The 69,274-nt window shown below is 38.5% G+C and overlaps 8 protein-coding genes, 1 long non-coding RNA gene and 1 pseudogene across 12 annotated transcripts in view; 8 read left to right on the top strand and 2 right to left on the bottom strand.

The window, feature by feature from the left end:
• LOC131793958 (uncharacterized) overlaps nt 1–509 on the bottom strand; it is a 7,345-nt gene extending 6,836 nt beyond the window's left edge. Inside the window, exon 1 of the mRNA XM_059111454.2 lies at nt 1–509. This exon is cut by the window's left edge and continues 6,836 nt beyond it. The gene's annotated coding sequence lies outside the window, so the exon portion shown is untranslated.
• Nucleotides 510–516: 7 nt separating this feature from the next.
• Nucleotides 517–4,952, top strand: LOC131793961 (uncharacterized). Its single transcript, XM_066160672.1, has 4 exons — nt 517–2,183; nt 2,764–2,875; nt 3,147–3,262; nt 3,425–4,952. Exons 1-4 carry the CDS (start codon nt 2,111–2,113, stop codon nt 3,601–3,603), a joined length of 480 nt encoding a protein of 159 aa, XP_066016769.1. The 5' UTR covers nt 517–2,110; the 3' UTR covers nt 3,604–4,952.
• A 3,725-nt stretch (nt 4,953–8,677) lies between these two features.
• Nucleotides 8,678–11,030, top strand: LOC131793959 (uncharacterized). Its single transcript, XM_066160497.1, has 3 exons — nt 8,678–8,696; nt 9,399–10,069; nt 10,179–11,030. Exons 1-3 carry the CDS (start codon nt 8,678–8,680, stop codon nt 10,290–10,292), a joined length of 804 nt encoding a protein of 267 aa, XP_066016594.1. The 3' UTR covers nt 10,293–11,030.
• Nucleotides 11,031–11,185: 155 nt separating this feature from the next.
• On the top strand, nt 11,186–14,203 carry LOC136277880 (uncharacterized). The gene is made up of 4 exons (XR_010716060.1): nt 11,186–12,664; nt 13,080–13,196; nt 13,590–13,733; nt 14,064–14,203. It is a non-coding gene; the product is annotated as an uncharacterized lncRNA (long non-coding RNA).
• An 80-nt stretch (nt 14,204–14,283) lies between these two features.
• LOC136277877 (uncharacterized) lies at nt 14,284–16,347 on the top strand. Of its 2 annotated transcripts, none has more exons than XM_066160668.1 (5): nt 14,284–14,429; nt 14,570–14,926; nt 15,090–15,331; nt 15,773–15,948; nt 16,218–16,347. In XM_066160668.1, exons 1-5 carry the CDS (start codon nt 14,390–14,392, stop codon nt 16,339–16,341), a joined length of 939 nt encoding a protein of 312 aa, XP_066016765.1. In that variant the 5' UTR covers nt 14,284–14,389; the 3' UTR covers nt 16,342–16,347. The 2 variants fall into 2 exon arrangements, with proteins under 2 accessions (XP_066016765.1, XP_066016766.1); XM_066160669.1 differs by having other exon boundaries at nt 14,400–14,429; nt 14,773–14,926.
• A 13,920-nt stretch (nt 16,348–30,267) lies between these two features.
• Nucleotides 30,268–35,637, top strand: LOC131793960 (COP9 signalosome complex subunit 8-like). 2 transcript variants are annotated; one of them, XM_066160674.1, is made up of 4 exons: nt 30,268–30,505; nt 30,999–32,659; nt 33,414–33,473; nt 34,026–35,637. In XM_066160674.1, the coding sequence occupies exons 2-4, from the start codon at nt 32,527–32,529 to the stop codon at nt 34,106–34,108; spliced, it is 276 nt and encodes a 91-aa protein (XP_066016771.1). In that variant the 5' UTR covers nt 30,268–30,505; nt 30,999–32,526; the 3' UTR covers nt 34,109–35,637. The 2 variants fall into 2 exon arrangements, with proteins under 2 accessions (XP_066016771.1, XP_066016770.1); XM_066160673.1 differs by having other exon boundaries at nt 33,411–33,473.
• A 4,028-nt stretch (nt 35,638–39,665) lies between these two features.
• LOC136277774 (sterol 26-hydroxylase, mitochondrial-like) lies at nt 39,666–40,641 on the top strand (annotated as a pseudogene).
• Nucleotides 40,642–42,037: 1,396 nt separating this feature from the next.
• Nucleotides 42,038–50,941, bottom strand: LOC131788324 (tetratricopeptide repeat protein 28-like). Its single transcript, XM_066160496.1, has 3 exons — nt 50,910–50,941; nt 44,929–47,722; nt 42,038–43,611 (listed from the first exon to the last, which is right to left on the bottom strand). Exons 2-3 carry the CDS (start codon nt 47,714–47,716, stop codon nt 42,038–42,040), a joined length of 4,362 nt encoding a protein of 1,453 aa, XP_066016593.1. The 5' UTR covers nt 47,717–47,722; nt 50,910–50,941.
• Nucleotides 50,942–54,881: 3,940 nt separating this feature from the next.
• LOC136277878 (uncharacterized) lies at nt 54,882–61,820 on the top strand. 2 transcript variants are annotated; one of them, XM_066160671.1, is made up of 10 exons: nt 54,882–55,351; nt 55,864–56,026; nt 56,890–56,941; nt 57,107–57,165; nt 57,591–57,651; nt 57,734–57,785; nt 58,176–58,252; nt 58,442–58,565; nt 61,247–61,324; nt 61,695–61,820. In XM_066160671.1, the coding sequence occupies exons 4-10, from the start codon at nt 57,138–57,140 to the stop codon at nt 61,794–61,796; spliced, it is 522 nt and encodes a 173-aa protein (XP_066016768.1). In that variant the 5' UTR covers nt 54,882–55,351; nt 55,864–56,026; nt 56,890–56,941; nt 57,107–57,137; the 3' UTR covers nt 61,797–61,820. The 2 variants fall into 2 exon arrangements, with proteins under 2 accessions (XP_066016768.1, XP_066016767.1); XM_066160670.1 differs by having other exon boundaries at nt 56,890–56,978.
• A 2,702-nt stretch (nt 61,821–64,522) lies between these two features.
• On the top strand, nt 64,523–69,045 carry LOC136277733 (uncharacterized). The gene is made up of 5 exons (XM_066160329.1): nt 64,523–65,839; nt 66,811–67,071; nt 67,504–67,735; nt 68,316–68,427; nt 68,699–69,045. Exons 1-5 carry the CDS (start codon nt 65,438–65,440, stop codon nt 68,736–68,738), a joined length of 1,047 nt encoding a protein of 348 aa, XP_066016426.1. The 5' UTR covers nt 64,523–65,437; the 3' UTR covers nt 68,739–69,045.
• The last annotated feature ends 229 nt before the right edge of the window (nt 69,046–69,274 follow it).

The raw sequence follows: 69,274 nt of genomic DNA, 5'->3' as shown, positions 1-69,274 counted from the left end.
AAAAACTTCGTTAATGACCTGAATGTGACAAAATCTTTCTTTCTGGGGGTGGGCTTAGGGAGAAGTTGTCTAGAGCAACGGAAAACTTGCCGGGGGACGGAAGGGTAAATTTGTTACATGGAGAGCGGGCTGTCGGCTGTGTAAAGTTCTCTCCTTTTTCCCGCAAATAAACGCAGAATTTCGAGATAGAGAAAGGACGACAGTTTGTATCTTAAAATACGAATGGAATATGCCACACAACTATCGTAAAAGAAATCGAAACTGAAGCGAAGGTACAATTATTTTTAAGTATTTTTGCTGGCCTGTTGTAATGCGCGCCAAACAAGTTGCGAGAAAGCTGTCTGTCTCAAGCGAAGAATTAAAAAGCGTTATAACCAATTATATTTGAAATATCTACTGTTAGAGCGGTTTATTGTCATAATAAAACCCCTTTCAGTGCATCAAGACCTTGAAAGTATTCAAAGCTTTTTAAACGCTTTCATAGTATTGTGTATTGTCTTATGGGCTTTGTCGCGAATTTCATCGTCAACAAACCATTAATTGATGACTTTTTTTCTTTCCGTGAAGAAGCGCGCTTGCTTGAAGAAGCGGCTGGGCAGCCTTGAAAGGTTCTAATATAGACTTTTATTCAGATTGTTGTGGGAGTCACTGTGCGAATTGCCTATGTATACAATTAAACAAACTTTGTTTCCGTCCCGAAACATCTTTGAAAGCGTCTTTGAAATTCGCGCTCAGTTGACATCAATTGTTCTCTTGTTTTCATGAATGCCCTTATTATGCTAATGACGGGTTTTAAAACTGACGCGCGTGCCACTTGCAATTGACAACAATCATTTCGCTCTCGTCATTGGAAAAGAGTTATCTGAAATTAGTCATCGGAAAAGATCGGTTTAAAGTTGTTTAAAGTCTTAAAATGTTTTCGAAGTTCAAAGTAGACAAGCCGCAAGCAAACGTCCTCTACAAACGTGGCCCAAGGCATTTCGATATAGAGCAGTCTGTCCTCTCTTTGCCCCTTCTTGAGGCGTACGACCAACGCATTCGCCATTTGCACGAAATCGTCAGTGACCAGGCGACGGAATTGGCAGAAAGAAGGGCAGAAGTTTTTCAGCTTCGCCAGGAACTCCAGCTTCTAAGAAATGAGCTTGCCCAAAGTCGCCTAGCAGTGGACCCTGTAAAGAACGCTGTGAAGTTTAACGTTAGCCGAAAAAACTATTGGGACGTAGATAAGTCTTCGCGGTCTATGAAGAGGAAAAAAATCAGGGAGTACCTCCGAAATGCCACAGAGATTTTACCAGCGGAATTCAAACCGATTGAGGTACGTATCATTACGAATTTTTCTTTATCACTAAGTTTTTAGGGGTGGTGAATGGTCTTTGAAGGTCTCGCAAAAATTTGGTCAAATTTTGCGGGTCTCGCAATGTATTTTTTTCGGCGGTTCTGAACGTCTCGCAGTCTCATATCTTTAAGCTTACATGACCATGCTGGGGACAAAATCGCAAATCAAAAGTTGAAAACAGTCTCGATCTAAGAGAAAAACGTTGCATTCACCATTCGTCACCCCCAGTTTCACATTGGTCAATCTTTTTATTAAGACCTCGTGCGTCTAATGGCTCAACGAGAACGGATGATAAATCTTTTCATTAACAATGTTTATTCAGTGTCATAAGCAATCTGTGTGATAGCGCTGAAATATTATAAGCCAGTCGAAAAGTTTGCTTTTTATTTTTCTGAAATATAAACTCTTCATTGAACATGCATAGTGTAGGCAGGTGCTAAGTACCTTTAGGGACTTACCAGGGCTTACTGCAAATAGATACCGACTTCTGGTTATTTTAAGGCAAAATTTATTTTAGCTGTAATCCAAGCCTTGAATTGCTCATTTTTTTTTTTTTGCTCATCGCAAAAAAATTTTTGGACGTGACGTATGTAGTGTGCCCACGGTATGACTTTTAGAAGAAACCGCTGAAAACATGGCGGCATCTCGGTACACGTACTGACAACAAAACGGCGCTGTATATTTCTTAAAGAGGCCATCAAGAAAGATGGTTCTAAAATTAAGATCCGATTTGCGGCGGATGGGAGGCGAACCAGCAAAAGAATCGGCACCGTGATGGCAGTTTTTAACATCTTGTGTGAGAACAAAGCAACGTATGAATACCAGTATACCCTGGCATTGTACAATGGTAAGTGCATAGATCTTAATGTCTACACTGTTTCGTTTTTCTTAAAACTATAATAAAATGAAAATTGATATATTACATGTACATATTAGATGGAAGGCTCCGAGCATCCTTTTTGGGCAGTATGTGAAGTCTTAAAATAACTGTGACTTTTTTTTTTAACTGGTATTCCGCAGCATAAAAGGGCAGAAAAACACCGAAGCTCCTTTCTTCATAATTTTTCATGCTAAACTTGCCATTTTAAATCAAAACTAAAAGGGTTACATTTGCGTTAACATGGGCCAACAAGTACTGTAAAAATTTTTCATCTTTACTAAACCTACTCAGGGATATTTGAGAAAACAATGTTTTTTGCTGGTCAAAATCTCACCTCTCCCAAAAGTAGAGGGCCTAAAATCTCAAGGTTTGCATTCACAAAATTTTGCTCCCATTTAAAACTTTGTTCTTTAGCCCTTAAAGGGCTTGTATGCAAAATATTGAGCTTATGTTTATCCAGGAGTAAATAGTATCAGAAAAATTATTAATATGTTTATGAGTCTGAGCTCCTTGTCACAGTCAATTGACCATCTCCATCATTCCACAGGTAAAGAGGACTATGATGAATTAAAAACTTGTCTTGGACAAACATTTGAAGAAATTGATCAACTCAAGACAACAGGAATCACAATTGATGGGGAACATTTTGATATTGAGTGGTGAGTGTTGATTTTGTTACAAGATGTGATAATCATCTTTCCATAAGCCTGGATGTTTATGGCTGAATTCTTTACATTAAATAATTTTTAAGCAAATTTGAACCCCATTCAAGCCTGAACTTTTTTCAGGCTTTATTTTCTCAACTACTTTTAAAAGCTGAGTACAATGACAGTGCAATGACCTATCATTTGCTTAAAATGTTATTCCACAGTTCAAATATATGAATTTAATATATTCACTTTATATGAAACAATTTAGTTCTTTTTACAGGTTTTGTTGCTCAGACTGGAAATTTTTAGCCCTTGTGTATGGTCTCCATGGTGCCAGCTCCAAATTCTTCTGCATCTGGTGCTATTGTTGCAAGGAACAAATTAACAACCTTGATAGTAAGTAGGGAAAATTTGTTTTAAAAATCATGTATTCTATATATGTAATTAATCTTTGTCATCACAGAGCTGTCATATTCTTAACACACACAAATAATTTAGTCACATTTACATTTTGTCTTTATCAGCATTTATATGTGTAAATCTGTTTATTTTTTTCAGTTGATGAATGGCCTATTGAGCGAGATCTATCAGAATGCACCAGGTTGTGCCAACGCTCAACAACGGCTAGCAGAAAAGGCTGTGTAATGCCCCCACTACTTAAAAGTTTAGCCATTTTACACCGCAATTACTTATCCTCTGGCTCGACCATGGTGGTATCAGTAGGAACTCCCGCTTAGGAAGTTTTTATTTTTCGGCGTTAAATTTCCATAACTTCTTAAACCGACGACATTTATTATACTAAAACATTTTCATCCCTCAAAGTTATACTTATTTGAGGTGTATTTTGTAGTCAGTCACTAAACACACCCTTCAAAATCTTGACTGAATACTTTTTTATTGTGTATAATCCGCTAAGTAGGAAATGTCAGCTTGAGAATAAATTTAGACATTTCACTAAACCACCGGCGGGCTTACAAGCTCTTACTGTGAACTGTGAGGTGTTGATCGACTAAGAAATACTTTCTTGTTTACAAACTCGGATAAGTCGCAGGCAGAAGTACTTAATACGGGTGCATTTACTTCTCACTTACCATGCCTCGTGCCCTGCTTTCTCCATGATCGATGAACGGACCACGCTTTTGACACTGACACCACACAAGAAGTTACTGATATCGTTGTCAAATTACCACGTTCCGGTGTTACATAATTTTAGGGCAAAAATGAAAAGGACATTTTCCAGGACACGCTAGCAGGTTTAAGGCTCATTAGCAATCTCAACAAAACGCGAGGCTAGTTCAGACGAGCGAATGGATAAAAAGTTCCTTGAATAAAGGTTATTTTAGGTTATTTCAGTGATACACAGGGATGCACAGAATCAGCGCGATCTGAGAGTGAGGCGTAGGCGAACTTTCGATTCAAATTGAAGTGGCTTGAATACAGGTCTTTTTTAGGCAAACAATGAATGCAAAAAAGGGCTAGATAAGGGAAATAAAAGAGTACCACACATTCGAGTTGGTCATTGCTTTCTTATATTTGGTGGCTCCTAAAGGAGCTGTTTGTTGAAGTGACTACCCAGCGGTAAGTCACTGTTTTCTACTTGGCGACTGATCTTGGTTTCGCCCAGGTTAGTCTCGTGCGCTCCTTGGGCTTTCGCTCGGCTTGCTTGTTCCGCTCACGGTAGAACGAAATCTTTAGAAGGGTTGAACCGAATACTACTTTCCGCACCACGTCTTTACAAGCGACGGGGGCTCCATTCCCGCCTTGACAGCGCAAACACCCCGAATGATCAAAAAACACTTTCTTGCGCTCTACGAGAGCAATCTCGACGGGCTTGCTGGGCTGCAACTGACAAGTCGTGGAGGTTTTGAAAGTATTTAGTGACCATCCGGCAGGCATTATGGCGTCAAGCTCGTGAATGGGCACAGAAAACTTTGGCGCTTGCAAAAGATTTGGCGCGGAAGGAAGACCACCGAACAACTCTTTAAAGGTCTCGGCATCCATCGGCATGGTGACAGACGAACGTCTCACGATGCTGGTTGTTGGCGGTTTCTTCATGTTCAGCTTTTCTGCCACTAACACAGCTAAGGTCTGCAGCAAGCCCGGAGTTCCTTGGTGGCGTGTCCTAAACACTTGTTTAAGGCGCTCGTTTGTGTCGGCTGCATCCACCCAGCTATCGTTCTTCTTTCCATAGCCACGCCAGCGGACGAGGTACTGAACGCGACCGTGGGCGTCTGTACGCTTATCGAGCACTTTTGAGACTTCGTAAAACTTGCTCATTTTCTTAGCTATTCTCTCAGTTAGGGATAATCTAAAGTGATTATGACTTGCGTTTACGAGGCCTTTATATGCAAGTACCACTGAATGGCCCGCCACCGTTTATTTTTGAACGGCGTCGCGTGAGCGGATAAAAAAAAAAAGCAAATCTACGAGAAACGTGAGCGCGCGCAAGGTAGGGAGTCGTTTCGAAAAAAAAAAAGGAACAAAAAACGACGGTTTAAACAAGCAAGTCCAAACAAGTCACCATTTTTTTTTTACTCACCTAATGCAGTGATGAACATTTTTTGTTTAAGAACTTAAGGAGAATAAAGTCACTGAAACGGAAAAAGGTGCGAAAATCGCACCTATTGTTTTGCCTTCAACAGCGAGGTTTATTTGCTTCAATAGACCAAAAAACAAAAACGCGAGCCTGACAATAGTCTAAGAAAACCAAAACCAACCCGCCTTTCTACACACTCTCGACATCGAGCGGTGTCTTCATTGCAATATGTCTTAATTTTTTTTCTTATCTTATTTTAATTGGTTTTTTTTTAGCAGTGGAACAATAATCATTTAAACGTGGAAAGGTGCAAAAGACAAACTTGTCCTCTTGCCAATCGACAACAGTTCTGTTTTCGTATATCGTTTTCGTCGATACAGGCGCAATTAGTTAAATAATTATTAAGCCATGCACGAAGTAAATTTAAACTTAAATTTAAGTCATTTTTTAAAGAAGCATAGCGTATAAAGCTATAAAACTGAGATGATGCCAACCAGCCGCCCATTTTTATCGCTTGCAGCTACTCATCGCCGCTTGCTCGCTAAACATCAGAAAACATCACAAAAAAAATTTAACGGACTGCGCACTTCAAGCGGAAAAAGTGAAATCAGTCAAACGTAAAAAGGTGCGAAAATAAAACCTTTTTGTTTTCTTGGCTTCCATACTCTCTTATACTCATCGCGCCAGTGGTTGAACATTGACAACGCGAGAAGAAATTTTCAGCAGAATACAATTTAGACTTCTGCGATCAGTCCTTAAGGCCTGCCTGCGTAAACGGGCCTTAAGGAAAACAAATATTGAGCGAACACAGCTTAACTGCGTCCTGTCCTGGCTTATAAGCTCTAGACCGCATTTTCAATCACTCCAAGCTACTCGCGGCCCCTTGCCGTGAAAACATGCAGTAATCCTACTGTACGGGAAATACTTGCATGCTGTAAAATTACTATTAGTCAGTAAACTCTTATACTTGTATATGTGTAACGTATTTATCAATAAAGTTCAGTTAGCCTTTGGCAATGAAGAAGGAATAGTCTCTCTATGTCTGAATGACGACACTACACAATAAGCGCCCATCTTTTTAAGTAGTATACGTAATACAGTACATGTAGGTGGACAAATCATTATAGTTCATGGTTTTGTTACTTAATGAGTTATAGCTTCTTTAAAATTCCTTCTTTGTTCAGCTAATTGATGCCACCTAGGAGGGAAACTTGTCTTGATTTACCAACCACAGCTGTGACTCAAATTGTGAAACTCAAAAGGTAGTTTAATAAATTGTTCAGTCCATTTTACCAGTTTATATTATGATCAATTATGCTGGCTTTTCACTTCTTTTTCCAGAAGTAATCGACAGTAGATTGATTGACAGGAAACTGAAAGAAAACACATCTACAGCTGTACTTAAATCCTTTAACCCTTAAGAATGTCTAGCATCCAATTTCTCCTCATAATATTACCCCTGAATCAAACCTGTAGGTCATGAGAATTAAGGAAATGATCAGTAACTTAAGAAGCTCTTGATTGCTTAACAAATGCTCCTTGTCAGCTCCTTAGGAGTTGTATAGAGTACAGTATGAATAGTGTGCATACTGATGTTCTGGTGTAAAGGGTTAAGATAAGAACTGAATGGGTTTTGTTCTTTTGCTTCTTGCAGTGGACTGTCCATTGCTTGTTGAGGATTGGATTTTTTACTCAGCGACCCATCCCAGCTGGTGCAGAGTTCACGTTCGATTATAAACTGCAGTGTTGCGGGTAGGTGGACAATGTACATTCTACTGTCAAAGCTTCATGTTTGTGAGTGACACTAAACTGAGAGTTTTTAAAATTTGAGGAACTGTACAGCAGTCACACAGAAAGAAGATCCTTTTGAACTGGGAAGGAGAAGCTTACAAAAAATTCATAGGTATAATTTTTGTCATTAATCAGGAAAGTTGCTCAGATTTGCCATTGTGAAGCACTAAATTGTTGTGGATTTATTGGAGGAGACAAGCAAACACCTCTGAAGAACACAGTGGAAAGAATAAGTATGCAGAAATATTTTTAATTACAACCCTAAGAGTGACCAGGATTTACTTTCTCCGTATGATATCACCCCTGAGTCACACATTGACCCGTTAACTCCCAGAAGTATTGAAATATAACTTCTCCCTTTAATATCCATACATTATCAAGTAAAGCAATGATGAGGATACTCAAACTTATCAGGGTTAAGTTTTTATCTTGATCTAACATCAAATTCTTGCAACTAATATACTAGGAAATGTGTAGCAGCTAGAGGGGAGAATTAACAATCAGATCTTGGGAGTTGAATGGTTAAGGTCATTAGAATGAATAAAATGAACACCAATTGAAGAATCTCTTGATTGTTAAACAAATTCTCCTTGTCAGCACCTTACGGAATGTATAGAGAACAGTATGGAGAATCTGCATACTGATGCTAGACTGTAGAGGGATAAGGTCACACAATTTAGGTGTAATTCATGCTTTTCTTTTTTCGAATCTACGGCCGCAGGCGCGTAGATTCCTTGCCATCGTGTCTGTCCGTTAACCAAAAACGAGTGAAAAAAGAATTTTCGGAGTTAATTAATGCCGAGCATGCGCAGATCTCTTTTGATCGAGACGATAACAGGTACGATTGATTTGTCGGTAGCCTTCTGGTTCTTGAAACCTGTCAACGTTCGAAAGGTTGAGAGTTGTCTTTTGATCGAGGATGATGGGAATGCACTGGGAATGCACTTTTGGAGACGCCCGTGACTTCGATGATCCACGATCAGTTAGCAAACAATCCCCTTAAAATGGGGATAATTGAGCCCTTTCGAGGGATTATTCATCACTTTCGTGAGATTGTCAAGTCCTTTCGAGGGATTATCAACCCCTTTCGAGGAATTATTCAGCCCTTTGAAGGGATTACTGAACCTTTAACTTTTCGAGGGATTATCCAGCCTAATATTCGACGGATTTTCCGGCCTAATCGATCCAGTGGAAGGAACGATTTGCATGACAGCGCCCATTGGGAAGAATCAGAATGCCTTTTTGTCAGTTAAGAGCGCAAACAAAGAATTTTAGTTCAGAAGATCGTGGGAAACACATTCACGAAAGCTATGCCTGGTTACCATGAGCCACAGGCGGCCCAAGCTCCAGCTGTGAGATGATCATCTTGCGCAATAACAGTCATAGCGGAATTATAAGAGTTTGTATGGGAATATTTACGACCGCTTTAAGCCCAGGGCTTTTCTTATGTACGTTGAAAACCTCGAAATAAACAACTCGCTAAAATGGGCTCTTTTCATCAAAGTAAGCGGTCAGATAACAAGCAATACACTGTGGAAGTAAGGTGCGGTATTTTTATTGAGGATTTGACGTATTTTTTTATTCCTTAAAACGGTCGTAAATATTCCCATACAAACTCTTATAACTCCGCCATGACTGTTATTGCGCAAGATAATCATCTCACAACTGGAGCTTGGGCCGCCTGTGCTCCTGCTGCAGTATCTTGCACAGAAAACTCGTCGAGTTGACAATCATATGTAAACATTTTACTATGGCAACTAAACTTCTAAAGATAAAGGCAAGGGTTCTGAATTATTTTCAAATGCAAGAAGGAGGAACTCATCTTACAGCAAAAACGATTATAAAACTAATTAAGGCAATAGTTCAAGTAAAGCTGTGTCAATACACTTCTATCACCTGATTTTAATATCAATTTGACAAGCTCTGTTGGTGTATTTTCGATATTTGCTTTCGCCTTCCTATTATTTTTGTTCTTTAGTCCTCACCCGCAAATACAAATACTCAATGCAACTCAAAACGTTTTAAACGTGGACACACAATAATCGCAGGGTCAGTTAAAAGAGGAGGCGATATACTAAATAATATCTATAGACTAAAGAGCAAAAATGGATTGTAATATGGATTTCAAGAGTTAGTTACTAACTCTGAGGGCACCTGGGATAGCTTAAATCTTTCATCTCCCTGGTGTTACACCACTGAAAATAGTGTTCAGCAACTCTAGTATTTACTCTCAGCATCAAAGCAGCTCATTTACGCCGTGCACCTCACACATTTTCAACAAAGACAGGAATGACTCCTTCCCTCGCATTGTTTTCCTCTCGAAAGCTATTGCTATCGTTCTACTCTCACCTGTGGCAGTGGCGGGAAATGCGATGATTTTGGCGGCGGTATGGAGGAAGAATTTTGCGAGGACACCATTTCATATACTTCTAAGTGGTTTGGCTTTTACTGATTTGTGTACGGGAGTATTCGCCCAACCTTTCTATTCTGCGACGTTTTTGATGTGTTCAGGGAATTCAACTGTGGTGTATGACTCGCCAACACTTATCAGAGCCTTACGTACAATTGGTGAGGGTAGCGGGATTTATTTCGTTTCTGCCACGGTTTTAATCCTAACGGCAATGTCCATTGAACGATGGTTGATTGTTTCTCGCCGATCATTCTTTAATCGGAGACGTGCATGTTTTAACTGCGACTCCACCGGCTGTCTTACGTGTTCTAGAGAATGTAAATACAGTGGACGCGCGCTACGATTCAAACTTGTTACAGTTATGGTGTCATGTTATCTTATCATAATGATGGCCAACGTTAAGGTTTACCAAAGTATTTGTCGACACCAGCGGCAAATCCAATGCAACACAACACTACATAATTATGTTTGCATTATATGCTGACCTTTTCTGTATGTTTCTTTCCATATGTTATATCGACTACGATATATTTTGGGTTCGGCAACAGGACCTTAGAATCTTATTCCGCCTTTAGACAATAGTGACAATAGTGTTCATATTTTTATCCTCTTCAATCAACCCAGCTCTTTATTTATGGAGAATGAATGATATTCGAAATGGATTCAGACAACATTTTTGCAGCGGTTAACCTGTTAACCAGAATCGAAACTCAGGGCCAGGGTTGGTTTGCATAAAATGAAATTTCGAATTAGAAGCTGCGTTGAAAATAGTTCGTTTGTTTGAACAGGAAGATCAACGACACTTGAATCAAAATTAAAGAGAAAAGAAATAACAGGCGAGGTTTTACTAAAATAATAAAATATGCCGGCTTTAACCAGCTGTTTTTGAAAGGGTTTAAAAGTCTAGAGTATCTTTAAAGTTTGATAACATACAACTTGAACAGATTGATAAAATTTTTCCCAAAAACAATGACTCTAAGTCGGTTTGCACCAGCTTACCCAAAGTTATTGGATGCGTGGCAATAGCTTGCTTTAGGGCTACAGATGTTAACTTTTAACCGAACTTTGCTCTTTGGAAGCAAAACTGATTAACTGGTTTTCAGCAAAGTAGGTGTTATCTTTGGTGGGCAGTTTCATGTCCGACTGTTTACTCTCGTTGGAGATGGTTATTGTGTAGTTACCTCGAAACTGAACATTTACAAACGTGCCCATTGTTAAAATTAAATTTCTCTTCTTAATATTGTACCTAGTAATCTTAAATTGATTACAATGGTTGGTTTTGACCAAGCAACCTATGAACGTTAGTGAAAAGGTCTGAAAACTTAGCATGAAAAAGATTTCGACACTGCGTTAGCAGTATAAAGGGGGTAAGTTTCTAAAGAAACTGTGGTGCTGCGTTGGTGGGAGAGTATAGCAGGTAATTTAGTGTCAACAATTGTGCTGAAAACGTAAATTGGCCACCGTAAAGGGTAAAAAAGCTGACGTTTCGAGCGTTAGCCCTTCGTCAGAGCGAAGGACGAAGGGCTGGCGCTCGAAACGTCAACTTTTTTTACCCTTTGCGGCGGCTAATTTACGTTTTTAAACTTAGTTGTAAACACTGAATTACTTGCGTAAGCGGTATGCTAATCATTTCTTGCGCAATTGCAGTATAGTAACGAATTACTGCGCAAGGCATTACGCAAGCCTAGATTGAGGATAGGTGTTCGTTCGATGAAAGACAGTCAAGTTCTTGTTACTTCTTCCCTGATTTCTTCAAAGAACGCGTGCAACAACCTAGTGTTCAGAGATCAGTTGAGCAGTAAGTTGTCAAGTTGTCGTACCAGCCAAAGTACATCGAGCCATTAAAGAAGTTGAAGATACAAATGCATTTCTTTTTGTTGTGTAGTAACTAGTTCACCATGAAAAGCTTCTTCGACATTATTCTGTACCACTCTACATCTTCGCAGAATTTCTCACTTGCGTCACTGAGAATTACCGCCGACACTGGTTTAGTAATCTTATACTGTATACTTTATTTCACTATAATCCAGCTTTGTTGTCGACAATCCAACATTACACGTTCCGCTCTACGATCTAGCTACTCTACTCCATTCTAACTTAAGGTTCCATACATCATCGTATTTCAAGATTGCGTCTTAAAGGTTTGCGAACCATTTTCATTACGTTAGTGGTGTTAAAGTTTCAAAGCCTACTGCTTTTCTACTGCATTATTCAGACAAAGCTTCCTTTCCTTTAAGGTATTTTAATGATCTTGCTGATTTCGGCGCATATGGTTTATTTGAAGATGACAGTTGCGTGTGTGCCACAAACTAAATGCAACCCTTCGAATTTGCCGAAACAGTCTCAATTGTTAGATTATTTGTCATCGACGTACATGTTCGCGAGGTCAGTTTTTTGAGAAAGGTGAACACAAGGCGTTGATAGTCCGTTTGTTTCGTTCACCGTGCAGTTAGGATATTTTATCGTTTTATAGGGTCAGCATTAGATTCCATCCGCCAAAACCACCTCGGTCGAGAGGGACTGAGATGGAATATTCAATAGCTTGCAAATCATAGCCGAAGATTCTCGGAAATCCGCGAGGAGACATAGCCGAACACCCCAAGAACAAACAGAAACAACATGGCGGGAATTTTAAGCGCGAACCTTCGCCTGATGGTAGAGATGCGGATAATTTCGGATACGTAAATTCTGTTGATGAGGCGTATAAACTCATTGCGGAGTTCGAAACAGGATCGACGACGAAGTTTTCTTGCTTTAAGGCTGACAAAGGTTTCGGAAACACTGGTATGCATATATATATATTTGAAAGCGTTACGTCGCGCTAGCTTATATCTCTCTCGTCCTTGCTCTACTGAGCCTATCTTCCATTACAATTTAAAAACAGATTACTCGAACAGAAGTCACAAAATACTCTGGGAAGATCCACGAGACATTAAAGGAGCAAAAATTCGTTTTCAGTACTGGTGTGCCTTTCATAATTTTGGGAAGGAAAGTGTTCGATTGTCAGCACGGCAAAGATAGAAAAGCTGGAGAGAAAAGGAAACGAGAAGATGCAGAAGAGGTAAATATAATATTGTACTGTACATACATACTTTTTTTTTTTATCCGCGACATTGGTGTTGCTACTGTCACCTATATATGGCTTGCTAACCCGAAAGGTCAAATACACATATCGCTGGGTCAAATGACATTGATCTCAGAATACTTTTATGACAACCGCGATAACAGTTCAATCTCGGCTAAATTGAAGATAGTTTAGAACTTACCAATTACAAAAACCTCTAACTGATGTATGCTGCTGACAAAAAAGAAAATAAACGCAATTCTACGTTTTTTGCTTTCTATCAAGCTGTCGTATGTCGGCTCCTTATCTTTCAAGGCATCACGCAATGACACTTCTGTTTCTTCACATTCCAGAAAATAACTTGAGAAATACACTATCACTCATCTCACGCTGATATATTTATCTTTCACAGAAGGCTGGTCACAAAGATTTCGTGTTCAAGAAAAGATTTCTCGTTCAAGACACACGGAAGTTTGACTGCAAAGCACAGATAAAAATGCGAGAAATTTTATTTTTTGCAGAGCACAAGGTAGTTCCACTCATGTATTAACAGAACGAATCCGGTTTACTGAATAAATCAGATATGCGGTATCACTGTCCAAAATTCCTGCTACATAGTCACCTTTTTGACTGGAATGACGATTCACGAGAGGTGCGGGTCCCGTTCCCTTAGTTATTCAAGAAAATTCGAGCTTTCTGATGTTTTTTATCTCTGTCTGGGACGTGAGTGTGGTCAAACAAAGCTTACACACTGCCAGCACCAAGTTTTCTTTTCATCCACATAACGTGAATCAATTTTAAAACAGAAAAATCGAGTTGAAGCAGCGGGAAAACTTATTTGTGCACTGCATCTGTCACATTCAGTTTACCGTTACAAGGCATCCATTTTTTTCCTTTAAGTGTATCATTTTTCGTCTTTCAGATTCAAGAAGACAGCAAAAAGAGACGGGAAACTGCGTCGAGAAATTTGCGAAAAGCTTTAGAAGAAGGGGTCGCCAAGTACGAAAGAAGGATTTACATTGAACTACCTCTCATTACAGACCATCAGAATCACTTCGTTGGCGAGGTAACTTAGTGTTCAACACGAACTAATGCAACGGTCATTGAAAAAAATTACACCTTGTGTTGACCTTGCGTTAAAATACATGATAATAATTAAATCCCAGGGACTTTGATACAGAGTTGGCGGGCAAGCCGGTCAAAATGGGACATAAAAGTGCCTGTACATTTTTCGCCATGATTTCGTTTTCCTTGTTGTTGTTAAAGTACAATTTCAAACATTCACACAATATAAAAAAAATTGCAAAGGAGTAAATAACTTATAGGTGTGCATTACTAGGGCGTTCCCACTTGAAATAGCGAGCATTTTCACAGTTCGAGTTTTTTATTACTCTAGGTCGCTGGAATCTCTCAACCTCTTGATGAGACGATCATTAAGAGGATCCACGAGCTCGTAGCGGAGGGAGTTAAAGAAATATATGAAATGAGACGGCATTTGAAAATCTTCGTGAAAGAGGTCTTGTTTCGAGATGATCAGCCACAAACCGACGATACTTCCCTAGGACATCTGACCTGCGCACGCACATGTATCGAGCTACGGTTAAAAACCGCATGTCAAGAATTGACCAGGCAAATGTCCACATGAAGACAGATGAGTGGTGAAAAGTTTACAACGCTGATTCCTTTTTCTTTCGTCCCCACTCAGAACAAGTAAACACGCCTATGGAGGTTCCAGTCTGGTCTGAAAATGAAAAAGAAGAAGGTTATCACTGCAAAATTAAGCATTAGGGTTCTTACTTACGTATTGATTATCGTATATCTGTGATCTTTGCCCCGCCTTGACGAGACATCCCTTGATTTTACCATAACGCTTTTTCTATGTTGTTGTTGTTGTTGTTATAGATGAGTTGGGTGAGGAAATACGTCTCACTCAAAAGGGGGGAGAACAAAGCAGGAAATTGTTAATTGTGCATCAAACAGTATGGCAAAAGCGACTGCTTCGTCTGTATGGCAACGACATCTGCCTTCTTGACGCTACGTACAAGACGACGCGATACGCATTACCTCTGTATTTTCTAGCGGTAAAAACTAATGTTGATTACCAGGTGGTAGGGTCCTTCGTGACTGAAGATGAAACTGTGTGTTCAATAAAGGAAGCCCTTGAAGTAGTAAGAGAGTGGAATCCAGACTGGTCACCACATCTATTCATGACAGATAACTGCTCACAGGAGATACAAGCCATCGAAAATTTGTTCCCAGGTAAGTCTGAGTTAATGGCACCTCAGCCCGCATTTAAATTTCAAGATGCAACGGTACGTCTCTGAAAATAACACCCCAAGAATTCCAAAAACAAGTCGTTCCTTCTTTTTGGCCGCAGACTGGAAAGGTTAGCTATTAAACACACTTTTTCAATATATTTTAGAATGCAAAGTACTACTTTGCGACTTCCATCGGGAACAAGCCTGGGAACGATGGGCGTCCAAAACGGCCAATGGTGTTGTGGCACATAAAGAGGAACTGCTCGCCTTGCTGCGAAGAACAGCACATGCTTCCACGAGGGAGGAATTCGAGTCCGCTGTCACAGTGCTGGAAAATTTCCACGTTTGGAAAAGCAACAAAGCCTTACGTCACTGGTTCCAAGACACGTGGCTGGCAGAGCGAGAGGTTAGTTTCTACAGCAATCATTCGTCGATAAAAACCTCAACACTAACGTCCAGTCTTCCCTTGATATAAAGTTCAAAAGATGGTGGTGAGATTGAAATAAAGAGGGTTGAGAAAGAGAACTGCAACCTCCACCCAAGAAGTCCATGTTGACTATTCTCTCTGATTAATTCTCTTTCGCATTGACGCTACCCAAACATTTTCAAAAGGTGAAGAATTGGGACGGCAAAGCTGTTAAGCGATGCTTCAGTCTCCCTCGCCTGGTCCGGACGAGGAAAAGTTCCATTGCCGAGTAAAGATTTAAATTTGAAAAGCGAGGAAATCAATACCCGTAGAAATCTGGGATCCATTGGGAAAACTTATATTTTAAGATACTTTAGTAAGAAACGCTACGTCAACAAATTTTCCAATTCATACAAACACCAATTTATGTTTTCTTTTCAGCGATGGGTTTGGGCTTTTCGGCAAGACCGTCTTCAAGTAGCTGTCAATACCAACAACGGTCTTGAAAGACAAAACGAGGATTTCAAATACAACCACCTCGCTAACCATAGGGATAAGAGCCTGAGTGGAATGCTCTCCGTGCTCATCACCGATTTTTTGCCAGAAAAGTACTCAAGGTAATCTGTAGTTCTGTAATTAATGAACATTGAGGGGCGTATAGTGGGTTAACGCATCAACAAATAATAATGAAAAAGAGAACAATTCATCTTGCGACCTTACGCTTCCAAAGGATAGTTATTTAGTATCAGTACGTGCTCACTATACTTTCGGCCACATGAAAAACACATATGCAATTAACGTAAGGGGACAGCAAAAGTTATGTACATTTAACTTGCTCCGCCCATGGTAAAACGTTTAACCTCTTGTCGTTTTCTTCTCCGTGCAGGTACATGGAAAAAAATGTCAGGTGTCACAGAATGTACAGAACATACAACAAAGAGTTACCGGAATTCCTCGTCAACAGGCCAAGATATTTCGTGGAGCACTGCACAGAATGCTTCCAAATCTGATGAAACAACAACCACATCCAAAGGAAGTGAAAATTGTGAAAGAGAAACTGACGTGTATGGCAAGCAGGAATGTGAATTTGGAAAGCTAAAAGAAAACAGTGGTAAAGAAGGCGAAATGGAAGGTTCCCCATCACCCAAATTATACAACAAAAATGAAACGAAAAATGAAAAGAAGGAAACTGTAAAGAAACCTCCTCCTGCAGCAGTAGTGATTGACGATGACAGTTCATCACCAAAAATTTGGTTAACTTTACAAAATGTTTGCCCGGACGATCCGGAATCGCGACTCACAATCCTGGAAGCCACCAAAAACAACATTTTGGACAAAAATGGATGGCTTTATGACACAGAAATCAATGCTGGCCAAATCCTTCTTAAGAAACAATTTCCTCTGGTTGATGGCCTTTGTGATCCTGCTATAAGAGGTCATTTGGTCGATCCAGCAACATCTGAGTTTGTGCAAATCAAAAATGTTGGACACTGGCTATGTCTTAGCACAATTGGTGTGTCACATCCTGGCACTGTCAGAGTCTTTGACAGCCTGTTCATCAAGCCAAATGCCATTGGAGTTGAACATGCCTGTCAGATGTTGCTGCATGCTGGTGATACAGTCACCTTCATCAATGAGAAGGTACAAAAGCAGATAGGTTCTGCTGACTGTGGGCTTTTTGCCTTAGCATTTGCCACAGATTTATGCCAAGGTTTAGATCCAACGACTCAGCGTTACGATCAAGCACTGATGCGACAGCACTATGTCACATGTCTTGAAAGTGCCAAAGTTATTCCCTTTCCAAAGACTATAAGAAGGGTTCCTTGTCATGTCGTTGAAAACAAGACATTGGTACAAATTTTTTGCAAATGTCGACTGCCAAATGACAAGAAAGAATATGTTATGTGCTTTAGATATTCCAGTTGGTATCACCCTGAATGTGTGCAAGTACCAGATTGGGCAATCAACTCAAAGAGGAAATGGCAATGCCAAAAATGTAAAGATCACAAAGCATTAAGACTACAAAACAGTTTGGCTTAAATATCAAGAAATTAATGTTGCGAGTAACAGCCAGTTATAGTTAGAGTTTTATCAAGTCAATTACATTATTAAATTTAGAGTTACCTTATTTTGAGAGAAGGAGATCGAGGAGCTGTAATGTACTTATCAATATGGGACCACATAGAAAAATTTGTTTACAGAGACTTTTGGAGGAGAGAGGGGGAAAACTTGTGACAAGCTGGCTGACATATACATGAACTTTACTAAATGGGTTAAGTGCTCAGTATTTGGATCAGCTATGGCTCAAATTTTAACTTTGATTTAGCTTCAAGTTTAATCCTTTGTGTTTTCCTTTCTCCGTGTTTATTTTTCAAGTAATGTTACCCAAAAGAACACAAAAATAATAATAAATGCTTTTGAATATTAGGAGCCTGGCATAAGCGAGAAACCAAAGTTAATTTGGGTAACAAAGTTAATTTGATCTTCCAATGTTATTTAATTTTGACCATTAATAAAATTTGCTATTGAAATTTATCTCCTCCATTGTTTTGGATGCTGTGTACAAAAAATAAACAAACAAACAACCAAGAAAACATTCAGTTACAACTGTCCTCTATTGTGGTCAATTATCACAAAATACACGGTATATAATGATTTCATTTACCAATGTGGCAAAGGCCTGTCACTGTGTGTTCATAAATTAAAAGGGAAATAATTTGTAAAATGTAAGCCATTCTACATCTTGAGTGTATAATTAATCATCCGTATGAAATAGGTTACTTGAAATAAATGTGAAAGATTTATAAGATATTCAGACCCCTGATAACAATTACTGATGTGCTGATTTGTAGTATTTAAAAGTAATGATTTTAGAGGAAGTAGTGGAAGAAATTTCTGGATATGGAATTTTGTTGCAAGTATCTGTTTATTCAGTTAAAAACTCTCTCTTATCGTATTTCAAGAGTACATGATTGCCACACCAAAACCCTTTGTATTCTATATTAGCACCATGTTATGATTATGGTTTCAATAATAAAAGGTGCTGACTTAAGAACTATGGAGAGAGAAACATCCACCAAAACCACTTCAATTTTACGTGTTATGATTTCATTATGAACGTTTGGTCAGCAATTGTGCATTATAAGAAATAATTAGCCAGAACACTAACTGCTAACGTTTTGCGGAATATAAATCTTTTGTTTCCTTGAAGATCTAACAATGGCTTTAGATAAAGTTAGAAAAATACTCATGATGGTTTTGATCAGTGTTTTGGTGGATGGCCACTCCTGACATCCACCAAAACTACCTAACACCTTGGCACCTTTTAATTATCTGAAATATCTGCCTAAAATTTCGCAAAACGTTTTATAACACTACCATCAAACAATAAATTAATACTTACCATTTCTCGGGTGTAAAGTTTTGATGTAATTTCCCAAACAACATAGTCAGGAAGCACTGTCACGAAGGGCGCTCATTTTTCATTTTCGCTAAACATTTTGAGTAAAAGCAGGCAACATAGCTTAAAATCTTCGTCTTGCCACCCTGATTAAGAATCGTGCTGTTGCCCACTCCAAATGTTATGATATCTGTCATTAAGCGGGTTTTTTGTCTAGGCCCTCGCTCCTGCAGCATGAAAACGAGGCTGAACTATAACATTTATATAAACCCAATAAAAAGTGCACAATAGGATGGGGAAATAGCTGAATCTTTGATACTTGACGTTTAGAGCTTGATAGACAGTAGTGTGGGTGATAAAATGCGTCACGTGATCAGTTATGAAGAGTCACGTGACTTTCCAATAAAATCGGTTTTAAAGCATAAAAGACGCTCTATTCACACTTTCCTTTAATATAGTTTTCAACTTTCTGACGTTTCTCATTTCGATTTACATATTCATCATTCTAGAAGATAACAAGGCTAGCCTAGCTCATTTCCACTCTACTGAAATCTCGGAGAGTTACAGCGCGCCTCCTGGGCGAGAGCTGGTGATCAATGGAGGCTTCAAGGAGCCACTGAAGGTGTGGTCATCTGACACATCACGACAAGATGTAAGAGAGCTCGCATCAGATCATGAGGAGGCAGATACTAGAATAGTACTGCATGCCCGAGACGCAGCAGCAAGAAGGTACAAGCAAGTCAACATTTTGTGTCGTGATACGGACGTTCTTGTCCTCCTTTTGGCACACCGAGAGCACCTTTGTCAAGAGATATGGATGTTTGCGGGTACATCAAGACAAAGGCGTTACATACCCGTTCACAGAATCCCGCTCTCCGAGGAGAAGAGGAAGTCGCTTCTGGCATTTCATGCAATTACTGGCTGTGATACGACAAGCCAGTTCTATGGTGTGGGCAAGGCATCGGCATGGAAAGTCTTCGAAGATGCACCTGATCTCTTGGAACACCTTGGAGAAGAAAGTCAAATCAGTGCTGACGTTCTTGCCAAAGCTGAAGCTTTTGTATGCAAACTCTACAATCCGGGAACACAAGAAGTGGAAATCAATAAAGAAAGAGCAGCAGCGTTTCGCAAATCCAAGAAAGATCTTGACGCCCTACCTCCGACTCAAGATGCACTGATTCTCCACATAAAGCGGGCAAACTATCAGACCATGGTATGGAATAAAGCACTGGAATCATGTCCTTCTCTCCCAAAACCTGAAGACAGCGGATGGTACTACAGTGAAGGCCTTCTGAAGCCAAAGTTAATGACGCGAGAAGAAGTGTCAGCGGCGTGTTTACAGTTAGCATACTGTGGGTGCTCCCGAGAAGGCGGATGCTGTGTAAACCGACGCTGCACTTGCGTTCAACTATCTCTTTGCTGTTCCAAGGCATGTAAATGTGGCGACAGGTGCAGAAACGACAGGAACACTGCCGGTAAACCGTGCGGCCAAGTAGAATAAATTTCAGTCTGTTTACATGAAAAATGCTAACTCATAGGAAATGTTACATAGGTTGGAAACGCTATAGAATGACTGAAAATAGAATGATTTCATTACATCAAGTGACCCATCATAGCTGATCACCCGTTGCATTTTTGTGTTTTTATTGTTGGATGTGTAAATCGAAGTGAGAAACGTCAGAAAGTTGAAAACTATATTAAAGGAAGGTGTGAATAGAGCGTCTTTTATGCTTTAAAACCGATTTTATCGGAAAGTCACGTGACTCTTCATAACAAGTCACGTGACGCATTTTATCTCCCACACTACTGTCTATCGAGCTCTAAATGTCAAGCAGCAAAGATTCAGCTATTTCCCCATCGTATCGTGCACTTTTTATTGGGTTTATATAAATGTTACAGTTCAGCCTCATGCTGCAGGAGCGAGGGCCTAGACAAAAAACCCGCTTAATGACAGATATCATAACATTTGGAGTGGGCAACAGCACGATTCTTAATCAGGGTGGCAAGACGAAGATTTTGAGCTATGTTGCCTGCTTCTACTCAAAATGTTTAGCGAAAATCGTTTTTTGGCGAGCTGCCTCCCGACTAATATCACACTCAAATCATCGGGATGAATCGGCATGTTTTCGTAGCTTCCTAATTGTCTCTAAGTATAATACGTCATGAGGTGTCCATCATTCCACGTCAGTCCCTCTCGACCGAGGTGGTTTTGGTGGATGGAATCTATTGCTGACCGTTTTATGGTTTGATATGGAGGTTGTTTTCACGATTTCAGAACTTAGTCGAAAATAAATCCCACTCAAGCATGGTTGCACCCTGCCACACAGTGACAATGATGTCAGAAAATCGTACTATTTCATTGCAAGAAGTCAGCTTTGCTTTTGTATAGAATTACTCATAACCTCAATTTTTAAACTGTCAGCTGTGGCATACTGTTGTTGGAACAACAACTTTCTGCGGGAAAATCTACCATTTTTAACGAATGATGGTCGCTTTACCAACGCGTAGATGTAAGTTCGCCAACGTCCAAAATAGAGCTTTTAGTTAAAAATAATCGTCAAATAAATGACTCGGAATTTACCTGAATGATACAGATAGTTGATGTTGCGTCTTTCCGGATTCTGTTACAGACCGCTGTCTTTGTTATTGAACCTTTAAATTCGTCCCAATCCCTCTTTAAATATTATAAAATTACATTATTGTTGCTCGTTTTCATTTGCAAACTTGGTGGCATCTAAAGGAGCCGTTTTTTGTTGTGGTTTTTGTTGAGTTCTTAAGTTCTCATGGGTTGGGCCTTTGAGATGAGAACAGGTTCTCAGCAGCTGTGCAGGGTCTACTCTGTTGTCTTGTACTACTCCCAGCTGTCAAATGGCATTGCCAGCAGGTTTCTGTGCTGCTTCTGCTGGACCTGCTTCAGTTTCCTGTTTGAGATAACCCTAATGTGGATGGCTGTAAGTCTGGCCTCTACATGATAGCACACATGATCCAACTTACCTATCTATCACGACTATGTGCAGCTTGATGCAGGATAAGCTGATGTGGATGTTCTATACTATCTTAAATGGCTACAAATTATACCATAAAAATTAATAAAAAAATGAATAAACACTTAATAAGGGATAATGATCACTTCTATCATAAAAATACTCCACATGCATCCATAAATTGTAACAGAGTTTTAAGTAAAAAAAATTAAGATTGTTTGTTTGTCACTGTGGAGCTGCATCAATAGTTGTTTAGATGTTATGCTGGGTTCACTTTAAAAGAAGCAAAAGAAGGCATGGGTGTGCTCTTTACTGATAAAGTAAGTTGCAATTCAAATTTACGTTACACTCATCAAACACATTTCTTTGAGATGGTGTGTGTGAATTGACAAGAGGAAGTTTAGAAGCAGTACTTGAAAGATCTAACACTGGGTATAATAAGAAAGAAACTCTGAGAAAGAATTTTCAGATTTCTTGATCAAATCTTAGCCAGTACTGAGCACTATGGTGGCCGAGAACTGCCAATAGAAAAATCCGCATTTTTGAAAGAAAATTGTTTTCTTTTTTATTTTGATTTACATTTTTTTTTATTTTTCAATTTATTTTTTATTTTTAAAATAGAGTGAAAGTAAAATCAATTGAAATAAAAATAAAATAAAATAAAACCAAAGTAAAATAAAATAAAACCAAAGTAAAATAAAATAAAACCAAAGTAAAATAAAATAAAACCAAAGTAAAATAAAATAAAACCAAAGTAAAATAAAATAAAACCAAAGTAAAATAAAATGAAATTATTCGACCCAGCCGAGAGCTGCCACTACCAGCATGCATTGCGTGCGTTTATTTTTATTTTTTATTTTATTTATTACAATTTAATGGCACATATAACTTACTACTTACTTACATACTTACATTAATAGATAATAATACAAAAGAGTAAAAGGAAAGGTGCCATAAGGATGGTCCGCAAAAGAGATAAATCCCCATGCACGGCAGACCACCTTTAACAAAAAAAAAAAAACAAATCCAAACTAAAATCAATCAGATCTTGCAGTCAAGTAATCCCTTACACCCCTTTTAAAACAAGAAACACTTGGAGCCTGACGGACCGATAGTGGCAGCCCATTCCACATGTGGACAATCCTATTAAAATAGCAAAACTTAAAAGTATTAGTCCTCGCGTAGTTCTTTTTTAATTTAAGTTCGTCCTTACCCCTCAACGAGTATCTTTCCGAATGCGAATAAAATTGGATATAAGAGGATATATCTATATTAATATACCCATTAAGAACTCTATAAAAAAATAGTACATCAAAAAAGAAGCGTCTGTCCTCTAGAGATAACAGGTGCAGTTGTTCTTTACGAGTGTTGTAATCATCATCAGTTTTTAGAATAAACTTGGTGGCTCTTCGCTGAATCCTTTCCAATCTGTTAATGTTTCTAGCCGTGAAGGGTGACCAGACAATAGTACAGTATTCCAATTGGGACCTTACCAAAGCACAGTACAACCTTCTTAACGTGTTAACATCTTTCATACCCTTGCATGTCCTTTTAATAAGGCCAAGAATCTTGTTAGCCTTGCTTGATATCTTATCAACATGAGCATTCCAGGACAACTTGTTACTAGTAACTAATCCAAGATCACAGAATTCAGATGTTTCTTCCAGAGAGCTCTCATTCAGCTTAAGGTCAGAACGAAAAGGCATACTTTTTTTCGTGATACGCATCAGTTTGCATTTCTTTACATTAAAATCCATTAGATTTCGCTGACTCCAGATGTGTAGATTATTCAGGTCAGATTGAAAATCATGTTGGTCTGATGTACAGTTTATCAGTCTTGATGTTTTACAATCATCTGCGTACAGTGCGATTGTGTTTCCAGGCATAACCACATTAGGCAAATCACTAATGAATATTGCAAAAAATAATGGCCCTAGTAGGGAGCCCTGTGGTACACCGGATGGGATGACAGACCAGGCAGAACTCTGTCCCTCAATAACAACCCTTTGCTCTCTGTGGGTCAAATAATCCTCGCACCATCTTAGTAGGCTACCAGAGATGCCGAAATTACACAACTTCAGAAGGAGTATATCGTGTGATACTCTGTCAAATGCCTTAGAAAAATCTAAGAACACAACATCCACCTGTAGTCCATCATCCAAGGCCTTTGTCCACTGATGGTGTGTTAATACCAACTGGGTAGCACACGAGCGACCCCTTATGAAACCATGTTGCCAATCTGTCAGGTAAGGGGCCACATGAGGATATATGGCATTATATACAATCTTCTCTTGGCATTTACTTGGAATCGATAACAGGGATATAGATCGATAATTCTCTACCACATCTTTAGCATCTGATTTAAACACAGGAGTGACATTAGCTCTTTTCCATGAAGAAGGAACTCTCCCACACCTGAACGACAAGTTAAACAGTAGAACCAATGGGTAAGATAGCTCCTCTGCACAGTCCCTCAATATCCTCGCAGGAATGCCGTCTACTCCAGTTGCTTTATTAATGTCTAAGTTGCAGAGGATATTCTTTACTTCACTGTACGAAGTGAATACATCCATCAATAAGTTAGGGTTGATCACATCAACATGAGAGCTGTCAGAGTTTGATGTTTTTGTAGAGAACACGGAGCTGAAGAATTCATTGAACAGGGAAGCTTTTTCCACAGGATCTTTAGCAGACCTGGCTTTGCCAGAGTAAGTTATTACTTCTGGCAGTCTCTTGCTCTTGGATTTAAGAGAATGAAAAGACCAAAACTTCCTTGGATTAGTCTTCAGCTTATCCGATAGAGACTTTAAGTACTGGAAATACTTAAAGGAGATAAGACGTTTGGTCTGTTTCCTAAGAAATTTAAACTTTGTTGTCACCTCATGAGAAGCATTGGCCCTTAAACGCTTCCACAAGACTTTCTTTTTCCTCACTAACTTTAAGACCTCTTTATCTATCCATGGAGGTCTTGGCTTGCGTCTAAGCTTCATCTTTGGTACATGTTGATTGACTGCCGCGAGAACAAGATCTTGGAAATTCGCCGTACCTGAGTCAATGTCCTCACAAGATATATAGGAATCCCATAAAATGTGAGAGAATGTATTTCTTAGACCATCAATGTCAGCTTTATCATATCGGTAAACTAATCTTTGACTGTTTTTGGGCCTGTTGAACTTTTTCTTGATCGCGAAACAGACTGGGAAATGGTCTGAATCAAATCCATTTGGGTGCACAGTAGTTCCTTCGATGAGTGATTCATGATTCGTCAACACAAGGTCTAAGATGTTACCAGATGATAAGGTATTAGTGGCACTGGGACGGGTGATATAAGGGTTTGTTTGGGTGAGAAAATGGTCATCCAGGATTTCACAAAAAGTTTCAGTCAAATTGTCTAAACTAGTTGGTGATCCAGTAGACCAATCGACACAGGGAAAATTAAAATCGCCAGTGATAATTAAATCAGCGATTCCTGTACCAGAAGCTTTATTGAGAAATCTCCTGAATTCATCCAAGAACGTCTCTTCGACGTCTGGTGGTCTGTAAAAAACTGCAAATAATAGACATCGTGTATTACTGGTCTTTAATTCACAGGCTAGCATCTCCGCATTTACCTCAAGATCGTGTCTCCGTACACATGGCAGGTGTGATTTAGTTGCGAGCAACACTCCTCCACCACGCTTACCACGTCTATCCCGACGATGGATACTATAACCCTCAAGATGTAGATCACGGTCATCAAATTCATTGTCTAACCAAGTCTCCGTCAAGGCAACAATGTCAAAGGAGTCCATTAATAACAGAGCATTTAGGTCGTTGATCTTGTTTCGAATACTCCTCGTATTTAATAGTAAGCACTTAGAGAAGCCATTAGCAGAGCGAGGAGAAGATTCCGCAGAGACATCAGAGCTTAAGCTTACATTCTGCCCAGTTGAGAAGGACGATTCAAAGAATGAATCAGTGAAGTTAAAAGGCCACCCACAATTTTTGTCACAGAACCACTGCTCATCAGAAGACCCCAAGTCAATATAAGCCTGTAGATCCATGGTAATGCACTTTAGGTGGAACCATTTGTTACAACCATCGCAGAGAATCCCTTTCTGATTGGAGCGAACCGGCTTCGTACATACATCACAAGGGCACTTCCAAAGAGGTTTTTTGCGAGTTGTGGATAATCCCGGAGATAATGACTGTCCTGGTCCAGGGTTTATTTCGATGTCTCCACATTGTACTAATCTTGAGATATTAAATGTAGAAACAGAATTGGGATATCGAGTTAGGTCTGTACCAAAATATCCCTTCGCACGTGTTCCAAGATGGCGGACTCGCGATGTCAGTGCAACAAAGAAGTTTCGAGTCGTCTCCAAGCCTATGACGCCTCCAACAGGATGCAGACAAGTCTTGGGATGAGATAGTCGTATTTTGAAGAAAGTAAAACTATTGCAGGCTAAGAGACAAACTAAAAAAACGGTAAAAACAGGAGAGAGGGAAAACTTACAACCAGCCGCCATGACTACCGAATACCGAATGTCACACGCTCGAGTTCATCATGGCCGATGCATGGAAGAGGCTCAATGAGGCTCACAATAGTAGTGGCGGTATTTGTGTTGATTTTGCCAAGTTTGATCATGTCAGAAATTGATAAACTTCGAGGGTAATACGTACTTTTTGTGCCCGCTGCTTGTGTGGGTAATTTCTGTCTCGAATGCATAAGTTTACTGGGGCTTGACCTTGATTTTGACGGCGGAGGATTAAATTCGGTATAAGTCGAGGACTCTCCAGTTGCGTCCTTCCTCTTTCTCGTGGAATTCTGGGTGCTGTTGACATCGCCTTCATCAGCTGGATCTGGAATGAAGCGGACGTATACAACCTTTAAGTCCGGTATTTGGGCAAGAGTCTTGCACGATGGGCCCTGTTCTCCTGCTAAGATATCACATACGAGATTCTTTCCGATTTTTTGTTGAAAATGCCTCTCACAAGCGCTCTTGATATTACCAATGGTCAATTCCTCCGTTTCGTCGAAGGGAGCAAACTCTCTTGGCCCAATCCTTGTATACTTTTGGGCCTTTCCAGAAACTTCTGCTGACAAACGTTGAACTGTCAGTTCATCTTTCCTTCGATGGTCCTTGGGCTGGTTTTTTTTGGTACGCTTTGCTTTAACTTTTTCATTGAGCCTCTTCCATGCATCGGCCATGATGAACTCGAGCGTGTGACAGTAACGCACGCAATGCATGCTGGTAGTGGCAGCTCTCGGCTGGGTCGAATAATTTCATTTTATTTTACTTTGGTTTTATTTTATTTTACTTTGGTTTTATTTTACTTTGGTTTTATTTTATTGTACTTTGGTTTTATTTTATTTTATTTTTATTTCAATTGATTTTACTTTCACTCTATTTTAAAAATAAAAAAATAAATTGAAAAATAAAAAAAAATGTAAATCAAAATAAAAAAGAAAACAATTTTCTTTCAAAAATGCGGATTTTTCTATTGGCAGTTCTCGGCCACCATAGAGCACTGTAAGATCATCCAAGAGCTCATGAAGTTAAAATGAGATTCACAAGATGAACTTTAACATGTTTTATTTACAATAGGTGATTCAATTTAACAATAACCATAGACTTTTAGGGAAATTAATATGAGCAATATTTAAGAAACTTTAGCATTTGGAAGATTGTCATTTCAAGAGGTGGAGGAGCTAACAAATGCAGTAAGTTTTGGAATGTTAAATGTTAGCTTCCAAGAATGCAAATTCATTCATATAAATGTGCCAGTAAGCAGAGCAATAGAGCAACTTATATTAATTACTAAGAAATAACTAAAGTACCTATTGTAACTTAACTGAACTTTTACCTGCAGTGGAGAACTTAACTAGATGGACAAGTCTGCTAATTTAACATTACTTTTGCCAAGTAGGCTAGCTTTATTGCAATTGTAATACAAGACTGTCTCTCTGTGGATGTACTATGTTTCTAATTTAGAAGCACATCACCTGGAGCAAAAGGTGATGTTTCCTTAAGAAGATTACTATACAGAAACCTGTTTTGGGAATGGAAATGCAATATTCTTACACCTTCAATGAGAATAAAAACCACAAAGAATGTCATTAACCTAAAGAAATAACACTCTTGGGAGAGTGGCCATATCAGATTGTCTGCAAAAGTACTAACTTAATCAGTGACACTGAGGTAGACAAAAGGAGTTGCAAATACAGGAGATTGGAGAGGCTGTCTTTCCTCCAACAATATAAAAATGACAACCTCTAGCCTTACATCTTTTTTTTGGTATCTGTTACACCATAAGAACAACCAAAACAACAAACACTGGTTGCAAATGCCTTTTGCAACTACAAAGATCTGAGAGAATTTTCAAATTTTAAATATAAAATATACTGTAAGTGGAATTTTGCAGAAGTTCTTTTATGTGGCTTGTATCACTGAATGTACACCCCCTTAATTAAACTCACTAACATTGAAAACCAAGAATAGTTTGAATCTTTATCTATAATTGAACCTTTCCCTTGCGAACTGAATTCCCAGTTTTCTGGGAATTCCTGGGAATTCCTAGGAATTCTCAAAAATTCCCAACTATGCAAATTAACTCTGATTTAAAAAGCTTGGAATTACTGGGAATTTCTGGGAAAGGAAGACTCCAGTTTTGTGAGGACTTGGAATCCCTTGGAATTCCTAGGAATTCTTAGCTTTACAAACTACCTATAATTTAAGAAGTGTGGAACTCTTGGGAATTTCTGGGAATTGAATTTGAGGCAATTTTAATATCCTGAGGTCCACATAAATTCTAAGAAATTCTCAATACCTTGAATGTGAAGGTTTTAAGAAAAGGAGTAATTTCAGAGGCTTAAAACTTTGGCTCAATAAAAGGTATGCTATACAAAACTTACCAAGAGATATACATACATGTATATGTTTATAACTTAAAGATCATGAAATTTATTATTCAAACTAAGTTTCAGTAAATCTTTACATTAATATGGATTTTCTCATGAACCAGCTGTCAGTTGTGTTAAATGGAAATTGCCAATTAATCCAATGTACTCATATCACAGATTTGCTTTCTAACCTCAAAGGACTCTTGGATTCCATGATCAAAAAATATTTTTATTGTGATGCAAATTAATGTCTCAGGTTCACTGATGTGCCAAAATCATCAAACATTCATTGGCTGTTCCTTGGTACACAACTTCTACAATAATTAACAATAATTACATTGTTATCTACACTTAAAGAACTTTGTTAGTTATGAACATAAGTTACTTCCCTAACCTACATTACTGGTTGCCTTTGTTAGAAAACCTTGGAACAGTCAAGCTCAGTTGCCTCAAACACTGTCAGAGACTTTTTGTTGACAATATTTTTAGTAGAAATTTCATGCCTTAGACAAACAAATTCAACACCTGATTAATCTTTCTTTTTTCACGATTGTTGTTGCTGTTTTTTTTTCAGTTTTTTGCTCTGTTTTTGTGACTAATTGCTGTAATTTGTTTTGCTGTTTTTATTCTTACAAAACATTTTTGTAAGAGTTTCAATACCACATGCTTTGCAAACATTTGGCATGCAGACAAGACAGAGGTAGTCAATGTGCCCTTTGAGAAAAAACACCTTTTAAATGAGTTCTTCAATTTACTTTATTTGAAACTCTGATCTGAAAATATTTGTCATCAAGACTTGTTAGTAGTGAGAAGTACCAACCAAGTTTCCTTTCATAACTTAATTTCTTAAATGTCCTAATCACTGGATCTCCCAAAAAATATTACATCTTTTTATTTTTGGTGAAAAATACAAGTCCTTCTTTATATAAAAATGGAAATTGCAAGTCACACTTCAATAATAACAGCTCTAAAGTTTACTTGTTGTTCTTCTCTGTCTGTCAGCTATCAACAAAATTGTTTTATACTTCGGACAGTGCATAACTATTTGTGGACCAGAGTTCCAACGCACCTCTGTAATCGCATATAGTTACTTCTGTCTCTTGTACAAATGTTTCTCCTTTGTAAGACGCACTCTACTCTGTTGTCACTACTGCTTTAAGTTCAGTGTAAACGACTGACTGAGGAATCGAGATGGCGGTGTTGGAACATGTTGCTGAACACTTGCTACGGTCAAGCTTTGTAGCTTTAGGTACTGGTACACTGGGATCATCTATGTATCTTCCTAATGTGGTATCCTTCTTTTATAAATATGAGGGTAAAAGACGATTTGTAGTCGCATTCAAAACTGTGATTGGCTTGTATTATTTCTCACCTTTGCCATGAACACAACTCAAGTGAGTTTCGAGTCTTTGTTTCCTCGACAACTTTCGGCCACAAATCGTGCATTTGTAATACGATAGAGTGAGCTCACATCATTATTTATATCACCAAGGTATCCATCGTCTAGAAGCAGAGAACCGGTCGGAGAAATCAAACTAAAGTTGCGCGCTTCTCTTAACACTACAACCGGCAAGCCAGCGGATTCACTTTGCTAGCCAATGACAAGTCCTAAAAGATCCACGTGATCATACCCGTGATCGGAAACAAAGAAGACTCCATTTGGCGCTCATCTTTGAATGTCCTTTTCATCGGTTGATCTCTTTTCTCAACTGTTTTGCTTAATATAACATTTCTAAGGATAACTTTTATTGTGGTTCAATGGGAAAACGAGAACAGCGTGAGTGTTGTAAAAGAAATGAAAGTCGTTGGCGCCGTGGAGTTAAAAGAAGGGACAACAGTTGACATATTGACTGGTACAAACAAGGGTCGAGTGGCCATCTGTAAAGCTACGATTTTGAAAGTTTGTGGTGAGTAAAAATTGCGATATTCGTTACGTGATCAAAATCTTATAAAAGAATAGATGTAGCGGGTTGAATTAAGCTTACATAACGCTCGGCGCAACTGGAACTAGAATAATTCTGAGAATCGAATCGGTCACTTGCATGCCGCAGTTTCTTAAGCTTATGCTTTACAATGAAATAAACCTATCAGTAAGGTTTCAAGATTCCTTTAGTCACGTTTGGGAACATTCAAGATTCATAATAGGAACTGTTATTAAACAAACCTAATTACATAAAGAAGCCCTCCTTGGTAAAAACAAAATAATGTATTCAGCCCTTTTTTAGTAAAATCTATGAGAGAGATGTACTAACTCCAATATAAAAGTCACTCAATATAACAGAGATTTCTCAATTTGAGAATCCAATGAATGCCCTTTTCCTCATAGCCATCTTAAAGGCCTGGTCTGAGCTTTAAATATATATATTTAAATATATATATATATTTTTTTTTCAAATTCAGATGACATGGAACCCAGATACAAAATGGTCAAGCTTCTTGTAGACAACCTCATTCAAGGCCAACTCATTGTGAGCCCAGGAAAAAAATACAAACAGCAGCTAAGTTTGCAGTTTAGGATAACTTCATTCTAATTTATTGTTACAGTCACAACAAGATTTTAATCAAAAAATCAATTTTATTTGTCTGTAATTAACCCCTTCACTCCTAAGAGTGCTTGGTTTTCAAATATAATTTAAGATATTGTATTTTATGGAAAAGAATCAACAGATTTTATTCACAATTTGTATCAAACCAAATTTAATGATTGATTAGGACTATTTTATATGAATAGCTGTAATTGAGGATTAATCCTTATGAAGTTTTCAAGAAAAGAAAAATCAAATTCCATCCTAATATTACCACACATTGATGTTAATAATGAATCAAAAATATTTTACATGTAAGCCTTAATTAAGCTTGTAAATAAATTTCATTGAATACTTGAATTTTAGCTGGGTTTTTTAATTTAAAGTATTTATTTTATATCATTAGCCTCAAATTTTTGCTTAAAATTCCCAGTTATTCTTAAATATTCCTAAAAATTCCCAAAAATTCCAGAAATTCCTAGGAATTTTTTCGATTTACAGCTTTTCAGGGAAAGTCATTGGTTCTCTGAGTTGGAATTCCTAGGAATTCCAAGTCCTGTTGGCTATAAACTTGGAATTTCTGGGAATTTTTAGGAATTTCTAGGTTTTTAGAACCAGAGTTGTTATGGTTGGGAATTCCTAGGAAAAAATTCCTAGGAATTCCAAAAGCCATTTCGCAAGGGTACTCCATCTAACACTGATTTTTCATCAAAACTAAACAAAACTTGCCTGCAGTAATAAATCATGTCTGGTGTGGTCAGTTTTCGAGTTCCATTGAAATAAATTGCTTGAAATTCTGGAAAATATGAAGCAGAAAATTTTTTGATTTCTTAAAGTAAAGACTACTACCAGCCATTAATTTGGCTTCCATTGAATGTGATTATGTACAAGGGCTAGAAACGCAATGTTTTCATGAGCTTACTATGGGATCTAGTGAAACTTTGCTAATTTACTGGTTTAGCTCGTTTACTTGCAAGGAGAGACTGACTTTCATATGACTTGTGTAAAAGTGAGTTTTTGACTGAAAAAACGAGAAGAGCTTAACATGGTTTAGACTGCTGATTGTTGTTACACCTTTTTACCTTGAAGTTCACTCATATACCTATACCAATAGTGTAATTAACGGATTACTTGCAACAAGTGCTAACCCTTCTTCTCCCAAGATTGGACTGTTAATTGTCCCCTCTTGCTGCCACATATTTCTTTGTAGATTAGTTACAAGAATTTGGTGTTAGATCAAGTTTAAAACTTCTACGTTATAAGTTTTGGTATTCTTATTACCTGTTTTCTGGATAAAGTGTGGATTATAGGAGAGAAGTTACATGTGAATAACTTTTGGGATTTCCATGTATGGGGTTAAGGCAATCAGATTACCCTCCTTGTATGGTGATGGTGTCTAGTTCATGACATCTTGTATGTTTCTTTCAGAAAAACTTCAGAAAAGGACATTTGATTTAGTATCCAATGCATACACCTCTATCAGAGCAGAAGACTTGGCCAAACTAATGGGGATAACAAGGGAAGCTGCTTTGAGTGGTTGGTGTTGCAGTTTCACTGCATATATTTACAGTGTTATTCAGTCATCATTTGAAATGTTTAGATTAAAAAATGATGGTAACAGTGATCTCTAGGAAACAGTAAGTGAAAGAAAATTGTGCATGGTCTAACTAAAATTGTATTATTTTGCATTATGATCAGTTGCTTTAAAGAAAAAAAGTTTGTTTACAAACAAACATGCAAACAAAAACTGAGAAAAATTGATGAATGGAACATTATTAGTAAATTAACTAGTATTAATCATGGATTGAAAAATTGTGTTCAATATAAATCAGGAATGGATTTTTGTTTCTGTGTAATAAAACCAATTGTATAATTAAACTTCTGAACATCATATAGTGGCTCACAGCTCTGATTTGGAGTAACTCCTTTTGTTTAATCAACTGCTTCCGATTCAACTACATACACTTTATCTTCCCATGTGATCCAAACTGTAGAAAGTCTAGATACCCACATGAGATCGAGGCCATGTGTGTCAGTCAGTCCAAGATAGTGTAGAAAAGCTGAAGCTTTCTGGCTTCAGATCAATGCCTGCAGAAAGCAGAAACTTTGAATAGTATATGTTCTTCGTCAAGAGTAAATGATCAATTGATTAATACAGAAATCCATATGAAGGGAATTTATCGATAATTGATCATTGTTGAACAATGGTTTTGATAATAATAGTTATAATAACAATGATTATAACAGTTGATTCATATTATTCTTTTTTTGTCTGATGACAATTTAGCAGCTGTTACCAGTGGATGGATTAGTGATCCAGCCACAGGAATGATTACTCCCAAGAAGACAGGTAGAGATACAAACTCAGACTTAAACATATTTGTAAATTTTATAATTCCCTGACCTTTTTTTTGTTATTCTCTACACTCTTATGACAGAGCAATGTTTAATTCAGTTGTGAAATGACATTCCTCTGAGCTGCGACCATTTTGGTTGCCATGGCATATTAAAAAAAATAGTTTAGGGGACAAGATGATCAGTGAAAGTCACCAATTAGGTGACCTGTGTTCTGCAGTCAAGTTTGTACATTTAACTAATTAGCCTTCTGTCTTTGCCTCTTTCTCCTCAGTGTGTAAGTTCTAAATTTAAGTTGTTGCATGAATCTTCAACAATCATGGCAATCATGTTCAGATTCATGGTTGCTTGATAGTCACCTTGAAAAACCTTGAGTTTGGAGCACTCAATGAATCTTTGAATCCTGTGAGAGGTTCAAAAACACTTGTCAAATTTCAAAACTACAATCAATTGTGATATGTCAGTGCACCTTTTCAGGCAAAAAATCGAATAGGAGAATTAAAAGCATTTTTCATTCTTTGACTCCTTTTTCATTTTTTCTTTGTAGAGCTTCCACAGAAAGAGATTCCACTCACAAGTGAACAGGAACTTGCCCTATTGACAGATTATGTGTCATTTTTAGAAAATTAACTTAAACTTGAAAAGCAGCGATACATTTTAAATATAACTTGTATCATCTGAGAACTATCATTCTAAATGTAAATAACTTCATTAAGACCAAAGTTTGTTGTAGTTTACGGACTCAAAGATGACTTTGTATCCAGTAAGAAAATGTAGGCAACATGCTTACACATGAAGGTAGCAATTATGGCCTTGGTCACTGGAGAGTCTCTCTGTGTCTCAGTGTTAGAATGTGGGAGTGTGGGATTTGCAAAGACCAAAAACAGGAAAATGAAGATACACAAGAAGTCAGTCATACAACATAAGCCAACTGAATGATAGAAGAGTCTTAGGCAATCACCAATTTACAAAACAAACTAAATATGTGGGACACAAGCCACAAACTTTTTGCTATTACCAATTTACAACACTTGCTATCAACAATCACCAACAACATCAATGGCAATAATTTTTGGAGAAAAAAATTGGCCTGTCCAGGAACAATTGCAAATAAAAATTGTGTTGGACTGTTGGGGTGAACTAACTCGAACACCACAAACAGACAGGAGGCACCAAGAGTTTGATCAAGAACTGATTTTTTTAACGGGCGACTGTCACTCTTTTCTTAATGACTCTTTCAGCCCAGGCCTTAGTACACTCTTTAAAATCCTATTGGTAGGCATGTGTGGGCTTACCAGACAAGTGACCTTGCCAGATTAAACGTATTTTTAGAGCACCAACCAGAACAATTTCAACAGACTTCCGAAATCAGAGAACAACAAATTACTCGAGAAACAATTGACTTCAATAACTAAAAACCTAAACAAGATCTCCAGTGGAGCACTCTAAGCAAGGTGAATAGATAATCCTAAACATACTGTGTTTGGGATTGTCTGCTTGCGGACCTCCAGTGGCAATAATTGTCCGAGAACAAAGCCCCACCATGATGGTCCAGGTAAAATCACTCGGAAAGCAAAACTACATATATTGTGTGGTCCTGCATCACATTATCAAACAAGGCTAGCAAGACTCGAGATTATCTAACAGGCCGCAACAATTCCCAAATGCTTAACCAAAACATTTGTAATTTCAGCAGTTCATATAAATTTACACGAAGTGATGTTTGAAGAGTGTTCCACCTGTTGTCAGTTAATATTAAAAAAAAAAAAAAAAAAAACGGAAAATGTATTCCCTCTATTAATTTAGCAGAATGTAAATTAGCCATTAGGTTTTTTCGGCATGGTGAGAACGCTGGACATTTTCATTACTTTCATTGCTAAACAACAAATGTCAATTTTAACTAGATGCATAACTGTGTGAACTCGGGCCTACTTAAGGTGCATTTAAATTAGCAATTTTTGTGGCGATTTTCAAAAATTTAGTTAATTTTGTCTTACAGCTTTAGCTGAACATCTTATAAACTGAATTTTGTAATATCCTCCAGCGTTATGCAATTTTTGAATGCTGTTGATGGTTGCAACAAGAGAAACAGTGCTATTTAGTTTTAGTATATTCATCTAGAGGCAGTTGACTCTCATTAAATAGCAAGAGGGAATAGATATATTTTGACCTTTTTGTGGGTTTAAAAATACATGTCATACAGAAAACTGAAAACCACATCAAAAACCCTGTGCATTCGCTATTATTTCTTACAAGATTTTCAAGAAGTGATTTGCTGTTAACTGAATCAGACAATATTCCTTCACTGTAATCACTTTAAAGATCTAAACTTACTTCAGTTCCACAAACATCAACAGTTTTTGGCAAATCATCTAACGGTAAATACTTGTTCAAAGATGAATTTTCATATAATCTTTTTCCATACTGAATAACATCATATAAGGTTTGAATTCCAATAACTAAATGATTTTATTACAGAGTAGCAGAGTGAATAACCAGCCACAGCACAACTCACATTTAACTTTCTGGTTTTACAGGCATGACTCTGAAAAAGAGTACTATTTTGAACTTTATTACTGTTAACCCCTTTCAATTCAAATATATCATTGTCATGTATACTCTGAAAATAATGTACTAAGCTATTCAGTGATGATACTTCAAGCAGCACACATGTACCTTGAGGATGGCTTCTACCATAAATATCCCTTGCACAAGAATCGAATATATTCAAGCCCACATTACCTTTACAATAGATAGCAACTGCAGTACATCCTATTGTCAAGACAAAATTGTTGAAATTTTCGGATAAAAGTGATTGAAAGGCTCTATCTAAGGAGGTACCGAACTGACATCCTTCTATTGTAACTTCTTGGTGAATAGTACCAGTGTAGCTTTCACTGTATTGAAGTTCATAGTCAGTCTCAAACACATTTAAAAGTGTGGGTAATTCTGCCTGCATTAAAAACGATTGCCTGGTTAACTGAGACAAACTTGAATACAACTGATTTCCAGTATTCGTTAGTGACACGAGATCAGTAGCAGAATTGATTCCTTGTTTGTTATTGTAAATCAAAGAGCATAAACTCATTGTAACACATTGATGTCCTGAATTCTGTCCAAATACCAATTCATTAGCATGGCTATATGGTGCCATTATTGTTTTGTTAGAGACAATGTACATTGGAGTAGGACCAGGGTTTTTCTCTATATCTGAACTCAGTTGAAATTTACAATAGTTTGATGCGTGTGTCTGACTCTTATAAAGACACATGGGTCTATTACAAGAAAACGTTGATGAGTACCTACTTGCTCAATACTTCAATTTAATTATCCTTTGATATACCCTTACAGAACAATTCAACAAATACTTCTTATCATGTTTTGTAACTTTATTTAATCTTACCCTCTTCGTATTAAGCTTACAATCATGCTTTGTAACTCTTCTAACCTTCACATAACGACGTAGCCAAGAGGACTTCGGTATGCTTGGACGAATACACTCATAAACAAATTCCTTCAGTTTTCTGCCCTTTCTTCTGAGACGTTTCAGAATAGCTTCTGGTATTCTACTGGGTTCTCGATCACGTTTAAATACACGGTTGTGTTTACATGTAAACATAATATGAGATAACTCGTTTGATATAGCAGGTTTCGCTTGATATTTCTCAATAAAAGGTTCACTCGTAAAGGATCGCTCGTAAATTGATCTCTCGTAAAGTTCGAGGACCGACCCGTTCCAAAAACGCTCCACAACTTTTAGTGTGGGTCTACTGCGAACGGTGTGTGACTTTGTATGTACATTGGGCGTAATAGCCATCGAATTTCTTTCGCGTGCATCAAGCAAGTAATTGTCCACAAAGGCAGCCATTGCTGTAAACCATGCTCTCTGGATAGCTCTCTAAGGTTCATTCTAGGCATGCGCTAACACTTCACGCTTGCGCTGTAGTGGAACTGCGTTTTGTGACTGAACGCAAAAAAAACATAATATGAGATAACTCGTTTGATATAGAAGGTTTCGCTTGATATTTCTCAATAAAAGGTTCAGTCGTAAAGGATCGCTCGTAAATTGATCTCTCGTAAAGTTCGCGGACCGACCCGTTCCAAAAACGCTCCAGAAGTTTTAGTGTGGGACTACTGCGAACGGTGTGTGACTTTGTATGTATATTGGGCGTAATAGCCATCGAATTTCTTTCGCGTGCATCAAGCAAGGAATTGTCCACAAAGGCAGCCATTGCTTTAAACCATGCTCACCAGATAGCTCTCTAAGGTTCATTCTAGGCATGCGCTAACACTTCACGCATGCGCTGTAGCGGAACTGCGTTTTGTGACTGAACGCAAAAAAAAAAAAAAAAAAAAAAAGAAGCCGAATTTATACCTCGGGCGTTTCCTTCGGAAAGCCCGAGTAAAAAATCTCTGACGGGGTCTTGAAGTTGAGTTGAAGGATGACTTATTTACGAATGCCTTATTGCTACTTCGCGTTTGAAAATCCCGGCTTAAAGCTGGGTGAATTCAAATTGTCAATCTTATTAATTGTTCTTGGCACTGGCCTTCTGCTAGAACGGTTTAATACAAAGAAAAAGGATTTTTTTCGTCGAAAAAAAGAAATTTAAGCAGAAGAGATTGAAAAGTACTAAATATGTCTTTGTTTTCTATATCATTTTTAAATGATTCAAAAGAAAGAACTCTCAAAGAGCCTAAAAGTTTTTGGAGCGTTCTTTTGGAACACTCCTAAATACGGTCAAACTACTTACTGTGACACTTTTATTCAGGGACAATCAAACAATCAGAATATGTTGAATATGTAGGATCAAGGGAAAAATTGCACTTCTTAACGAGCTTTATTACGTCAATCGTTTATCTTCATAAATGATGAAGAGCGCTTCGTAACTCTTCATGATATTTAAGATGGTCTTCTGTAACGTTGACTGGACGAAAAATACTTTACCTCGTTCCTTAGTACTCGAGAGAAAGTGATGCATCTTTGAAACTAAAGGAAAATTTTGAGGGGGGTGGGGCTTTCTTCACCCAATAACTGTATCCTAGCCTTTTTTTATAGGTACTTAGTAGTTATTAGGAGAGTTAGCTTTCGACGTCTTCTTCCACCGCGCGAATTAAGGATAATCAGGTTATTTCTCAACAATTGTTCGTTCAGATGATTTAGAGCGGAGAAGCCTGGAAATAGTAAGATGTGTTTTTTTAGAGCGGAGAAGCCTGGAAGTAGTAAGATGTGTTTTAAATAAGCCAAAAGTAGGAATCTTCCATTACTATCATCAGTCTGATGACAATTTAAGCGCAGTTTTCAAAGGCCGTTGACAAGAACATTAAGTGTTCCATAGGTCTGCCAATTCACGTCCGAAAGAAGGTAAAGAGATTTGACCGACATTAATTTTATTTACACTGTAGAAGTCAATATCTCCTCTTCTGATGCATGAAGTCGGATGTGAATGAAATGTAAAAGCTTTTTCTTATTCTGCTCATTGGGTGTAAGATAATTCTAACACTCTTCAGAGAAAAAGACAAATAACAAGCAATGATTCTTCTCTCAAGCTTCGCAAGCTAAATGACAGAAATAATTTGTTTTTAGATTGGGGTCCGATAAGATATCGGATGGAAAGAAAAATAACTTCCAATGCTAGAAGATGCATGAGAAAAAAAAATTATCTACAGTCGAACCTGTGTTCAGCGGTCACCCACTGGGTTAAGATGGCTTAATACAAGTTGACCGCTTAATAAAGGTTTCACAGTAAGGGGGTATCGCAAAAAAACGACATGAAACGGCATCTTGCGCCAAAGTCGAACACTTAATGTAAAAATACTCGCTCAAAAATACGTACCGTTTGCATTTGAGGTTGGAAGATAAACATGGGTTAAAGTTTACTTGAAAGCTCGTCCTTAGCTTTATTTGAGTGGGTCCGCTCTAAGTGACCATTAAAAACAGGTGGAGGACAATGCAAACAGGCTGTTGGGACTTAGCAAAGGGTGACCACGACCGCTTAATAGAGTTCATAAGTGTCGTAATTGAGGAGAAAAATTCTCGGGACTCTGACAGCTGGCCGCTTAACTAAGGGCGACCGCTTAAGTTTTTTTTACGGTGCCGCTCAACACAGGTTGGAACACAGGTGGCCCAAGCTCCAGCTGTGAGATGATCATCTTGCGCAATAAGAGTTATGCCGTCGGAGGTTTTCTGGCGAATGCGGTGGAGGTCGGTTTTTTGCCACCTTGGTTTTACAAGATCTATGAGACCCAGAAATTTAAAAAGTTTTTTGATAATTTTGACACGATGTACGACTACGCCGAACTATTTATCGGGAGAAGAATCAACGAACTGGAGGAGAAGTCATGCAAGCCATCAAAGGAAACAGAGCGTGACCAAGCTGGCTTCTTCAAGTTCCTCCTGGCCAGCGGAAAGCTGACGAAGGATGACCTGTTGGCGAGTGTAATCGATGTTCTGTTTGCCGGAATTGACACTACGTCCAAAACGATGCAATGGGTTCTTTACATGTTGGCCAAAAATCCTGAGAAACGAAGATTCTTCGACGAGAAGTGCTCTCAGTAGTGGTGGGAAATTCTACCTTTGCAACGCCGGAAACGCTGGCTCGTATACCATATTTGAAGGCCTGGTTACGAGAGACCCTCCGCCTATACCCTGTTCTCTCCGCTATCCCGCGAAGAACGAAAGAAGACATAGTATTATTGTACTACCATATCCCTGGGGGCACTGCTCAAGTTGAGTTCCTTGTTCACCAAATGGGGTGAGATGAGGGTATTCTTGAAGATGCCGAAGCGTTTAAACCGGAGAGATGGTTGCGAAACAAAGATACCGCTTTGATCGAATCAGCAGAAGCTTTCGCTTCTCTTCCGTTTAGATTCGGAACACGTATGTGCCTCGGTCGACGTATTGCCGAGTTAGAGCTTCATCTGCTGATGGCCAGAATCGTACAGCAGTTTGACATCTCTTACCCACCGGAGGCAGAGAAGGTGGAGCCGTTCATGAGAGGGGTCACCATTCCTGACAGACCTGTTAGAGTGCAGTTTGTTGACAGAAAATGAGTCAGGTTTTCATGTTGCCGCGTTCACACTGCATTGCAACACTGTTTTGAGCAGAAAGTGGGACAAATTCTGATGACAATTGCAACTCGTTTAAACAATCCACACCTATTGGATCGAAGGTATTCAATAAGTCACATTTTATAAGCCAGTTTGAACCATTTCAGCGATCCCCTACATCTGATGAATAATTGTGTTATTAATCTTCAGAATTATTCAGTGGTGTTACTTGAAGGTCACATCTTCTCGTTAATAATTTTTTGCATTTTTATCAAAAGTTCGCTGGGTAATATATTTGCTTCGGTGTTCTGAAATACTAGAAAAGTTATCTTGCTAAACTGTATATATATATGTATATATTTGTGTATTTCAATACATTTCAACGGTCTTAGGAGCTATTTTTCTCGCATGCAAACTTTTGTAGTATACAAATTTATTTGGTATTCTTTCGGTTTTCATTGAACATTTATTGTCTTGTAATTCACAGATATGGCACAATAGTAGCAGACGAAAAATCTGTTGAGTTTTTTTAGTCAACAAAATGGAATCCCCTACCTAAATTGCCCTTTGATAATAATGTAACCTTTTCGTGACGTTCAGTTGATTAAACGGAGCGAAATAGTAGCAGCAGAGGGAAAGTGAAGGATAACGAGGATACAAAAGTATCTATAAGCATACAAGAGTCTGTGTGAGGATACAACAGTATCTACACATAGGGGCATCGATTGACCCTTTACACCCTAAGATCAGTACGTATATTCTCCATACTGTTTTCTATACATTTCCTTCAGGTGCTGACAAGGAGATTTTGCTTAATAATCAAGAGCTCTTGTACTTGTTGATCATTTTCATTATTCTTATGACCTCGATGTTTGATTCAGTAGTGATACTGTGAAGAGAAATTAGATGCTAGTCACTCCCAGGGGTTAAAGGGTTAAATTGATAAAACTACTGGGGTTTCTATGAGAATACAAGGGTTTGTATTACTGTACGATTAGTATAAAGTATCCCCTTTTTTTTATTGTGTTTATTTTGGCATGTTAAACCACAATATTTTTTTTCAAAAGCCTTGCAAGAAATTTCCAAAAATTTAAGCTCAGAAAAAACTTCTTTTCCAAGTTACACATTTGTTTAAAAGTCTCTTGAATTGACTGACTAATTGCCTTTGAAAAAGGATTAAAAATTATCTTTCCTCGAAGAACTAATCTTTGTTCGAAACCTAAAAATTGTCACACTTGCTTGGGTTGTTTACTGAACTAAAAACTTAAAAAATAAATTGGAGTTTTTAACTTCGGAACTCCTATAAAGAGATAACACTATACGCTGTCTTGTTTCAGATTAAAAAACTTAGATGTCTGATAAGCATTTTATGGAAATGCTCTCCTCTGTGTATTGATCCGAGTTTTCCTTCACGTATGGTGTCCTTTTTCTACAGGCTAGTAATTAAATAGTTCTGAGCTTAACTAAGTTCAGTTCATTCTGCTACAGAAGTTTTTATCAAAGTTGTGGCTCTTAAGGTGCGCTAGGCACCGGCCAACTTCCAAAATCAAATGTCACGTTGTCGCCCATGATCATAAATGGCGCCCATTGAGAAACTTTATCAAAGCCGTTATTTCTCATCCACTTCCTGGCCTTGTGGAGAGATTCACTTGCGCTTTCACCGCGGTACAAATGTTTGTAGAAACAAGTCATGAACTGCTCCGTAGCTGTGTCATCCAGGGCCCATCGTGCCGCTAACACTGAACGAGCTCCGGATCCTAAGAATGCTCGGGCAATTCCGATAACTCCCTCGGTTCTAATCTGTCCACGAGCACTGTGACAACAACTAAGCACCACTAGTTTAGCTCGCAACCGAGTTTTTGAAATATCTGCCATCGTCAAAAGATAATCTTCTTCTCGAGGAAAAGGTGGGTGTAGGGTAAGGTGCTTAGGAGAAAGAAAAATCTCCCCTCTTTCAGAATCTCCATGCGCAGCAATGTGTATGAGGCTCACTGAATTTATCGCTTGGAGTACAGAATGCTTTGTAACGGACTCTCCTGTCAAAGGCGTTACTCCAAGAAGTGTTCCAATCATCTCTGCTTCCTTTCTTGCACACGGCAATGGTGTCATATTTCTGCACCGTCCCTTGTAAATCACCTTTCCAACCACAGGGTCACCCACTATCAGAGCCCCGGTCTGACTGTGATGGTCTGGAGGACTGTCTTGCACAAGCTTTAGAGTCGTGAGAGAGGGAACCAGCCGAATCCTGCATGTCTCTGATAAATACTTTCCTCCTTCGTCAGCTAAGGCTGCAAATGGCACTTGGTACACACAGGAATCAGGGACAATTATGATCTCGGGCTGCTTCAGTAAACTGGCCACAGGAGCAACGATTATCTTGTAACACAAGTGAAGACTTGTTTTGAAATCTTCGGTATCACAGTAATGCAGCCCTGATCGGTTGTTGCGCTGAAGTGACATCAGTTCTTTAAAAAACTTGTCTAACTCAGGGACTATTCCGGTCACCTTGTTTGGGTCCAGGTTCACTTTCTTTTCTGAAAAAAGAATAGCTCCCGTTGCTTTTATTATCCAAAACCGTACCTCATCTCCGCCAACCGAAATGTACAGGCATGCACAGTCTGCTTCTTTTCTGATGATCCCTTGAATGCCACACCAAGATTGTGGATCGCTTGAGATCTGCTCTTGAACAGAGTACTGAGCTGTCATCAAGTCGACCAGGCATCTTGCCCTTCTCAGCTCTTCGACGTAAAGGGCGTCTTCAGGCTTTCCAGTGGAAGAAAGCAACCTGCTGAACCGCTCGTAGGGAAAGGTGCCGTACTTTTCTAAAAGGGATATTTGAAACTCGTCGTTTTCTTTAAGAAAACCTCTCAAAGTTTCGAACTTTTGGATGCCTTGAAAAAGATACGAAGAAGCCTCTTCAAGATGACCTTGCGACGCCATTAACGCCGATAGATTACAAAGGCAGCGAAACTCGTTCAAGTTGTGTCCAATATCCCTACTTAGTAGAAGAGCTTGCTTAAAGTATCCTTCAGCTATGTCATTTTTACCAAGAGATTGGTAACAAAATCCTAAATTGCTGTAGCAGACTACTACGTTTTCTCTATCACCGATGTCTATCAAACTTGTAAGGGCTTTCTCGCAATATTCTTGAGCCTTGTCATATTCACCACGCTTACAACAAATTTTAGCTATGTTTGTGTAGTCTGCTGCTTCTCCACGTCTGTCATCGACACCCTTTCTAACGTCCATTGCCTTCTTTAGATACTTGTCAGCCTCTCCATACCTGCCTAGTGAGAGAAACAAACATGTGAGGTTTCTGTAGCTTGTTGCTTCTCCATTCCTGTCACCAATTTCTATTTTGATAGCGAGTGCTTTCTCCTGATATTCTCGGGCCTTTTCATATTGACCGAGTGATTGGAACAAAGTTCCTAGGTTTCCGTAGCTTCTTGCTTCTCCATCCCTGTCACCAATTTCTATTTTGATAGCGAGTGCTTTCTCCTGATATTTTCGGGCCTTGTCATATTGACCGAGTGATTGGAACAAAGTTCCTAGGTTTCCGTATCTTGTTGCTTCTCCATCCCTGTCACCAATTTCTATTCCGATAGCGAGTGCTTTCTCCTGATATTCTCGGGCCTTGTCATATTGACCGAGTGATCGGAACAAAGTTCCTAGGTTTCCGTAGCTTGTTGCTTCTCCATCCCTGTCACCAATATCTATGTTGATAGCGAGCGCTTTCTCCTGATATTCTCGGGCCTTGTCATATTGACCGAGTGATTGGAACAAAGTTCCTAGGTTTCCGTAGCTTGTTGCTTCTCCATCCCTGTCACCAATTTCTATTCTGATAGCGAGTGCTTTCTCCTGATATTCTCGGGCCTTGTCATATTGACCGAGTGATTGGAACAAAGTTCCTAGGTTTCCGTAGCTTGTTGCTTCTCCATCCCTGTCACCAATTTCTATTTTGATAGCGAGTGCTTTCTCCTGATATTCTCGGGCCTTGTCATATTGACCGAGTGATTGGAACAAAGTTCCTAGCTTTCCGTAGCTTGTTGCTTCTCCGTTCCTGTCACCAGTTTCTATTTTGATAGCGAGTGCTTTCTCCTGATATTCTCGGGCCTTGTCATACTGACCGAGTGATTGGAACAAAGTTCCTAGGTTTCCGTAGCTTGTTGCTTCTCCATCCCTCTCACCAATTTCTATTTTGATAGCGAGTGCTTTCTCCTGATATTCTCGGGCCTTGTCATATTGACCGAGTGATTGGAACAAAGTTCCTAGGTTTCCGTAGCTTGTTGCTTCTTCATTCCTGTCACCAATTTCTATTTTGATAGCGAGTGCTTTCTCCTGATATTCTCGGGCCTTGTCATATTGACCGAGTGATTGGAACAAAGTTCCTAGGTTTCCGTAGCTTGTTGCTTCTCCATCCCTGTCACCAATTTCTATTTTGATAGCGAGTGCTTTCTCCTGATATTCTCGGGCCTTGTCATATCGACCGAGTGATTTGAACAAAGTTCCTAAGTTTCCGTAGCTTGTTGCTTCTCCATCCCTGTCACCAATTTCTATTTTGATAGCGAGTGCTTTCTCCTGATATTGTCGGGCCTTGTCATATTTACCGAGTGATTGGAACAAAGTTCCTAGCTTTCCGTAGCTTGTTGCTTCTCCATCCCTGTCACCAATTTCTATGTTGATAGCGAGTGCTTTCTCCTGATATTCTCGGGCCTTTTCATATTGACCGAGTGATTGGAACAAAGTTCCTAGGTTTCCGTTGCTTGATGCTTCTCCATCCCTGTCACCAATTTCTATGTTGATAGCGAGTGCTTTCTCCTGATATTCTCGGGCCTTGTCATATTGACCGAGTGATTGGAACAAAGTTCCTAGGTTTCCGTAGCTTCTTGCTTCTCCATCCCTGTCACCAATTTCTATGTTGATAGCGAGTGCTTTCTCCTGATATTTTCGGGCCTTGTCATATTGACCGAGTGATCGGAACAAAGTTCCTAGGTTTCCGTAGCCTCTTGCTTCTCCATCCCTGTCACCAATTTCTATTTTGATAGCGAGTGCTTTCTCCTGATATTCTCGGGCCCTGTCATATTGACCGAGTGATTGGAACAAAGTTCCTAGGTTTCCGTAGCTTGTTGCTTCTCCATCCCTCTCACCAATTTCTATTTTGATAGCGAGTGCTTTCTCCTGATAATCTCGGGCCTTTTCATATTGACCGAGTGATTGGAACAAAGTTCCTAGGTTTCCGTAGCTTGTTGCTTCTCCATCCCTGTCACCAATTTCTATTCTGATAGCGAGTGCTTTCTCCTGATATTCTCGGGCCTTGTCATATTGACCGAGTGATTGGAACAAAGTTCCTAGGTTTCCGTAGCTTGTTGCTTCTCCATACCTGTCACCAATTTCTATTCTGATAGCGAGTGCTTTCTCCTGATATTCTCGGGCCTTGTCATATTGACCGAGTGATTGGAACAAAGTTCCTAGGTTTCCGTTGCTTGATGCTTCTCCATCCCTGTCACCAATTTCTATTTTGATAGCGAGTGCTTTCTCCTGATATTCTCGGGCCTTGTCATATTGACCGAGTGATTGGAACAAAGTTCCTAGGTTTCCGTAGTTTGTTGCTTCTCCATCCCTGTCACCAATTTCTATGTTGATAGCGAGTGCTTTCTCCTGATATTTTCGGGCCTTGTCATATTGACCGAGTGATTGGAACAAAGTTCCTAGGTTTCCGTTGCATGATGCTTCTCCATCCCTGTCACCAATTTCTATTTTGATAGCGAGTGCTTTCTCCTGATATTCTCGGGCCTTGTCATATTGACCGAGTGATTGGAACAAAGTTCCTAGGTTTCCGTTGCTTGATGCTTCTCCATCCCTGTCACCAATTTCTATTTTGATAGCGAGTGCTTTCTCCTGATATTCTCGGGCCTTGTCATATTGACCGAGTGATTGGAACAAAGTTCCTAGGTTTCCGTAGTTTGTTGCTTCTCCATCCCTGCCACCAATTTCTATGTTGATAGCGAGTGCTTTCTCCTGATATTTTCGGGCCTTGTCATATTGACCGAGTGATCGGAACAAAGTTCCTAGGTTTCCGTAGCTTGTTGCTTCTCCATCCCTGTCACCAATTTCTATTCCGATAGCGAGTGCTTTCTCCTGATATTCTCGGGCCTTGTCATATTGACCGAGTGATTGGAACAAAGTTCCTAGGTTTCCATAGCTTGTTGCTTCTCCTTCCCTGTCACCAATTTCTATTGTGATAGCGAGGGCTTTCTCTTGATATTCTCGGGCCTTCTCATATTGACCGAGTGATTGGAACAAAGTTCCTAGGTTTCCATAGCTTGTTGCTTCTCCATCCCTGTCACCAATTTCTATGTTGATAGCGAGTGCTTTCTCCTGATATTCTCGGGCCTTGTCATATTGACCGAGTGATTGGAGCAAAGTTCCTAGCTTTCCGTAGCTTGTTGCTTCTCCTTCCCTGTCACCAATTTCTATTCTGATAGCGAGGGCTTTCTCTTGATATTCTCGGGCCTTGTCATATTGACCGAGTGATTGGAACAAAGTTCCTAGGTTTCCATAGCTTGTTGATTCTCCTTCCCTGTCACCAATTTCTATTGTGATAGCGAGGGCTTTCTCTTGATATTCTCGGGCCTTGTCATATTGTCCGAGTGACTGGAACAAAGTTCCTAGGTTTCCATAGCTTGTTGCTTCTCCTTCCCTGTCATCAATTTCTATTCTGATAGCGAGGGCTTTCTCTTGATATTCTCGGGCCTTCTTATATTGACCGAGTGATCGGAACAAAGTTCCTAGGTTTCCGTAGCTTGTTGCTTCTCCATCCCTGTCACCAATTTCTATGTTGATAGCGAGTGCTTTCTCCTGATATTCTCGGGCCTTGTCATATTGACCGAGTGATCGGAACAAAGTTCCTAGGTTTCCATAGCTTGTTGATTCTCCTACCCTGTCACCAATTTCTATTGTGATAGCGAGGGCTTTCTCTTGATATTCTCGGGCCTTTTCATATTGACTATGCGATTGCAACATTACTCCGAGTTGTGCATAACTTAGTGCCTGGTGATGTGCGTTTCCCATCGTTTTCATGATGTTGATTGCTGATTTGTAAACCTCGACGGCCTGCCACACGCGACCAGTTTTGCGAAGGAACTCGGCGACTAGTATACCTATGGAGATAGCTTCTTTTATGCTGTACATCTTTACCTTTGAAAAAAGAAGAAAAAATCCATGGTGAAATGTCGGGAATTTATCAAAATTATTATTTTTTTTGTCTCGTATGCCAATCTGGCTTAGTCTCTCTTTCGAAGTCAATATTTCTCCACTGAATGGGCGATCGCCCAAATTTCGGACAATTATTTTGTTTCCTTTCATAAACTGCAAATGTAATGAGCGTAAAGTAAATAGACATTGTTTCTTTTCGCCAAAAAAATGATAAGTTACCCGTTGCGTTCTGGCAACGGCTAACTTATACCCACCCCACGGGTCTACCCCAATTAACCATTACTATTGGAAAGTGAAACTTCCGATACCAACATTTACATAGATTCATGATATCTTCCAGAGCCAGCCATTTTAATATTTAGGAATAGCATTGGAGGTCATGTTCATGACTGGCGAAAAGTTTAATTTTTCACAGGTTATTTCCTTTGGGGATAAAACTTCAATTCGGTATTATTTTCAATTTTGGATTTTATAGCGTCAATGAAAACTAAGGATATCGCCCAGCGCAATCTTCCGCTTAGTGTTAGAGACAAATTTAATTTTCAAATCGTTTCCAGTTCTGCTGTATTCTGCCAACCACCAGTTAACGGTCTGTACATCACGTATCAGTTTAGAATCAAAAACCCAATTACTTAAAAAGTTTATAAGTTCCTGTTTTCACAGCTCTCATTTTTAACTCGTGAATTATTACGCGCATGCGCAATAGCGAGTTGTAGATATGATGTAGAGAACTGATGGCACTCGCTCGCTCGCTCGATTGGTCGATTCCTGTAAACTTTTTTTCGATTTTAGGCTTTGAGTGCATTTGATAGTTTTTTGGCGAGTGATAAACAAACGAAATGGCGACCTTTGTTGCCAAGAATAGTGGTGGGGTGAAAAAGAAGCCAATAATGATCTTAAAAGACTTTATTTTTTTTTCACTTTAGTTTCAACAAGCTGCGCCAGCGACTGGCAGGCGTGCGAGGATTCACACTGAAATAAGAGAACAACATTCGTTTTTCATAAAATTTTAACTTACAATCCTTGAACTTGAAAACAATCCGAAGATTCATTAAAAATATCACTTACTCCGAAGCGCTCGGAGTTTACAGGTGTTCTAAAGGTTTTTCTGTTATGGCGTCAGATTGGGGACAAAATCGATCATTACACATCGCATCTTGTGTTGTTTCTGTTTGAAGCAACAGAAGGTGCCGGCGACTGACGAAATTACAGGTTAACACGAAAATCAAATAACACCTAAACAAATAATTTTGGCTACCGAATTTTAGTGAATTTTTAAAGAACAATTTTCTTTTAAGTTTCAAGACAATTTTAAGATTCAAAAGAAATATTAGGTACTAAAATGCGAAAGTTATACACCACAAAATTGATAAATAGGCCTGAAATGAAATTCTATCTTGTTCTTGATTAAACGTTGCCTAACACGTGATCAAAATCTACCCAAGCGGAAATCCAAATGACGGTGGCAGTCTAGGCTTAGTTATATCACTTAAAACTCGTTCCCGTTTGTCTCATTTGATAAAGAGGGAATCATTAATGTTTCTATTGCCTTGATTTTCCAATATTTAAAATGATAGACAGTAAATTTTACTTTTCACCCACATTTACTTCCAACCTTTTCTTTTGAACCAGAAACAAAAATGATATATGTTTAAAACACACGACATCATCCACCCTTGTCAAATGCAATAGTATGATCATTTCAATTGTAATGCCTTCTTATCCCAACGTTACTTCATTTGTTTCTTTGCTACATGTCTTAATAATAGTCGCATTTCCTTGCAACAAGTTCGCGTTTCTAGAAATTAAATAATAAAGTAAGTTTCCTTTGATCTGCTTCCTAAATTAAAAATTTATTATGACTCACAGGTTTTGCATATGTTCGGAGAATGTTCTATATTAGCTACCTCTGAATGAAGGTCCTGTACTCTATGGCGTGTTTGTTATAATTGTCCGTGCATCATCGATATGCACTTTATTTGATGATCTTGCATTTTGATTGTGTAAATCCTTGAAATAAGTGCATTATTTGTCGATGTTTTTGGAAAAGTATTATAAGATATCGATATATAAACAATAGTATTTTTTTCCTTTAAATATCTCATTCAATGTAAGAAGCCATAGCTTCTTTTCAAAGGGAGGGGGGGCAATGATATTTCTATATGCACTTTATGTTGTTATTCTTATGATAAGTTTTTTGAAGCTTTCATAACGATACTAGTGTTGTTTGGATTTCTAAAACAGTCAGCATTGATGCAAATTTCCTTTTGGAGTTAGAAACGTTCCTTATTCATTTTAATGAGGGCAAAGGGACTTGTATAAGATCGTCCGAAGGAAGTCAACTTTTTCCTGAAAAAGTAGAAAAACTCTATGGTAAATAGTCGGTAATTTACCAAAATTATTTTTTTGCCTCTTGTCACGCCATCAAACTGAAAGTAAACGGACAGAATCGGCATAAAGCCAAGAACCGTCGAGAAAATTTATAACAATCTGTCAAAGTCTTTCTTTCGGAGTCAGTTATTTTCTACTGAAAAGGCGATCGCCCAAATTTCGGACAAAAATTGATGGGGCGTAGTTCGTGGGGGCCAGTTTTGTTCCTTTCCATAGACTACAAATGAAATGACCGTAAAGTAAATAAATATTGTTTCTTTTCGACATAAAAATGATAAGTTATCCGTTGCATTCCGGCAAAGAATTATTTGATGACTCAGGAGAAAAACAATCACTCGATACCAAAATTTTTATAACTTTATAATATTTTCCTCAGCCAGTCATTTTAATATTTAGGAGTAGCATTGGAGGTCATGTTGATGTCTGGCGAAAAGTTTAATTTTTCACAAGTTTTTTCCTTTCGGGGTAAAACGTCACTACCCTTGTATTCCGTAACATCTTTAATTGTAGATTTTATAGCGTCACGCGTAAACTAAGGATGTCGCTGGCGCAATCTTCCGTTTAGTCAGTAGAAACAAATTCAAATCGTTTCCAGTTCTGCTGTATTTGCTGTTAACGGCCTGTACATAACTGATCGTTTTAGAAAAGAAAACCCCAATTCCTCAAAATATTATCTGAGAGTGTATAAGTTTATGTTTTCACTATCTGTGTTGAATGTCTTTGATCACAGTTTTCATTTTTCCTTCAAGATATTAGAAATTGGTAACAACAGCTTTACCTACTCAGACTACTCAGGAGGGTAACCAAAAGGATCTTCGGTTGCTTGTAACTCAGCTCCCCCAGCAGTAATGATAATGAAACATCATGTTTTGCTCCTGAATCCTTGTTAGATGCTGCTATAGAACTCCTTTCCATCCCTCTCCTCGTTAAAAAAAATATGCCCACCCCAATTATCCATTACTATTGGAAAGTTAAACTTCCGGAAAATTCCGAGTAATCAGGAGTACGTGACATCCGAAGGAAAAATCACTCGTTCTTTGAAGGAAGTTCCGATGAGATTCAGGAAAAGAATCTGTGGGAAAAACTTAACCTATTCAGGTAAAAGTCTTTTCAAGAATTAGAAAATTATTTTCAAATTCTTGAAAAGTACTGAACAAGCTACGGAAACCTAGCAACTTTGTTTCGATCACTTGGTCAATACGACAAAGCCCGAGAATATCACGAGAAATAAAATTTTCAACTTTTCATAATTCAGCTAATCGCCCAGTGCACTACTATTCAAGTTTAAATCGCTTGCCCGAATAAAGAGAATGTGTAAACTCAAATAGATGACCGAAGTTGTACATTCTTAGGAAAATTCCTCTTTGTAAGAGTGGTTCAGGTTCATTATTCACCTTTCCCTCCCCTCCCTAAAAGAGGTATCATTTGTTGATCATCTCTTACATGAAGCCAAGCGAGATCCTCTCGATCATGACATCACTTGATTGTTACAATATTTCCGTCTTATTTAGATTAACACCCTTAAGAGATAAACGAAGATAGCACTGTGTTGTCTTTTAAGGGTACAACACTTATCAACCCGGCCGTTCCTCTTATTTACCAACTTAGTCTTCGATGACGCAGATCGCAGTAACTGGAAAATGAACAGCTCGTGAAGAGATAGTCATCGAGTACAAATAGCTTACCGTTTCAAGACAGAAGCTCCAATTCAGTACTGTAACGAGTCTTGTTTGTAATTTTGGGTTAAAAATCCAACGGTTCTTGCAAAACAATATATACTGAGACCGGATGTTACCTGCAACAAAAGTGAATTGTTTCATTTTTGCATGCTCACATCCGTCATCGGTAAAAAAAGTTAGACTTACAAAACCGAAATATATTTTCATCAGATGGCGCTTCAGAAGAAGGATGACAAATATCCGTCTCTCCTTATCTTTCCTTCATTGGAAAGAACAAAATGAATTTCATTTAAGATTTTGTGATGGACATTCGGAATTCATATTTTTCACATAACGGTTGGAATTCTGCGCTAGGTTGGTGCGTTAGTAGATGGCCCTTCGGCTAACTCAGAGGATGTCAGAATTTAATCTTCAGAGAAGGTAGCTTGAAAGAAATCATCATTTCCAGTGTCGGTTAAAATACCAGTTCACTCGTCGAATTTAGTCGATGTTTGGTCGGTCTAGGTGGGGTTAAAAACGTTTAACCAACTTTGACGTTTACGAATTTCTTTCGATTTCTATCGCACATGTCAGAATTCTCTTCCGCCAGGTCATTTATCACATCATTCATAACAGGACGAGGTTTGAAGCAGTTTTAAAAACCGATGTTCTAATCATGATGGAAGTGAATCAGGTGTTTTCACAGACGGTACTTACCACAATCTGTAGCCTGTTTCGAAAATAACTTTAACCATCTCTTTTCTTCCTTAAAGTTTTTTCCAACACACGTCATACGTCAGTCATATCAAGCAGTCAATAAAATGTGGTTGCGTGTTCCTGTTCGACTGTAGGTTCCATAGTCATGCTCTTCCCCAGGCCCGCTGAATGCAACTGCCAAACGTAAGCTTCAGTGGAAAAGGTCCTTTAAGTATTATCAATTACTCTTTAATTTTGTCCGCTTGTCGTTGGCCGATTGCGTAGGATTTTTATCAGACCAAGCGCAGGGCAATCTTTTATTTGTGGAGCGTTACTCTAATGTATGTACCGAGCGCCTTTTCACCGACAATTCCCTTGGCGTGGAAACTGTGAGGAACTATCCAACACGAACAGCAATTTTGCTAGCGTGACAGCCGATTATGCAAATTAGTTCATTGAGCAAACTCCGACCGTTTTATATAAGCAGCTTAATAAATCTTAGATTTAAACCATTTTAAGTTTAAAAAGATAGTAGGAAAGAACCTTTAGACCACACCGATTGATACTCTAAACATTCTAAAAGGCCAAAATTTGACAAATTTTACTATCTCGTGACGATGACGTCAACAACAACGTATCGAATATCATAATTTGATTAGCGCTCTGTCAACATTTAAGTGGTAAACTCTTTTTTAATAATTTGGATTCTTTTATTTCATATTTGAGTTCTGACAGCAGGCGCTACTCAAAACTGTGTAAACGTTTCAACACCAAACTGCAGAATTTATTTAGTACAACTGACGATAACAGCACACACTGAAATACACCGTGACCAGTGACTCTGTCACGTAATTCAATCGTGTACTTATCCTGAATACTATTTCTCAAGTGTAAATAAAGCAGCGATAACATCGTCTTTGGCTCAGAAATCCAGTCGTCGCTTGGCATGAAGAAATTGTCCTAGAGCCAAGGGTGTCAATATGGCGCCCCCCGTATGTCAAGTTACAGTGTGATCCCCGGCGAGGCTCAGTTTTAAAAGGAGGAAGGGTTACCAAGCTGGTCTTTAATGGTCGGGAGTTACTACATCACGGGCGACGAGCGGGGTTAGAAAAAACGACCCAAATATGAGCGGTCAGCGGTCAAACAGCTTTTATACTTCATATAGAAACATATAACTTGTTGTTCCAGAGACAATCGTGTTGTAAAGCCGAAATGTTAACAGTTTACTTCACAGTTTAAGCAATTTTTCAAAAGTGTTGATTGAACTCATATCTTTTACTGCTTTAATAAACAATGGAGGCTTCGGAGAGGGAGTCAGTGGCATTTGGAAAGGCACCAAGAATAATTATATATATGGTTTGTAGCTAGCTGCGTGACGTGCGTGACGAAAAAAAAGTATCATGATTTCCGGTTGTCAAAAATGTCAATCAAATTTGGCAGGAACTTGGTTTTCGCACTGTAGTTTGCTTTTCCTGGAAGATTTTGCCATGGATGAAGACCAAAAGCCAACAATGTTAAGAGATTTAGAGATCGACTTTTTGAAAGAACATCTCAATGGCTTTTCTGTTGAAGGCAATTATTGTTTTGGATATTTCGAGGGAAAGATAGATTTTCACGAGCGTCAATGGTGCAGAATCGTAACTTGATGGAGCCAACAGTGGATACCATCCCAGAATTCAAACTTTGTGATTTTTTTCTCGGCTTAAACGCTAAGTCAGTTGTTCAATTGAATAGGAAGAAAAACATTTCGAACGGAAAACAGCATTATTTGCGCGTGTGGATCTTTTGAGAAAAGGTCTCCTAAACGAGTGGTCTTGATTGTAAATATTTAAGGAATGGTAAATACATTAGCCTTAACATGGCTGTTTCTCGAAGCTCAGTGTTTTCCTACTTGCCTTTTTTCCAAGTGAATTGGGGGCGATTGAATAGATATAATATGCAGTAAAAGAACTTCAGCTGATAGAAATTTTAAATTTCTCATCTTAGGCTGTGGATACAAAATTCAAGTGAAAAGGAAGCCAACTGTGATTAATGCTTTGAACAAGTCAAGATACGTTTTTTTCGTCACACAACAAGTTACATAACGTGAATATCATTCTTCTTGATGCCTTTCCGGTGTCACCAATGCCTTTCCCGATGCCTCCGTTGGTTAATAGAGCATTAAAAATATTGTTCCAGTTAAAGCTTGAGGAAAATTGCTTAACTTTTTAAGTAGCGAAGTGTAACTTGGTAACATTTCGGCTTTACAACACGATTGTTTTCTGCAACTACAAAACGTACATTTAATTCTTCTTGGTACCTTTCGGATGCCAACGATGCCTTCATTGTTTATTAAAGCAGTAAAAGATATATGTACAATCAACACTTTTGAATTGCTTAACATTTTATTTAGCGAAGTAAACTGTTTACACTTCGGCTTTACAACAAGATTGTTTCCTGATACTACAAATGATCTGTCTATATATGAAGTATGAAAGTTGTTTCACCGCTGACCACTCGTATTTGGGTCGTTTTTTCTATCCCCGCTCGTCGCCCGTGATGTAGTGACTCCCTTAATTAATGGTCGTGGTAATGGTGAATGTATACGCGGCTAAACTGGAAATTATTGAAGCAAAGTGCGATTAAGTTTGAAGTGAATTGAAATGAAACTACAGTATATGTGCTTGGATCCTGCGTTAGACTTGTGGCCGCCTGGTCATTTTGAGCTCGTATTTTTGGCTTCTCGGATCGGGCGTTCGGAAATGGAGTGTGCAGCCTTGGGCTTTTCTTATGTACGTAATAAACCTAGAAATGGATAACTCGCAAAAATGGGTTCTTTTCAACATAGTAAGTGGTCAGATAGCAAGTAATACACTGTGGAAGTAAGGTGAGGTATTTCTTATTGAGAATTTGACCGTACTTTTTATTCCTAACAGCGGTCGTAAATATTCCCATTCAAACTCTTGTAATTTCACCATAACTTTTATTTCGTAAGATGATCATCTCACAGCTGGAGCTTGGGCCGCCTGTGGTTATACATCACTTTGTGATACTTACTAGATTCATCAATATTTTTATTAACTTCTACTTTGTCAGAAATATCTTAGTTGTGCAGCGGTGTATTTATATAGCCAGGGCCATAACAAATTAGGGCAATAAGAGGACCGGAAGGTTATTCCATGTTTAGTGCTATGAAATGGTTTGTATTGCACAAATGTCTCTGAAAAGTCATTCCCAGACCAGACAGTGCTATGCTTGTGATGCAAATGAAATTTTACATGAAACAGATATCTCTCTCATGGAAATTACTTGCAGAAATTAAATAGAACTCCTTTAATTTTGCCATTTTGCAGGATTCACTCTTTGTGAAAATTTAATTCCTATCACTTTACTCTGCAGCTGGTTTTAATCTCTGCATGGCTTCTCCCAAAGACCAGTTGTGGAAATTTCAATCGTTAAGTGAAAAATATTCACAACAAATGTGGCACAAAACCTGATTTGCTTCACTGTCACCTCCAGTTTTGGATCCTTTAGTAGGGGATATACAAATCTTGTTAATTCAGTAAGTTTCTCATAGTCTGAGGAAGACATTATATATACTCTAATTGCATTTTTGTTATATGTATGGTTTGTCAGGTTCATCCTTAAGATTAGCAAAGATGTGTTTATGGTTTTCAAAGTGATACTCATAGGTATCCTGTAATGCTTTCTGGTATTTTTCAGAATAGCAAGTTCTGATAACTTTAAAAGGTAGACAATGTGTGATGTCTTCCACTGATTCATACAGATCTGAGTTGGAATCTTCACTACAATTTAAGTCATCATAAGTGCATTATAACAAGCCAACTCAACAATTTGTTATGTATCCAAGATTCACCTACACAGTGGAGTACTTTGATAACAACAAAATCAGTTAACCTTAAGTTTTAGTAAACTCAAGCTACACATCTTGTGCATATAAATCAGTATAAGTGGAAGGCACAAGAAAGGGAAATTTTAACTTAGATTGTAAAAAATTTGTATTAACCTGAAATACCCAGTAGGTCTTTTCGGACAGCCCACTTCTTTTGTTTTCTTTGTTTTCTATGGATAAGCCTACAACTCATTCAGAGTTGAGGTAGATAATAGTTTCACTGGAAACTCTGTGGGAGAAAACGGCTCTTAAATTGATCAATGTAAAATCACTTGACTATGTCTTATTATTGTTGTTCTCACTGCAATCTTTTTTTTCTGGTGGTTACCTAACTTTGTGAACAGTGTATATCTTTGCTGCCTAACTGCCTAACTGTTTATCTGTCTCTCCACTTGGTGTGTGAAGCACTAGATAGTTACCATATGTCTTGAAGTCCATGGATCTTCCTGAAATTTTCCACTTTTAACATTAAAAGTACCTGAAAATACCTATGAATGCTGTTACTTTTCCAGGTGTCTGGGGAGCATGTAATTTCTTCAGCTGAAGAATGTCAACCACCTAACTGTAAGCATATTGAAGAGAATGAGTACTTATTTGACGGGTGCGTTTTATGTTTAATTGCTATTAGCAGTGTTTAATTATTTCATAGTGCAAAATAGTTGAGTTTTCTACCTTTCAAACAACTTGTTGCTGTTACTGAGCTTACATGTTTTTCATTTCATGTTTCAGAAAGAAGAAAGTCTACAAGGAAGTGCACAGAATGCAGTGCGATTGTACCTTAGATCCTGGTAAGGTAACGGCTTTGATGCATAGACTTCACCATATGCTGAATATGGTTATGGGCAATTTAGAACACACATGAACTTACCTCATTTTATGAGATAAGCTGAGCGTGACCTACCCTTTGCCTTTTAATGATATATAGATTCCATGTTTACATTGAGGTACAAACATCAGTGACACACTCAGCTGTGCTTTGTGTGTCACTTTTTTTGTTCTTACCACATTTCAACATCATCTGTGGTCTCCTGGATCAATGTTAGTAACTGAACAAATGCACGTGTACCTACTCCTCCCCTAATTCAACCATAGTCAATTGATAACAAGTTAGGGTTAATGTTGGGTTAGGAGAGGGGTAGGTGCTCTGTTGATCAGATACTGACATTGATTCCATTTTTTTACTGTTGAACATATTGCAATGTTTTTTTAACAGATGATCCATGTTCTAGTGGTTGTGGCAAGGACTGTCTGAACAGATTATTGACGATAGAATGGTTGGTATTCTTTTCCTCTCTTGTTGGTTAATTTTGCCAAAAGTCTTCCTTCTCACATTGTCTTTTATTGATCTCCAAATAGTAACAGCAGAAGTGCTTGCAGAGAGATGTGTAGCAATAAACGTTTTCAACAGGTTAGTGAAACTATCATTACAGGATTAAGATTGATGTTACTGAGATGGTAAGGGTTAGCTGTTGAAGCAACTGCCTCTTTAACAAAGATAATGGGTATTTTAACCCTTTAACTCCCAAGATCTGATTGTTCATTCTCTCCTCTAGCTGCTACACATTTCATTTTAAAGTAGTGAGGAGAATTTGGTGTGCAATCAATTTAACAAATTCTACCTGATAAGTTTGAGTATTCTCTTTACCTTTTGCTGGATGATATGTGGATATTATAGGAAGAAGTTACATCTTAATCACTTCTGGGAGTTAAATATGCTTTCATGAGAGATGATACTTATATGCTGATATCAGCCATGAGAGGATTTCAAATTTACGTACATGTACAACACTTTTTGCAGGGCTGTAAAGTGAAAGTTGAAGTGTTTAAAACAGAGAAGAAAGGCTGGGAATTGAGAACTCTTGGAGATCTGGAACTGTAAGTTTATATTTTTACTTGTATCTTCGGGAAAGAAATGCTTTATTGTTACTCAATTTTGCAGGTCTGTAATTTTGTGTTTTCACCATCCTTTTTTTTTTGGACCAATCACAGAGCAGAGTATAGCAAAAAACAAAAACAACCCCCAATACTTTTGTCACTCAATTAAAAATTGTAACTATTGTCCAGGAATCAGTGTGGTATGGAGTACTGTGGAGAAGTCATGAACTACAAAGATTTCCAGGAAAGAGCAGAGTGTTATGATAGAGAAAACAGAAGCCACTACTACTTCATGACATTGAGAGCTGATGAGGTAAGGAGTGGAAATCTTAACCTTTTCCTAAGTAGAGACAATAACAGCACTGCTGTGATGAGTGCTGGTAAATTCTTTGGTCATTTTAAGGCTTTCCAAAAATGGAGGTATCCCTTCTCTCCTTAGTCCCTCCTCCTTGCGGCCTTCTGTGATTCGTATCTAAAATCCTGCTTAACCCTTTAACTCCCAGAAGTGATTGACAAGAAACTTCTCCCAATAATATCCATACATTATTCAGCAAACAGATAATGAGAATATTCAAACTTATCATGGAGAATCAATCAATCTTGATCTAGCACCAAGTTCTCATAACCAATTTACAAGGAGATGTGTAGCAGCTACAGGGGAGAATTAACAATCAGATCTTGGAAGTTAAAGGGTTAACTGTTATTCAATTGTCAACTATGTGGGCAAAGAACATATTTAAATGGCATGTACTTCAGTCAGTTTAATGTTATGATCTCCAGCCTGTTATCATTTTCAAATTCTTTATCAACTGAGCTATGAGGAACTCCATAGCCAGCCAAGTTGTTTACTAGATTTATATGTGACTTACATCTAGCATTGAGCCTGAGTAAATGATGCTGAAATCATCCGTTGTGGGGAATTAAATTTTGATATATGCTTATTCCTTGCGTTAGAGCCCAAGCTCTGATAAGCACCTTTTCCCAAATAAGTGCATCCCTTAGACTTGTAGCATGATCATCACGCCCATTCAGGGTTGTTCAGAAATATTTGAAAATATCTTGATCAGCAATGGACAGATTGTTTTCAAACTTGTCATTTTGCTTCTCTGATGATTGCAGTTTAATAAAAAATAACTGTGTTGCCTTTTGGAATAATGTAAGAATTGAAAAATATTAAAGATACTGGAAAATATACCCAAATTATAAATGTAACGCGTAACATCTCATTTGCATAAACCCGAAAATAAAGGTAAATTTCGTACTCAAAACAACATCAATTAGAAACTTCCATTATGCTCATTTATTGATTAGGGCTTAAATACACCTTATGCCAAGAGACAGCGTTAAATGTTCGTTTTTAAAAGAACAGGAATAAAAAACTTGAAGACAGTCGCTGTTGTTTGCTTGTGTAACGCAGCAGATCCAACAGAGCTTTGCATGGTACATGTGCGGGTCTAGCATCTTGAATATACGCCTACAAAGAAAGTTGATTCGTCTGAGTAAGGTTCAAACACTTACTTACCCTCATCTAAACTAACTTTTAAAAAGAGCTAACTGCAAAGAAGAAATAAGTGATTTTTGGTTTCGGAAACGATGTTATTGTTTATTTTTAAACACGGAAAATCAAACACCACTTACCTGCAAAAATGCCCGTATTTCAGCTTTTACTTCACCTCGGCTACTGAGACAACTCCCAAGCAAAGTTCATGTGTTCGACTACAAATCCCCAAAGTTTTACAGCCATACATACAATACAAACGAAGATATTCAAAGCAAACTAAATCGGAAACCTAAAGTCACTTTCGCTTTGTGTTTATCAATGTGTAACGATCAAATTTCAAGCCCGCTCTACATTGAAATCCGCACAAATAGCGCTCGAAAAACGCTAAACTTCGCCTGATTTTCTCGTGGAGAGAACAAAAGTTAGAAGAAAAGAGAAGCAGACAGAAAGTACTACGAGCGAAATCGTGAGCGCAAAATTGCCGACGTGAAAGAGTACAAACGCAAAACGAAGCAGACAAATGTTGGCGTGACACGGCGGTCTCAGCAAGAGAAACAAAAGCAATTTGCAGTTAAAAAGAAAAAAGAAGAGGAGAAAGATGCAAACGAGGAAAGAAGAGAAAAAATTCGGCAGCAAACCAGAGAAAGAGTAAGACGATTACGCGAGAAACGAAGGCAAGAAATACGCCAAAGTTCAGATGAGGATACTGCCAGTCCTTCGACACCCACTTTCCCGAACAGGATGGCAAAGAAAAGGGCACTGAAGAAAACGGTTGAAGCTATGCCAAAAACTCCGGAAAAAAAGGCGGAACTTTTTGAAGCGATTTCATCTAGTCCAAGGACAAGAAAAGTTCTTCAAAAGAAAGGCGTAATAAAATCCCCCGAAGAAATAAAAGAAACTGTGGCACTACGAGCCCTTGCAGCGGACATTTCGGAAGGAGCCGAACATGTTAAAAGGAGCCGCTCAAAGAACACACGAGCTGCGTGCCAGTGAAATCTAATGATACAGTCAAATGCCACGCCCGCAAAGGATTGTGGGTAATCAGTAATTAAGCTTTAAAAACCGAACAAACATTGAAATCTTCACTAATTCTTTTTAGAACGTAAATTAGCAAGTATATCTAGCAAATAAAAGTATTTTTGGCATACTTTTTAAATTTTCATGAAAATACCCTATGTTACACATTTGGGCATGATGATTGTGCTACAAGTCTTAGGCCTTAAGCACCCATCTCAAAAGAAGCATCTCCCCCCTCCTTCCTCACTTTCCTAAATAACAGGGACACAAGGAAAACCTGTTTCTATTGCCTCCACCATAGGGCAATCAGTACGGGAAGGTGATAAGCACCCCCTCAATTCAGAGCCCTCCTTCCAATAAGCGCCCATCTTTAAGTATTATATGTAATACAGTACATGTAGGTGGACAAATCATTATAGTTCATGGTTTTGTTACTTAATGAGTTATAGCTTCTTTAAAATTCCTTCTTTGTTCAGCTAATTGATGTCACCTACAAGGGGAACTTGTCTCGATTTATCAACCACAGCTGTGACTCAAACTGTGAAACTCAAAAGGTAGTGTAATAAATTGTTCAGTCCATTTTACCAGTTTATATTATGATCAATAATGCCAGCTTTTCACTTCTTTTTCCAGAAGTAATCGACAGTAGATTGATTGACAGGAAACTGAAAGAAAACACATCTACAGCTGTACTTAAATCCTTTAACCCTCAAGAATGACTTTTCTCCAATTTCTCCTCATAATATTACCCCTGAATCAAACATGTAGGTCATGAGAGAAGAAGCTCTTGATTGCTTAAAAAATGCTCCTTGTCAGCTCCTTAGGAGTTGTATAAAGAACAGTATGGAGGGTGTGCATACTGATGTTCTGGTGTAAAGGGTTAAGATCGGAACTGAATGGGTTTTGTTATTTTGTTTCTTGCAGTGGACTGTCCATGGCTTGTTGAGGATTGGATTTTTTACTCAGAGACCCATCCCAGCTGGTGCAGAGTTGAATGGAGTTGAATGGTTAAGGTCATTAGAATGAATAAAATGAACACCAATTGAAGAATCTCTTGATTGTTAAACAAATTCTCCTTGTCAGCACCTTACGGAATGTATAGAGAACAGTACGGAGAATCTGCATACTGATGCTAGACTGTAGAGGGATAAGGTCACACAATTTAGGTGTAATTCATGCTTTTCTTTTTTTGAATCTACGGCCGCAGGCGCGTAGATTCCTTGCAATCGTGTCTGTCCGTTAACCAAAAACGAATGAAAAAAGAATTTTCGGAGTTAATTAATGCCGAGCATGCGCAGATCTCTTTTGATCGAGACGATAACAGGTACGATTGATTTGTCGGTAGCCTTCCGGTTCTTGAAACCTGTCAACGTTCGTAAGGTTGAGAGTTGTCTTTTGATCGAGGATGAGTTGTCTTTGGATCGAGGATTAGCTGACTTCGTTTGGGTGAGTAGAGCATTTTGTAAGGTGATTTTCTACGACGTACGTTACTCAAGCAGGCATAGCTTTAACTGGATGTGTTTTTGCGAAGTATTTGTTAGCTGTTGTCAATCCCTTCAAAGAGTTTATGCCCGAAATATTACGGCGAAATCGACGTGTAGATTAGCATATGAATGCAGCGCCCTGTCTTCGTTGAATGGAGTGACGTCGAGTTTTTTTGGCAAGTATCCATCTTTACCGGGTGCACTGTTGGTAAAGTGTCTCCGATCGAGCCATCTATATCATTTGACGATCTTAAATGGCGGAGAAGTCACGACTTTATTGGCTCTGTAGGCAGCGAACAATGCGAAAGCACTTTTGGAGACGCTTGTGACTTCGATGATCCAGGATCAGTTAGCAAACAATCCCCTTAAAATGGGGATAATTGAGCCCTTTCGAGGGATTATTCATCACTTTCGAGAGATTGTCAAGCCCTTTCGAGGGATTATCAAGCCCTTTCGAGGGATTATTCAGCCCTTTGGAGGGATTACTGAACCTTTAACTTTTCGAGGGATTATCCAGCCTAATATTCGACGGATTTTCCGGCCTAATCGATCCAGTGGAAGGAACGATTTGCATGACAGCGCCCATTGGGAAGAATCAGAATGCCTTTTTGTCAGTTAAGAGCGCAAACAAAGAATTTTAGTTCAGAAGATCGTGGGAAACACATTCACGAAAGCTATGCCTGGTTACCATGAGCCACAGGCGGCCCAAGCTCCAGCTGTGAGATGATCATCTTGCGCAATAACAGTCATAGCGGAATTATAAGAGCTTGTATGGGAATATTTACGACCGCTTTAAGCCCAGGGCTTTTCTTATGTACGTTGAAAACCTCGAAATAAACAACTCGCTAAAATGGGCTCTTTTCATCAAAGTAAGCGGTCAGATAACAAGCGATACACCGTGGAAGTAAGGTGCGGTATTTTTATTGAGGATTTGACGTATTTTTTAATTCCTTAAAACGGTCGTAAATATTCCCATACAAACTCTTATAACTCCGCCATGACTGTTATTGCGCAAGATAATCATCTCACAGCTGGAGCTTGGGCCACCTGTGCTCCTGCTGCAGTATCTTGCACAGAAAGCTCGTCGAGTTGACAATCATATGTACACATTTTACTATGGCAACTAAACTTCTAAAGATAAAGGCAAGGGTTCGGAATTATTTTCAAATGCAAGAAGGAGGAACTCAACTTACAGCAAAAACGATTATAAAACTAATTAAGGCAATAGTTCAAGTAAAGCTGTGTCAATACACTTTTATCACCTGATTTTAATATCAATTTGACAAGCTCTGTTGGTGTATTTTCGATATTTGCTTTCGCCTTCCTATTATTTTTGTTCTTTAGCACTCACCCGCAAATACAAATACTCAATGCAACTCAAAACGTTTTAAACGTGGACACACAATAATCGCAGGGTCAGTTAAAAGAGGAGGCGATATACTAAATAATTTTTGTAAACTTTGTCCTGTTTACTAGGGATAGAATTCTAACGAACGGTACTCAATTAAACTGTTTTATTCCGCTCTCGTATTCGCTTATTTACATCGGGTGTGTAAAAAGCTACTCTGCAAAATTTGTAAGAAATCACTCTCTTATACGATATTTTCTACATTGTGATTGGTTGTTGCCGAGTACTGATTTTAAAAAGGTCATTCAAGGTTGCGTTGATTATGTAAACCATTCAATGTCCATAATGTTCGCACTCATCATCTGACATGTGTCACGCACGAATCAAAGTCTCCGACAATAATATCTACAGACTAAAGAGCAAAAATGGATTGTAATATGGATTTCAAGAGTTAGTTACTAACTCTGAGGGCACCTGGGATAGGTTAAATCTTTCATCTCCCTGGTGCTACACCACTGAAAATAAACTTTGGGTTGGGATTTTGCTAACAATGACTGGTTTTTTTTATCAATTTATGGGCATTGTCATTGTTGACAGCTTTGAGGCTCTTTTGTTATAAGAACAAAGGTTTGAAAGAACCGACGCGTATCCGATTTCCGAGCGCGAGATTGAAAAACTTGTGAATGAAAGTGATCCTCGCAGTGATATGCACTACTTAGGCAGTAGTGAAAATAAGGCCTGAAAAAAATTCAGGCCTGTACAGGATCAGGCCTGTACGGGATCCCGTACAGGCCTGAATTTTTTTTCAGGCCTTATTTTCACTACTGCCTAAGTAGTGCACATCACTGCGAGGATCACTTTCATTCACCTCTTTATCCGCAGTTCAAATATATGACTTTCATATATTCTTAACCGTCTATTCAAAAACTTCGTTAATGACCTGAATGTGACAAAATCTTTCTTTCTCGGGGTGGGCTTAGGGAGAAGTTGTCTAGAGCAACGGCAAACTTGCCGGGGGACGGAAGGGTAAATTTGTTACATGGAGAGCGGGCTGTCGGCTGTGTAAAGTTCTCTCCTTTTTCCCGCAAATAAACGCAGAATTTCGAGGTAGAGAAAGGACGACAGCTTGTATCTTAAAATACGAATGGAATATGCCACACAACTATCGTAAAAGAAATCGAAACTGAAGCGAAGGTACAAGTATTTTTAAGTATTTTTGCTGGCCTGTTGTAATGCGCGCCAAACAAGTTGCGAGAAAGCTGTCTGTCTCAAGCGAAGAATTAAAAAGCGTCATAACCAATTATATTTGAAATATCTACTGTTAGAGCGGTTTATTGTCATAATAAAACCCCTTTCAGTGCATCAAGACCTTGAAAGTATTCAAAGCTTTTTAAACGCTTTCATAGTATTGTGTATTGTCTTATGGGCTTTGTCGCGAATTTGATCGTCAACAAACCATTAATTGATGACTTATTTTCTTTCCGTGAAGAAGCGCGCTTGCTTGAAGAAGCGGCTGGGCGGCCTTGAAAGGTTCTAATATAGACTTTTATTCAGATTGTTGTGGGAATCACTGTGCGAATTGCCTATGTATATAATTAAACAAACTTTGTTTCCGTCCCGAAACATCTTTGAAAGCGTCTTTGAAATTCGCGCTCAGTTGACATCAATTGTTCTCTTGTTTTCATGAATGCCCTTATTATGCTAATGACGAGTTTTAAAACTGATGCGCGTGCCACTTGCAATTGACAACAATCATTTCGCTCTCGTCATTGGAAAAGAGTTATCTGAAAATAGTCATCGGAAAAGATCGGTTTAAAGTTGTTTAAAGTCTTAAAATGTTTTCGGAGTTCAAAGTAGACAAGCTGCAAGCAAACGTCCTCTACAAACGTGGCCCAAGGCATTTCGATATAGAGCAGTCTGTCCTCTCATTGCCCCTTCTTGAGGCGTACGACCAACGCATTCGCCATTTGCACGAAATCGTCAGTGACCAGGCGACGGAATTGGCAGAAAGAAGGGCAGAAGTTTTTCAGCTTCGCCAGGAACTCCAGCTTCTAAGAAATGAGCTTGCCCAAAGTCGCCTAGCAGTGGACCCTGTAAAGAACGCTGTGAAGTTTAACGTTAGCCGAAAAAACTACTGGGACGTAGATAAGTCTTCGCGGTCTATGAAGAGGAAAAAAATCAAAGAGTACCTCCGAAATGCCACAGAGATTTTACCAGCGGAATTCAAACCGATTGAGGTACGTATCATTACGAATTTTTCTTTATCACTAAGTTTTTAGGGGTGGTGAATGGTCTTTGAAGGTCTCGCAAAAATTTGGTCAAATTTTGCGGGTCTCGCAATGTATTTTTTTCGGCGGTTCTGAACGTCTCGCAGTCTCATATCTTTAAGCTTACATGATCATGCTGGGGACAAAATCGCAAATCAAAGGTTGAAAACAGTCTCGATCCAAGAGAAAAACGTTGCATTCACCATTCGTCGCCCCTAGTTTCACATTGGTCAATCTTTTTATTGAGACCTCATGCGTCTAATGGCTCAACGAGAACGGATGATAAATCTTTTCATTAACAATGTTTATTCAGTGTCATAAGCAATCTGTGTGATAGCGCTGAAATATTATAAGCCAGTCGAAAAATTTACTTTTTATTTTTCTGAAATATGAACTCTTCATTGAACATGCATAGTGAAGGCAGGTGCTAAGTACCTTTAGGGACTTACCAGGGCCTACTGCAAATAGATACCGACTTCTGGTTATTTTAAGGCAAAATTTATTTTAGCTGTAATCCAAGCCTTGAATTGCTCATTTTTTTTTTTAGCTCTTCGCAAAAAATTTTTGGACGTGACGTATGTAGTGTGCCCACGGTATGACTTTTAGAAGAAACCGCTGAAAACATGGCGGCATCTCGGTACACCTACTGACAACAAAACGGCGCTGTATATTTCTAACTGGATGGTGAAAAACTTCGGAAAAAACACTTGGATTCCTGCTCGCCACCACTTATTTCTTCTTGAGGACCTAAGATACTGCTTGTTTAAACTTAATAATTTCATTTATTTTGTGATTTTTGTGTTGATTATATAACGTAAACTTATTCCAGCGCGAAGACGTCTCCGTTTTCTTCCAACCCTGCAACCCAGGAACCAAAAAAAATTAGAGACGTCTGTACAAACAGGCTTCGCATTTAGATGTTCTGTTCTTTTTTCGCACAGATTAAATTTGACGTAAGCGACCGGGAACTGGTGATCCCACTTTCCGACGGCCAACATGACCACGAAGACGAGGGTTACTCTTTCGAGGTTGTCCAAAGGATTTTGGCGGTGAAGGATGAGGGGCTTGTGAGCGATAGAGCCTACCATGAACTGAGGATGGCGTTCCCCGAAAGTGTCCGAAGTCACGTCCCGCCACTGTCAACAATATTGCAGGGAAGGAGGACACAAAATAAGGAAATCGAAGTAATTCCAATTCCAGAGGTAAATTATTTTGTTGGTAAACTTATATTACACTCGAGGCAGTTATAGCTTTTTAAAGTACGATGGAGGTGGCTCCCCACAGTAAGTTTAACAGGATGACAAGCGGAAGCCATATAATTTCTTAGGCATAAGGGTTTGTGTTCCTGGCATTCACGCTGATTTATCAACAACAATCCAAGATTTTTTATTTTGATCATTTGTGTGTGTCAAAGGTGCTATGGCAACAAGCATTGACTTTCTGTGAGGGCAAAAAGCTTTGCTGAAAGTGAAAAACATTCAGTCAGCACATTTGCCAAAGAAAACAATTTTAAACCATATTTAACTAAGCCTATGTTTAATCTTTGGTGGGTATGAGATTAGTCTCTTATGATGTTGTAACTGATTGTGTCAAATACTTATTAATTACTTTTTTGGGGTTTTGAATTAATGCAGGCCAAGCAAGGTGATGGTGCCCGTAGAATGGTTTGCGATGTTCTGGAATATTTAATCACTATACCCGAAGTCAAAGAGGCCATCAAGAAAGATGGTTCTAAAATTAAGCTGCGATTTGCGGCAGATGGGAGGCGAACCAGCAAAAGAATCGGCACCGTGATGGCAGTTTTTAACATCTTGTGTGAGAACAAAGCAACGTATGAATACCAGTATACCCTGGCATTGTACAAAGGTAAGTGCATAGATCTTAATGTCTACACTGTTTCGTTTTTCATAAAACTATAATAAAATGAAAAATGATATATTACATGTACATATTAGATGGAAAGCTCCAAGCATCCTTTTTGGGCAGTATGTGAAGTCTTAAAATAACTGTGACTTTTTTTTTTAACTGGTATTCCGCAGCATAAAAGGGCAGAAAAACACCGAAGCTCCTTTCTTCATAATTTTTCATGCTAAACTTGCCATTTTAAATCAAAACTAAAAGGGTTACATTTGTGTTAACATGGGCCAACAAGTACTGTAAAAATTTTTCATCTTTACTAAACCTACTCAGGAATATTTGAGAAAACAATGTTTTTTGCTGGTCAAAATCTCACCTCTCCCAAAAGTAGAGGGCCTAAAATCTCAAGGTTTGCATTCACAAAATTTTGGTCCCATTTAAAACTTTGTTCTTTAGCCCTTAAAGGGCTTGTATGCAAAATATTGAGCTTATATTTATCCAGGAGTAAACAGTATCAGAAAAATTATTAATATGTTTATGAGTCTGAGCTCCTTGTCACAGTCAATTGACCATCTCCATCATTCCACAGGTAAAGAGGACTATGATGAATTAAAAGCTTGTCTTGGACAAACTTTTGAAGAAATTGATCAACTCAAGACAACAGGAATCACAATTGATGGGGAACATTTTGATATTGAGTGGTGAGTGTTGATTTTGTTACAAGATGTGATAATCATCTTTCCATAAGCCTGGATGTTTATGGCTGAATTCTTTACATTAAATAATTTTTAAGCAAATTTGAACCCCATTCAAGCCTGAACTTTTTTCAGGCTTTATTTTCTCAACTGCTTTTAAAAGCTGAGTACAATGACAGTGCAATGACCTATCATTTGCTTAAAATGTTATTCCACAGTTCAAATATATGAATTTAATATATTCACTTTATATGAAACAATTTATTTCTTTTTACAGGTTTTGTTGCTCAGACTGTTTCAAGATCCGTTTTTATTAACCATTCAGTAGCATACCGCGTTGTAAGACAATACAGATGTAACTCGATCTCAGTCTAGTTAGACATTGATGGCGCATGTAATCACGTACATATTGTAACATCCTCCCTTTTTTTTTTGTTTTTTTTGTTTTTGTTTTGTTTTTGTTTTGTTTTGTTTTTTTTTTTGCGAAGAATAGTTTGGAAAAAGAGAAAAAGAAAGAGAGAAAAAAAAAAAAGAAAATTAACCAATAAAAGTGTCAATGTCAGTTCAGTTCAGAATCAATGCCATAGGACAAAATCTATCAGCTGATGAGTTCGACATGAGAGGATCGGTAAACGAGAAAACTGAACCCTATGATAACCGCGAAGAAGGATTTAAAGTCACGAGTCTAGTCACGGATATAGTCCTTGAGGTATGCTGGGCTCCTCCTGACACGCTCTGACCTCCGACATTGTTCCGGGACAGTCACCTCTTCAGGGTGTGGCTCGTGAGGAGCATTGCTCTGGTCAGGGGTAGACGCTGCGGTTGTGGTGGAAATTTTTAGCCCTTGTGTATG

Source organism: Pocillopora verrucosa, chromosome 13, assembly GCF_036669915.1.
Source record: "Pocillopora verrucosa isolate sample1 chromosome 13, ASM3666991v2, whole genome shotgun sequence".
NCBI classification, from domain to species: domain Eukaryota; kingdom Metazoa; phylum Cnidaria; class Anthozoa; order Scleractinia; family Pocilloporidae; genus Pocillopora; species Pocillopora verrucosa.
Note: the sequence above shows the minus strand (reverse complement) of the source record. Positions and strands in the feature narration are given on the sequence as shown.

Excerpts from the sequence above, each read along its gene's own strand:
- LOC131793961 (XM_066160672.1), top strand. The coding sequence starts at position 2,111 with ATGGCAGTTTTTAACATCTTGTGTGAGAACAAAGCAACGTATGAATAC. Across the intron at positions 2,184-2,763 it reads TACCCTGGCATTGTACAATG|GTAAAGAGGACTATGATGAA; the intron begins GTAAGTGCATAG and ends ATCATTCCACAG. Across the intron at positions 2,876-3,146 it reads GAACATTTTGATATTGAGTG|GTTTTGTTGCTCAGACTGGA; the intron begins GTGAGTGTTGAT and ends TTCTTTTTACAG.
- LOC136277878 (XM_066160671.1), top strand. The coding sequence starts at position 57,138 with ATGCAGTGCGATTGTACCTTAGATCCTG. Across the intron at positions 57,652-57,733 it reads AGATTATTGACGATAGAATG|TAACAGCAGAAGTGCTTGCA; the intron begins GTTGGTATTCTT and ends ATCTCCAAATAG. Across the intron at positions 58,253-58,441 it reads ACTCTTGGAGATCTGGAACT|GAATCAGTGTGGTATGGAGT; the intron begins GTAAGTTTATAT and ends ACTATTGTCCAG.
- LOC131788324 (XM_066160496.1), bottom strand. The coding sequence starts at position 47,716 with ATGTACAGCATAAAAGAAGCTATCTCCATAGGTATACTAGTCGCCGAG. Across the intron at positions 43,612-44,928 it reads CAGGGATGGAGAAGCAACAA|TCTGCTACAGCAATTTAGGA; the intron begins GCTACGGAAACC and ends AAAACGTAGTAG.
- LOC136277877 (XM_066160668.1), top strand. The coding sequence starts at position 14,390 with ATGGAGGTTCCAGTCTGGTCTGAAAATGAAAAAGAAGAAG. Across the intron at positions 14,430-14,569 it reads TGAAAATGAAAAAGAAGAAG|ATGAGTTGGGTGAGGAAATA; the intron begins GTTATCACTGCA and ends TTGTTGTTATAG. Across the intron at positions 15,949-16,217 it reads TTGCCAGAAAAGTACTCAAG|GTACATGGAAAAAAATGTCA; the intron begins GTAATCTGTAGT and ends TTCTCCGTGCAG.
- LOC136277733 (XM_066160329.1), top strand. The coding sequence starts at position 65,438 with ATGTTTTCGGAGTTCAAAGTAGACAAGCTGCAAGCAAACGTCCTCTAC. Across the intron at positions 67,072-67,503 it reads AAGTAATTCCAATTCCAGAG|GCCAAGCAAGGTGATGGTGC; the intron begins GTAAATTATTTT and ends GAATTAATGCAG. Across the intron at positions 68,428-68,698 it reads GAACATTTTGATATTGAGTG|GTTTTGTTGCTCAGACTGTT; the intron begins GTGAGTGTTGAT and ends TTCTTTTTACAG.
- LOC131793960 (XM_066160673.1), top strand. The coding sequence starts at position 32,527 with ATGACATCTTGTATGTTTCTTTCAGAAAAACTTCAGAAAAGGACATTT. Across the intron at positions 32,660-33,410 it reads AAGGGAAGCTGCTTTGAGTG|CAGCTGTTACCAGTGGATGG; the intron begins GTTGGTGTTGCA and ends ATGACAATTTAG. Across the intron at positions 33,474-34,025 it reads GATTACTCCCAAGAAGACAG|AGCTTCCACAGAAAGAGATT; the intron begins GTAGAGATACAA and ends TTTTCTTTGTAG.
- LOC131793959 (XM_066160497.1), top strand. Across the intron at positions 10,070-10,178 it reads ACACAACACTACATAATTAT|ACAATAGTGACAATAGTGTT; the intron begins GTTTGCATTATA and ends TTCCGCCTTTAG.